This window comes from Amblyomma mixtum, chromosome 3 (assembly GCF_055824585.1).
Source record: "Amblyomma mixtum isolate Tamu chromosome 3, ASM5582458v1, whole genome shotgun sequence".
NCBI lineage: Eukaryota > Metazoa > Arthropoda > Arachnida > Ixodida > Ixodidae > Amblyomma > Amblyomma mixtum.
This window is the reverse complement of record NC_143014.1, coordinates 317,761,652-317,833,533: the sequence shown is the minus strand read 5'-3', so window position 1 is coordinate 317,833,533 and position 71,882 is coordinate 317,761,652. Positions and strand designations below refer to the sequence as shown.

General features: G+C 46.0%; 2 protein-coding genes and 1 pseudogene across 2 annotated transcripts; 2 read left to right on the top strand and 1 right to left on the bottom strand.

Moving 5' to 3' along the window:
• Positions 1–32,232: 32,232 nt before the first annotated feature.
• LOC149355731 (uncharacterized) lies at positions 32,233–38,100 on the bottom strand. The gene is made up of 3 exons (XM_089576175.1): positions 38,093–38,100; positions 35,849–37,246; positions 32,233–32,374 (listed from the first exon to the last, which is right to left on the bottom strand). Exons 1-3 carry the CDS (start codon positions 38,098–38,100, stop codon positions 32,233–32,235), a joined length of 1,548 nt encoding a protein of 515 aa, XP_089432301.1.
• Positions 38,101–38,338: 238 nt separating this feature from the next.
• Positions 38,339–47,078, top strand: LOC149355730 (uncharacterized; annotated as a pseudogene).
• An 8-nt stretch (positions 47,079–47,086) lies between these two features.
• LOC149355729 (uncharacterized) lies at positions 47,087–67,514 on the top strand. Its single transcript, XM_089576174.1, has 7 exons — positions 47,087–47,174; positions 47,654–47,739; positions 48,180–48,456; positions 51,645–51,649; positions 56,906–57,047; positions 67,226–67,321; positions 67,441–67,514. Exons 1-7 carry the CDS (start codon positions 47,090–47,092, stop codon positions 67,512–67,514), a joined length of 765 nt encoding a protein of 254 aa, XP_089432300.1. The 5' UTR covers positions 47,087–47,089.
• Positions 67,515–71,882: the final 4,368 nt, after the last annotated feature.

The window sequence follows — 71,882 nt, the reverse complement described above, 5'->3', positions numbered from 1 at the left end:
CAAAAAAAAAATAGTTTTATCATCAAGAGATCGATGAAATCATAGTATGGCAGTTTGTTGGTTGTGCCCCAGCAAAAATATTACACCGCAGTAAGTATTTCAAGGGTGAAGCCTCAGCTGAAGCGCAATAGCGAAACTAGAATGTAGCCATTATTGCACTCATGCAAGAAATATCCCATAATGAAAAAACAAAAGCAGGAAAAAGAGCAGGAGTAGATGTCTCTTTCAGCCCCTCAGCGCTAGTCTAGGTTTTTATGACGTTGAAATGTAAGGGAAAATAGACAGGAGTTGGACGACGTGGCAAAAACACCACTTTAACACATGTGCATAAGACTTGGTATATTCCAGCCACTTACGCATGGCAAAGAGTGCCTCGTGAAAGCATAGCAAATGAAAGGCTAAATGAACATTGCAACATATCCAAGGGTCGACTTCGAGACCTTAGGCAACTTATGGCCGAAAGCGCAGCAGTCAGCGACTGTTTTCCAATATTCAAAGAGACAGTGATATGTAATAGTGATCATAAAGATTAATGTCACAAGAACAGCATTGGCCAAAGAGTGTCGTAGCACAAGGTGGTTTTGTTTACTACAGGAGGGTTGAGAGACTCATTTTCTAAGCATTTCGGACCAAAAAAGCGCAGAGCTAAGCCAGGGGAAAACTTGCACCCTTTGGTAATTGTTGGGCACCTGGTGTCACTGAGGTTTGAACCTTCCACATACGAGGCGCATGGTGAAGCCATTAAGCCACCACTGTGGCATGGGAAATAGTAGAAACCGCCAAGATTGTAAAGTCCGAAATTTAACGAGAAACTAAATCTTTCGGGCAAACAGGTTTCATTTTTCACTGGTTTTAGCTCGGTTTACCTCGTGCTTAACGAACGTTTTCTATAGCGTGGCTTTTTGGGCTTGTTGGTACATAGTTCCAATATACTGTAGCGCAGAGCTTGTTTTTCTGAGGAATTGATACTGTTCGCACATGTGATTACTGTTTTCTGGCGTATAAATGTGATGCTTCAGGAGAATAAAATCTGTTGGAAGTTAGCGCTCGTGTTGTTCGTCTCTCGTCTCTTGTGTCCTCGTCTTTTGCTGCGCTACAGTATATTGGAACGTTTTGTTTATTTTGCGTTGGATCAACACCGGCGCACTTTCAAGCCCTCGTGTCACCCTAGTGTTCCTGGATCTTAAGCTTTTTATGCGTTAATTTTCTTTTCTTTCCTGCTAGCTCTTGCGCACATTTGCCAGTGCATACTGAAGAAACCTACGTGATCAACTTAATCCAGATCACTCCACTACAGCATCCCTAATACATGACCCATGTGTCGCTTTGGAAGATAAACTCCATAATTTACAGTTTTGAATATTTTCCTTCACTTCTAGCCATACTGACATTTGCGTCTTTACGTCTTGTTCCAGAGGAGACTCGTGGTAAAAAATCTTCAAAAGTTGCTTTCCATGCTTTTCTCGCCTGCTACGTTCATCAGCAGCTTTTAGTTTTTGAAACTACTTCACCGCTTTTTCTTCCTGATATGCAGGCTTGTCCTGCTGCGTGTATTGGTGTCAAAACATGGCAGAACTGCAAACCTGGTTGTATCTGTGCTGGTTAGTACATGGCTTGAGTGGGATCAGCATGAGAATAGACAAACACATGAAGGACGAAACACAACGCTGACACTATCAATTTTACTGAAATGAAAAACTACATATATAAGGACGACATGGCACTTTTTTTGTGTTCTTCCTGAGATATGATGAAGTCTAACTTCTTCGTCTATGCTGTGTGCAAGAGCTATTTTTTCTTTGGTTTTCGGATTGACAGAAGACATACGAACACTATCGTTCGAAATGACATGCCCCCGTAATGCGTTTTCACCACAAAAAAAAAAAAGATGAAGAGGGTAGAATTTGTTCGCCTGCTACCTTGGCCTTGAGTATTTGCAGGGTGGATTGGTCCAGCAGCTTCACAACAAGGCTCTTCACTTTCTTGGCCTGGTTTTTCTTCGCGTGCTTAAGTTTTTCAACAGGGCTTTGTGCGCTTTCTTTCCGAAATTTAAGGCGCCAAGAACCGTGAATCCTCCCCCCTTGTCCCAGACGCATACTTGAAACCGTTGTTTCATAGTTCGCGTACAGAAGAGGAACAGGGTGCCCGACGATCTACCAAACGCTGCGGTAACCGATCCGTACGTGATCCAGAACTCGAAACCTGTGTTCAACTATCTTTCAGCCAGTGAGAGTGCCGTAAGCTCAAGCTTCTCGATTGATGTCCAAGAAATGTTATATTCAATTCCCCACTCTGCGGTGTTACCAGCTTTGCGAGTTTCAATTGAGGAACACCCCATTGGACCCCAAAAGTCTCTCGGACATCAGTTTCAGATCCGAACGTCCGCTACTGTCCGCAACCGAATTTGAATGTCCATCGGTCGTACACCGAACGTCCATAATCGGAAATTAGCGAAGTCCACTGGCAGTAAACCATCCGAGGTAATGCGGATTTTCGCTTTTGAACGTCCATCACTCGCGAACCGGGGAAAGTCCTGCGGATTCACTCTTTTGGACGTATGAGTCGGTCCGGCGCGGTATGATGCTCTGGTCATCCGCTGTACATATCTGTGCCTTCGACATTTTTCAAGTGCATATGTACGAGTTTTCGTTGTCAAACGAACAGTTACATGCGTCAGATATAAACCTAGCTCTGCAACCATAGAGTTTCTACACATTCAAGTAACTCAGAACGCGCTGTTTCAAACGGGCTGGCGGCTGGTGGACGCCTGCCAACGGGTCGGCGGCGGAGCCCGCTAGAACGAAACGAGACGGGTGGACGGAGCAAAAAGAACGAGGTTTATTTTGTGTGGCTTTGGTTTTTATACCCAGTCAAAAAAAAAAAAAACGAGAAGGAAAGGAAAGCTGTGCTTGGCCGTGACGCTGTGTGATAAGACGAGCAGGGCGGAAGAGGGCACACGTGGCGCTGACGAAGCAGTTAGCTGTTCGCAGCACGCGCATTACTTTTGCGCCCAGTAACAGCCACCGCAAAAGATGGTCCAGTGGCGGCGTGCGTCGCTGGCGTCGCTCTTTCGCGCGGCGGGAAGAGTGTGGAGTGGGAGCGGCAAGTCCGATTATACTCCGTTTCATACATCGGGTGCAACGCTGTCAAAGCTAGCGCTCTTTTTTGCGCAGCCTGCATCTGTTACAGAAAATAGTGCGTTGCTTGTGGTGGATCTTTGTACATGGTGGGAGCAGTGCAACAGGATTTGTGGAAGACACTGCTGACTTCTTCAAAGCAAAAAAGGGAAACCACGCTGACTACCACTCTGACATGGATGGCAACTACTTTGGGAAGTGGTTCACGGACAAGTTTTTCCCAAACATTCCGGCCAATAGCATTGTCGTCATGGACAATGCTCCATATCATCGTGCGGCTCTTGAAAAAGCACCACTGGCTGTTTCCAGAATAAACCTTTTCTCACAAACACTTCGGGGTCAGCATTTTTTATTGTCCTGTCTCATTTATTGTTTGCTCTTTTGAAATATTTTTACCTAGCGTTGTACAACTTTTTCTGCATTCTTACTTGACGCTCCCACAGCTCGGAACTCTTCTTACCTGGCTTCATGAAAATCTTACCTGAGCAGCTTCTGCTCTTCTAGGAGAGCAGGGAAATCGAGATAAGCTGACTTGCCTCTGTATTGCCTTCATATACATTTGTGCACGACAACAAATTAACTCTTCAGACAGTACTATCTTTTCTCGCTGTGTGAATCAACACTATGTTCTAAATTTAACACTTAACACGGGAAAACAGGCCATATCGAGGTGGTGTGTGTAAAAATACTTTGACCCGAAAGTTGCAGACGGCCACTTGTTAATCGGGCCACGGCGGAGCACTCAGCATTGTGCTAATTAATTAAACCCGACGAATGAACGTCATCTTTCGCACAAACCTCTCGCTTGCGTCTAAAAAGTATGATCACAATGCTGCAGAATCGGGAAGAAAACCGCTCTTTGTGACCAAAAGCCAGTGCGAGCTCATTGACAACGAATTTCGGACAGCTCACGTTAAGCGGTATGCATCAAATGAACAGATGCATGCAGTTCATTTCAAAACACGCCTTAATATTCAAGCGATTCTGAACAAAACGAGTTTTCTCATTCAAGTCACGCGAAATTCAACTTGCGATGAAAAAAAAAATGTGCGAAAAAAAAAGTTTCACCATCCGGGATTTCAACCCACGCACCCCCACTGCCTGTCGACTCTCCGGAGCGATGCGTTAGACCACACAGCCACAAAACAGTTTTTTTTCTTCAACATGGTATTTATTACAGTGATGTAATGTTCTATGTACATGAACTATATACAAGCCATTATGAAAACAGTGTTAAACAATACATATTGAAAAGACCATGCACTAGAAAAGGGGCAATGCAGAGCACATTACTAATAGTGAGTGCCACTCCGGTTCGTACTCAGTCTGGGCATACACGTCTCTTAGATGAACAACCATTCGACTGAAGTGACCCTTTGTAGACACAACAGGTTCACAGTTGCTGTACTTCATGCGGGTTTTCCAGAGGCTGTGCAGTCCAATCAGAAAGAACATGTCCAGGGGTTCATCAACAAATGGCAGCGCAGTCAGATAGCGAACAGAATGTGGAGTCAGATGAATTCTTTTTTTAAATGTACGTTGCAGGATATCCCAGAAGAGTACTGCATCTTTGAAACTGATGAAACAATGCTCAATTGCTTCTGGTTCATCACAAAGGCGGCAATTAACAGTAGACACAAAAATGCCCTTTTTCTCTAACTATGTGATAACGGGAAACGTACCAGTGTGTAACTTAAAGAAAAAGCTCTTTGTACACGGCGAGACTGGCATCTTACGTACTCTTTTGAGTACGTCATGCCCCGGTAAACCAAAATACAGAGAGCGGTACATGGGCGGAGGGAAGAGCATACTAATCAAATCCTTATAGAACTTTTTCCTCGACACTAAAAAAGGAACTCAGGAGAAAAGCGAACAAGTAGGAAACGGACAGCTAAATACACTTCTTGCATCATGCCCCACAAACACGGACGGTCACAAACACTGGAAGACACAATGAGGTTGGGTAAAACATGAACTAAATTTGTTTGCAGGAATGAACGTACTATTGGGTGTGTAGTGTCACGGAAAAACATGAAACGTGACACTATCTGTCGGACATAGAGGTGAACTAGACCAAGGCCGCCAGCGCTTACAGGCCGAAAAAGGTTATCATGCCTCATGGATTCAAAAGACGAATCCCACACAAAAGTAGCGAAAACCCTGTGAAAATGCTGGATAGGAAGTAAATGTAACTATCTAGCTTTGCAGTTTTTTATTTTATAGTGCAAGATTCTGTTGCGAAATTGAAGGCGGTGAACATGTTAAATGACTACAGTTTTTATTGTTTTTTCAACCAGCACGTGGTTCCAAATATCGAATGCCAAAAATCATAATTTGAAAGCTTGTTGAGTTGGCTTCCCGCATTGCATGTTTTCAAAATGGCGTCGCTGCGCATGATATTGTTGCGGTAGTCACGATAACTGCTTCTATGCCATGAAATACACAAACGGCGTCCGCATTTCTCGCATTATAAATGCGATCGATGCCATTTTAAAAAACTTGCAATCTGGGAAGTCAACTCAATTATATATGAGGATATTGGACGTTGAATATTTCGCAGCACACTGCCGATTGAGAAAATTTGAAAACTGTAGTCACCTTCAATTTTGACTGCCTTCAATTTCCCAATTTAATCTCGCCCCTAAAATCAAAACATAAACAAGCTGGATAGTTAAACTTAGTTGTTGAATCGTTTAACTATTGAGCTTTACCAGGGGCATAACGTCCGCTATCGTGTAGAATACATCAGCCCAAAGCACAATGTCGCATATCTCACGGTGCTAAAAAATATTGGCCCTCTAAAAAGGCCACGGTATATTGTCGGGAAGAGGTTGAGCAAAAACTCAGCGCTGCCAAACACCGTCGCCGTCGCTGCTCAGGCTGGAAATTTTATACCACTGTACCGAAACGTAGGCCTGTGTCGGTCGCCGTGCGTGGCTAATAATACAACGCTTCAATACACTATACACATATACCAAGTGAACCAATACACACAAAAATCAATATTGAGGAATGAAAACCTGTTCCCAGCTGCCCCGTTTAGATGGAAACGAAGTGCAAGAACGTCCGAGTGCTGTGCGCCGTCAGTACACGTTAAAAACAACTCAGGTAGTCGAAATAATTCCTCCGGCGCCCCACATAGCATTATTCACTACGGAGTGTTAAAAAAATCAAGGCAGAAAGACCTGAAAACTTACATGCATTTAACTCAGAGTGCGGCATTGAGAACACCGGCCGCTCATTTGTACGCGCTACCAAGGACGCGCTGCAGTGAGTGAAGTACGCTTTCCCGAAAAGCCGCCGCGACTCGCTGTAAACACGCAGCGCGCGAGGTAGCTTTCCAGCAATGCAAGCGAGGTGCGCGCTAGCGCTGTAGCAGACGACAGGAAGCTCCTCCCCCGGGCCCCTGTGCGCCTGCGCGGCTTTGCTTCGATGCGCGAACGCGCCGGATCCGCTGGCGCTCCGCGGAGAGCATTGTTAGAAGAGAGCATTGTTACCTTAGAAGAGCATTGTTTTCAGTAAAAGTGGTCTTTTACTAGGAGCTCATAGGAGTCATAGAAGCTCCTATGCTATCGATATAAGCGAACTCTAATTTCTATTCAGTGTCCCTTTAAATAAGGCTTACAGCGCACGCTAACACGGAGAACGGCTTTGGGGTCATGGCGCCGTGGGAAGCAAAACGATGCGCCGAGCCCGTCTCCATCGTTATAGCAACGTTGCGCATGCGCAGAGGGTAGTGGGGTTAATATAAGGTAACCCGAGTAGTTAGCCCGAGTAGGACATGCGAAAGCACTTGAGGCCACAACTTCTCAAAGTGTGAACCGCATTTAAGATGTTATTGTCAGCCGCTTTCGGGAGTCGCGCGAGGCTGGGGTGCCGGGTCCTCACAATGACGAAAAAGCGGAGCAAGGCCTCCGCCGCTGGCGCTCCATCAAAGGTGAAAGGTTAAGGCTTCACACTATAACTCGGGTTTTTCAGCTTCGGCGCTGAAGTAGAGCTTTCATGCTAAAACCTTTCCCATTCTAAGCAGGCTGGCGGGTTAACAAGACCGAGAGAGCGTGCTAGCAACAAGTGGCAAGATTATTACTGCCAAGAAATTCTACGCGTCTTCCTTTTATCCGACAACTAACTGAACATTGATTCGGTTTGGTTTATTGGGATTTAACGTCCCAGAGCGACTCAGGCTATGAGGGACGCTGTAGTGAAGGGCTCCGGCAATTTCGACAACCTGGGGTTCTTTAACGTGCACTGACATCGCACAGTACAAGGGCCTCTAGAATTTCACCTTCATCGAAATTCAGCCGCCGCAGCCGGGACCGAACCCGCGTCTTCCGGGTCAGCAGCCGAGCGCCGTAACCACTGAGTCACCGCGACGGCAAAAACATTGATTTGTGAGCACGATCGTAATACTTTTTTATATATACACTATAAATGTTTTAGTTCCAGCATCAGTCATAGGGAGCATAGGGTGCTTCCAATCGCACCGCTAATTTTGATGCCGCCGGAAGTAGGGTTCGGCACGCGTTTGGTCTCTTCTAGCGCGACCAGTTGAGGGACCTTGGAAGAACGTCGCGCTTTACTGCCGCATGGGCCTTCACTATCGTCCACGTGGGAGCGGGCGCAAGTGCGACTGAGCATGATCAGTGTGTTTTTCGCGGGCATCGGCGCTGCCATGCGCGTGATCGGGCAGGCCACACTAGACAAGATAAGGGTTAGGAAAGCCGCCCCCGCGGGAGCATTCCGGCGCGAGCGCTGCTGTAGCGCAGTTGGCGTAGTCGTGGTATTGTCGGCCGTGGCTGGATGGGCCAGTCGCCGAGGTATTAACATAGACAGTGCCTGATGCAGCAGCGTCCGTCTCTGCTATGCTGCGAAGGTGGACCCGCATCGACGAGATGAGCAGGAAGCAGTACTACATGCTGTGAGTACTTGCGACCTGCAAAACGGCGGGATATCTGCCACATAGAGCTCTGTTAGTGTTCCGTTCTTTTATTCGCTCTGCGGCAGTTTTCCCGGTGTCCTAGCACTAGAGTATCTTTTAGCACGACCTGTTGTCTCTGCGTTGCCCTCGTACCAGGCTGTACTGTATGCTTTCATTTGCGTTCTATTTTCGGGTTGTGCGTTCGAAAACCGTGTCATCTTTACGCGTTCCTGTGATGGTTGTACAGTCGCGGGAAGAATAAGATGAACCCCTGCTCCGGATTCAAAACGCGGATCAGCGCCATCCAGTTCCTGGACAACCGGGGGCCCAATTACCAGTCACTCTCAATTTTGGTCTCAATTTTGAGAGCGTGATGTCAAAATGACGAGACCGCGAGACGCTGACAACGGAATCATCGAATTAGCAGCCAGGTTGCGGTGGCTAGTAGCAGGGGTTCGCTCCGGAAGCATCTATTTGCACGGTGAGGGACCGTACGCTAGCGTTGTGCTGTAAACATGCCGTGAATTAAGGTTTAGCAATCAAGGTTACTCTTCAGGCTCTTTCGCTCCCGCGAGAGTATGCAGGCGATGAAAAAGCATCGGCTTGGTCGCCTGATCTGCCGTCCTATTCAAAGGATTCGGCCTTATCCATCCGCCCAAATATTCATCCATCGTGAACATGGCAGCCAGAAAAAAAAAACTCATTCGACGGCTGTATTTTTTTTACACATTGTCTAGAATCAAGGTACTGTTCGGACCAACGAAACTAGATTACCTGGTCAGTTTGCAAACTCCGCTGCAGTTAGGCGACCAAAAGTGGCCCCATTCGGCTCCCTCTTGTGAGGTGGCGCTTTCGACGCTGTTGGCCCGCTCCGGCCGGTCTCTCGTCACACGAACTATCGCTGAGACGAGCGCGCCGTGTTTCGCGCCACTTAACACAGGTAGTTCCTGTTTAACGAAGATATTTCCAAGATAGTGCACAGATATTATTCTGAATGTGCAACTACAGTGACATTAAGGCTGCGCGAACGGTCCTGGGCGGCAGAGGTACGATCGGGATGTCTGAATCATTAGCTATTTCGATGAGAAATCTGGTTCTTTATCGGATATAGTTTTTTGTTTCATCTACTTCCCTACAAACTAAATCACTCTTTGCTTACGGCGAGCCATGACACGGTAAATGAGTCGCATGTTGCCGCAAATATCGAAACCTAAGGCCAAGTACCATCGGTTTGAAGCAAGACAATCAACTATGCATACGGGCTTTTTTAAGGGAGATGCAGGACTACCACCGTGAAACTTCGACGTTATTAAGGTCATAAAACGCCAAAAATGACGGTAATAGCACAGGTCAGATTGAAAGCAGTGTATTCAATTCATATAGGAAAAAAACAAATAAATCTTTATGGGAGCCACTTTTAATAGGCCAAACAGTTACAAGAGACGTGCTTTTACAAGAGAGACGAGACGTGCTAGAGAAAAAGTGCATTCTTGTAGCAATAGCAAAATTCAGTATCTGAGAAGTGAATACCGACGCGTGCTCAGCACAACCCAAGCGAGCAAGGCTGCACTTCTCTTGCGGCCTTGGCGATGGTCAGTGTGAATTGCGGTCGCATATTACGTAGAACGCTTATCTTTCCTTGGTTTGGGAGCAGACAGGTGCACAGCTCGGCCGCACCGACCCACGGACGCATAGCCCGGGTGCACCTTCGCTGTTGCGCTTCTGTGTTGAGTTGCAGACGGAGCCAACGCCGCACGAGCTGCGTCGCTCGAAACGCACTTACATAGATCTGGCAAGGACAGAGAGGAGCAGCGATCAACTTACAGCGCAGTTTAACCCAACAAAGAAACGCCTGGCACAAAAACGCTTCGCTGTATACTCTTCGCTGACGTGGTCAGCGCGGCTACTGTATCCAGAAGCCGGTCGAACAGCGACGAGAGCGCCCCCGCTCGGCGGTACAGGCATAGGCGACATCCGCGGCGTCGGTGCTTGCAAACTGAAAGTAATCTAGTAACGTTGGTTCGGACGTCTTAAGTCCGCGGAAAAATCTATTTTCGAAAGAAGTGATTACTACGGGCCTGCCAATGTTCCACTGCGGCGCGCGCGTTTCAAAAGGAGATTACGGGCAACCCGTTTGGCTACGTGTGCGAACAACTGTTGTGAACGCAGCGGTGGCTGCCACGTTCCGATGGAAGGTGGAGCGCAGGTTTTCGTTGACGCTCCAAACGGAAAACGGACGAACCTCGTCCTAGTGTAGGCCTCTCGCTACGTATATCCTCGCATAGCTGAGCTCAGCCACTGCCATTTTTTCGCTCTAAAAAAAAATTGTCTCAAAAGGCTAGCATAATTAGGTAAGCAACGTCAACACTTCTGGAACGTTTATGACGTCAGCCGGTGGCCCAAAAAAATCAATATGGCCGCTGGTCACGGCCGATACATAGGAACGGGCAAATGAGTGTTTTTGAGACTGTTTTGGATTGAGAGCGACTTGTAATTCGGCCCCTGGTGTCGAGAGGTTACAATGCGCATTCGCGTCCTCTTTTGCGGGCAGCCTGCCTAACCGCTCGCTTCCACTCGATGCGCTCTTTGATCGTAGCGAGTGGTGCGAGATGACACCACTCTACAGAGTTTGTTGGGGCGCATCACCCGCCGGCCAGTTAACAGCAAGTAGCATTGATGTCGGGCCCAGGTTTGGGACAGTTATTTTTTGTTTTATTCGTACAAAAAAGGCACATCACATGTCCTTGGCGGGTGCTAAAACAAAGTAGTCACAAGAAGAAAATAGAAAACACGAAAATATAGGTATAATGAAAGCGGGTAAGGAATAAAAAAAATAAACACGTAGTAAGAGGCAACGGGAATAAGAGTGGTGACCACGTCAGCAGGGTCGGCTGTCCCAATCATATTTGTTAGGCGCCTGGATACTAACAACAAACACTTTATTATAATTGTAATCGGTACATGTTCCCCCACTGCAGCAATTGTGTGCTGTTGAAAGATATCTACATCATGGCAAATGCCATTTGCGAAGTAGTGACGGGGAGATAATTTCCATGAGGCATGCTTCCTAGTACTGCTTCTTTGTAAGCAGCAGCAGGTGATTCCTATTCAACTCACCACTTTTCTTCTCCGGGGTTAGGAGGGAGGGGGGGGGGAGAGTAGTGCTTGACTCCATGCTATCCGTTCGTGACCCCCTGTTCTCCACCCAAGGCTCAGATTTAGCAAACCCTCTTAACGAGCCCACCGTTGAGAGGAAGAGCGTCCTTTGGTCCTTTTGCACTGAGGAACGGGTCGGCAACTACCGCAGTTACAATTTGTCTGTCCGTATCTTGTGTCGATGCCCTTGGTCTGCCGCTGAGCTGGGCGTCACCTAGCCTTCCTTTATCATTTTCCTAAGCTTTGGTTATCCTGTTCGTTGTCTCTTGACCTATTAGTCCACCGGCAAATTTCCCTCTGGGAAACACCTGTAAAAAAAAACGCACAATTATCCGTCTTTCTTCTAGTGATAATTTCGGCGCCATGCTGCTGACTGAAGTCCGCGTTGGAGAAATGGTTGTTTCAATGCCTATAACCAGCCAGCCACCGGCGTCAGAACATCTGACATGCCTCGCTGCGGTGGCTAAGTGGTTATGGCGCTCAGGTGCTGACCTTAAAGACGCGGGTTCGATCCCGGCCGCGGTGGCCAAATTTCGATGAAGGCGAAATTTTAGAGGCTCGTGTGCTGGGCGACGTCAGTGCATGTTAAAGAACCCCAGGTGGTCGAAATTTCCAGACGCCTTCTCTACGGCGTCTCTCATAGCCTGAGTCGCTATGGGACGTTAAACCCCAATAAACCAAACCTAAACCAAACTTCGCGCCAAGGCAGGTACTTTTATGCCTCTCCCTCTCCTAACCGCAACTCACCCCCTCTCTCTCTTTCACTTTCATGCTCAAGTTCACGACCGCGAGAGGATGCCACAGAGGGGGCACTACGCCGCCTGACAACAGCAGAACAACGTTCTTTATTTTATCTTTTTAACTGTTACGTTTAGAGAAGCGCAGCCCTGGTTTCAGAATATAATTTTTGTTCTCCCCGTCATGTTGTTAGAATCCTTAGCAGGCATTTTCAAGAATAGGGAAGTTTTTTTGTGCGGCTTCAATTTTCTTTGTAAAAGTAGTAATTTATAATTTGGAAGAGCTCAAGAAAGTTCGTAGCCATGCGTTAAATCTTTTCCCCGGTGCAGTCGCTGCTTGGAGTTGATTTAATTTAACACGTATTTGCGCGTGGTGTTGGGGCTGCAAATATTGCGTAATCTTTTCTGTTAATAATACTAAAGTGAAGCTAAGGATCCCAAGATGACTAAGAAAAATCAAGTTAGATGTGTACACTGTGAGGTGTTGGTGAGTTTACAAGAAAGATGGTTTAATTCGGTCGACGAGGCAGAGGACGTAGATTTCTTATGGAGTTCTAACGCATCGAGTTCGCGACTGGACAGGGTATACGAAGAAAACTTCATACAAGCGTCGCTAGTGGATGCTCTAGAGGCAACTAGAGTTGGTAACAGCGAAAATTGATGTAAGATGATGAAAAATAGACGTTGTCGACACGGCGAATTCCAACTACAATGGCGGATGTTGCACTGCAGAACTCAAGCATGGGATCTGCACTTGCGTATCCAATGCAGAGGATGTAGGTCAGGAAACCGCGAAACGGAAGAGCAGTGCATAAATACTGACTAAGAAGGCAAGATAGGATGATGGGGAAAGGAAAGCTGAAAGTCCCGGAAGGAGACTACAATCACAGCGGGAGGAACGGACAAAAGAGGCTGACTTCATATGATAACAGCAAACGTGTGGGGGAAGGTGAGAGAGGATGTCTACGGGTGCTTATCTCTGGTGACTGGAAGCAGGAGGGGGCTGCAATGAAGACGGGGAAAGGAAGCAGGTGATTCGCATTCCAGACATTCCGGTGTAGGACACTACATAAATGATGTGCTGCATGACCAAAAGGAAATTATTTGGCAATGCTTCAGGCCACAACCTTGTAATCGTAACGTCAGAGCTAATTGATTTTCTCAACCTTTACAGAGCAGGGGTACTTGAGCAACTAACGCAGCGAGTTGATGTTATGCACCCAATAGCATCGCGAGTGCAGTTCGTAGCACGCAGATGACCGATGGAACAGAGCAAAGAGATTGAGAGGGTGCTTTAGTAAAACGAGCTTTTGGGCAAGCTGGTTACTTTGCTTCCACATAAGTGCAGCGTAAAAAATGACGAGCGCAAAGGAAGAAACACCTACGACACGGACAAACGCTGCAATCAACTGGTTTTATTTCGCCGGCAATGCGAAATATAAAGGTTCCTCCGCGAATGCTCGCGCAGGAAAGTACAAGTGCCACCATCAACAAAAAACATTATCACACCGTGAGACACATCTTATCGTGTGGCAGAGAAAAGATAACATTCTGCTTTATAGAAATAAAAGTATCGCTTTATATACATCGCTTTTATACAAGTATCGCTTACACAAAAATCGCCCTTTTTTTCTTTATATGGTAAGCTTCCAGTGGTTCACGTGCAGTTTGGTCTTTGCTTTTGTCTAGAATCCTTGCACCTTCAAAATGCGGCGAACAATCCTGGCAAGAACTGCAATGCAAATAAAATCAGTTGTGAGTGCAGTGTTTGTCCGTGTCGTAGGTGTTTCTTCCTTTGAGCTCGTCATTTTTTTCGCTGCAGTTGTGTAGAACGTTGAGAGGGGTGTGGTTGCCGTGAATTCGGGGTTCAGGAATTTAGGCTATGAGTAGCGCGTCAAAGTGGCAGGTGGAAACAATAAGGCAGTGCGTGGAGGAGGAGTCCGCAGATGTGTTTGGGAGGATGCGGCATACATTTAAAGGGCGAGATAGGCTGGTGTCTTCCAGATTAGCTTTTCAGGAAGATGGCGGGGACTCCGGGCGCCGGAGTATATGACAGAGGAAAAGCCAGTGTGATTGCTGATGACACGGCCAACGAAATGCTCAGTTTGAAGGTCAGGAATAAAAATAATAAATGTAACAACAAGATCAATTACACACACACGTCATGGCCGCGAACGAGAACGACCTTTTCAAATTAGTTTTAGAAATCTAATGCTAGTAAATTGGAATGCTAACCGTTGATGTCCAAATGGAGAAGCTAGACAGTCGAAAAAGCTTATTACACGCAAAATGCGTCAGACAAGTAAATGATACGGTTTATTCACTACCATGTACTCAGCTATTCATCCTGGAGAACGTCGAGCACTACTGAGCAAAACTGCGGTTGGGGGCGGCGGGTCACTTTTCAGCACATTATCATGATAGCCAAGTCTCTGTCCGCGTCGGCTTCCCTTTCATTCCTTCGCGTGCCTGTAATTTCCAGAAATGCCCGACAGTACTGCAGAAGTACTTGGCGCAGTGTGGAGCATTGTTTTTGCGAAGATTCCTAACGAATTCTTGTGGGCGAAGGCCAACAAAAGAAACCTCTCGCCTGTGGTTGTATTCTGGGCCACCGTAGTCGCTGTCAACAACAGATATTTCTCCATCGGACAGAAAAAAAACCTCCTTGTCCGTGAGCAGATCCCATGATCTCGAACTGTCAATCTAAATGTTCGGCCTTACATTCTTTGACCTCGTTCCCCGTCTAAAACTAATAAATAGAATGGAATTGTGGAGTATGTAAGCAGTTAGTCAATGGTGAGATCTCGCCTCCTTTGGCATGCCCGTTTTTGCATAATACCCACAAGCGCCGGATAATACCCACAAACGCCGTGCTTGGGCCGCTATTCTGTTCCCTGTATATTAATGACTTTCTATCAACGCTGAAATATTCGAAAGCTGTCATATATGCCGATGACACTGCATTACTTTTTACAGAGAAAAATTTAGAGGCACTTAAATGTATAAATAATGAAGAGCTTAGTGAAGTTTGGCAGTGGTTTAAAAGTAATCGGTTAACCCTTAATACTGACAAAATAAAGTACACCGTGTTTCACTCGCGCATGAACCATAGAGTAACATAAAAGTAAAGAGCGGACACTCGGGTCCTTTCGGGACTCTCGGGACACTCGGGACACTCGGGCGCTTCCCCGTTTCCGCCAGATGGCACTGAACGTGCAAATAAAAAAAAAGAAAAAGAGTATGGTCTTGGCATGTCTTGGCTTCCTTCTGCGGAGTGACTGATGCGCTCATTGTCACCCTGACAGAATTCACGTAGTAGGTTCACTGCCGCTTGCCAAGCGCACGCGATGCGTGGCATAAAGCCTTTGCGGCTTGTGGGTGACGTGTTCGCCGCGGCGTCCAGGCAAGCGATCAAAGCCAAACGCTTTTGACGAGCGTTGCACGTCGAAACCTGGATAATCGTTGCGTGCTCCGTAATCGTCACGCTGGTGGCCGGCTGCTCAGCTGGGCAATGTGACACCGCCTCCTCCGCGAGAGTGGAGAAAGCACAACACGCAATGAAAGTAGAGCCTCCAAGATTCCTGTTTTTTTCTATCATCTCTGAGGCCAGTGCGTTTCCCCGTGTCCGCTAGGTGCGCTGTGCACAAACGTCGGCCGCTGGGGCCTACGGGAGTGTCCGCTCTTTACTTCTATATTACTCTATGCATGAACTACGAACATATATCTGTAACAATCGACAACACGACTCTGCTGAGGGTGCCTCAATACAAGTATCTTGGCATGGAGGAAGAAAAAAACTAGGAGGGAGTATGACGTCACAATCTTGAAGCCTAGTCATAAAAAATATAGTGGAAAGAATCATGGGAAATAGGCCCTCACGTGACAAGGCAGCGGTAGCTCTTAGCTGGATTTCGGTTTCGTTCTCTCGTTCTACGAGCAACTGCGCGACCACCTTCTTGTGTTCACTGACGGCTCCGTGGTGAGCACAAACTGCTCGCTCGCCGCAGCGGCCACCATTCCCGAGCGACGCGTGCGCTGACTGCGGCGCAGTGGAGATATTGGAGCACATGCTCCTTCGCTGTGCCGCTTCTGCAGTGCCGCGTCGCGAGATGCTCGCGGCCTACAGGGCGCTGGGAATCCTCCCGGACAGTCTCGAGGCGCTCGTGTGGCCGCGCGATTAGTCCGAGACAGGACGCTGCGTGCGCGCGGCTACGTAGTACATACAGTTTACTTTTTTTTGTAAGTGATCGTGCGCAGTAGCCGGGAGACCCCGCGCAGGGGCAGACGTAAAGCCGCCGGCACTCTCTCTCGCGAGAGAGAGAAATACTTCACTGCTGCATTTCACGACGGAACTGCGTATGCGCGGTACTCTGCGCGACTTGTGTCTCGCGAATAGCGGTGAACGGCGGGCCCATGGGTTGGCCGAAGTCCGCCTGCCCGAGAAATAGAATCTTGCGCAGCGCGCCGGAGCGCTCGTTAAACACGTCCGTGCGCCGTGAGCGCTCTGGAAGCCACTGCGCCCTTTTTTAGAGGCTCGTTTTCTTCGCCTACTCTCGAGTTCTCCGCTTATAGCATGCGCTGAAATAAACGCTCCGTATGTGTTTATAACGACGAAAGGAATTCCTCTCTATTCTCTTTATGAACCACAGCTGAACAGTGACGAGGTCGCGGCCGCACCCTTTGATGAAAAGTTACCTGCAGTTTTCTACAGTGCACCCAAAAACTCTAGAGTGTAATCAACAGAAGAGTTGAGACGCGGAGCCTTCAGACAACCTCGAGCTAGGTACGCATTCCGCCAAATCTGCAACACAGGCGCTGCGTTTCTGCGCTACATCGGAGCACAGACGTTCACTAAAAAGCACCGCTGCTTGGCAGTCTGGTAACTGTGGAGGAGGGCCTATTTCCCAAGAGTCAATGCGCAAAAGGGCCCTCGGCAGCGGCGTCAGAGGAGGATGGCTTGCAGAGGCTGAGCGCACTCTCTCCTAGCTTTTTTTCCTCCATGTATCTTGGTGTCCTGTTCGCGTCTGATATGCACTGGAAAGGACAAATTAATATTTGCTCCAAACTAGCCTATGGTTGTCATGTATTACTAAAGGCCAGGGCCTGCTTTGATCTTCCAATTCTACGCATTCTGTATTTCGCCTTTGTGCACAGTCAATTATCTTATTGCCTGGAAGCACGGGGTGGTACATATAAAACATACCTAGATCCTGTTTCTCGCCTTCAAAAACGAGCTATTCGTATGATAACTTATTCAAATAATACATACCCCAGCGGGCCACTCTTTCAGCAGCTTCTTATCTTACCCCTATCAATGGCATATAAACTGAAGATAGCTGAAATAGTAAACAATGTAATAAAATCTAACAACCCCATGCCCCTTAGTTTATTTAAATTACCAATGAAACAAGAGCTGCAACTAACAATCTATTTAATTTACCACCTTGTTACAATATGTACGGCCGGAGACTCCTAGAATACAGCGGAGCCCATGTGTGGAATGAAATCCCGAATGAAGTTAAAGAAAAAAATAACTTTTAGGCATCTGTAAAACACTATTTAATTTCCATGGAAATGTAGGAATCAATTGTGTGTGTTAATCTTGAAGTTTTTATTTTACACGGCCTGCAGTAGTATTGTGCTTGTTTTGTATTTGGACCCCTCACTAGCCGTGAAGGCTATGGGTCCAACCAACAGTTTGTGTACTGTTTCTGAGCATAAATAAAGAAAAAAAATTTAAAAAATGCTCCTAAGCAACACCTTTATCTTCACGCCGTGCGTATGAGACTAAATTTCTTCACCAATTTTGCGATTTTGTCACCCGCCCAAGAAATAACATACTGTGGATAGTCAGCGGTTGACAGCTGGGAGACAAGTGCTTCCACACTTGCCTAGACTAGATGGCCATGGAAGACAGTTGGGCTAGTTGATGTGAATTCGTTAGTGACTGCGACATTGCAACTAGCGTGGAAAGCACAAGGACAGCGACAAAAGGAACCGACGGGACAGCACGCTAGTGACGTTTTAATGCACACATAACAGATTTTTTACACTTCTATTCACCGCATGCTCAGGAGACTGTACCCCCGCCCCCTCCTCTTTATCACGAAGCAGGTTGTCATAACAAAGAGTAAACATTTAAACCAAATTGACGCGCAAGTTTTTTGACAAATACATTATCTCTTTTTTTCGTGAGGGCTACTGAGGGTGTGCTCACGCACTTGTCCCCTGCCTTATCAATGCAAAAAGCTTCAAATATCTCCCTATCACCCTGCCTATGAAGCCGCCTCAGCACTCTCGTGTCGCTAAAGAGTGGAACGCATTTTTCTTCATTACCGCCTGTTGTTTTTACTATGCATTTGCGGCAATGTGCGGCCAAATGGCCCCCCGCCATCAGAGCTGCGACTGTAGTCCGGTGTTTTCGTAGCCTTTCGTTCAGGCACTGGCCTGTTTGGCCAATATAACATTTACCACAGCTCAGTGGGATAAGATACACTACACCGATGGTGCAGTTCACAAACCGCGTGGCGTGTTTTGTTGCTGTCCCGTCGGTTCCTTTTGTCGCTGTCCTTGTGCTTTCCACGCTAGTTGCAATGTCGCAGTCACTAACGACTAGATGGCGGCACGACTTGAATAGTGCTGCTCTAATGCCATTTTTGACAAGTTTCGAGTGTCCTGAGGAGAAGTGCAACAGTGGTTTGGGCGACCTTGGGCTGTATTCCCAGCAGTGTTCTAGCAGCGTTCACAGCGATCCGTTTGAACACTGCAAGCAGCTGGTCACTGCAAGCAGCTGGTCACTGCAAGCAGCTGGTCACTGCAAGCAGCTGGTCACTGCAAGCAGCTGGTCACTGCAAGCAGCTGGTCACTGCAAGCAGCTGGTCACAGTCGTAGTCTAGGTTCTCCAGGGAATTAAAAGACATCTCGCTGGTTGACTGTGGCATCATATTTGCAAAAAGAGCGCCTTCTGGAGCACCGGCGCTGAAACGGTGTTCGTCAGGCTCCGTTCAGCAGCCGGTGAATTTTAGGCTCTGACGGCAGCGAGCCACGGATTCTTTAACAGGGCTTTACAGTGCTCGCGATGGCAGAGATAGGAAGTAACCAGGCCCGGAGCTGCTGGCTGAGGCGTCGTAAGAGGACGCGGAAGGAACTGCGGAAGACCTCCACGAACTGGTCGAGTGTGACCGCCCCTTGGAATAATGTCGGCTATCCGGCAGCGGTGCCGACGCCTGAGGTGTTTCTTGAAGTGTCAGGTCGTCGGCGCTGGTTCCCCATTCGCTGTAGGGGCCGGGGTCCTCCGAAATACATTCCTGGCTGCAGTCGACTCAATGGACCATGATGTCACCTGCGAATCAAGGCGCAAGAACTCAGGCTTACAGTTTTTGAGACGTGCACCACGGAAAATCTTTCACGGCTACTCCGTGTCAGCTATGGATGTGCACCGATTATACTTACTGAAGCAAAGGTCAAAGCCTCTTCGTGAAGAACGCAGTCCAACGACGAGATAAGATGAATGCGTAGGTGGTAGGCACTCTCACGCGTTCGTAGACAATTGAGGACTTACCTTCAAGGCGGGTCCTTTTATACCCCTCCCTCTGATTCCCATTCCCTACTTTGTCTCTCTCTTAAGCTCAAATTTCAGGACTGCGATGAGACACCACCCGCGGGGCCGCCACGAAGCCTTACAAAAGCAGAACGATATTCTTTATTTCATTGTTCTAACTGTTAGGTTCAGTGAATTGCCGCCTTGATTGTAAAAGTTAATTCCTTGTTCTGGCCGTTAGGTTATTAAAACCCCCAGGTGGGATTTTCAAAAATACGGAAGTGATTTGTGTGGCTGAATTTTTATTTCTAAGGGTCCTAAGGGTCTTGCTAGGTATCCTCAGTGAAGACTGGTGGCGACCTCTTGGGCTCTTGACACAACCTGTACTTGTGCTTCCAGGTCGGACCTGAGCAGCAAGGTCTGCCGCATTTGCTGCACTTCGGTTCCAATCTATCCGGGTACACATGACTTAGGAAAGCGGGATTAGGGAGAGTTTTAGTTTGGAGTTGTCTCCACTTTACCTCGTGCTCTTTGGTTGGGTTTTATGCGATGGGAGGTGGGAAAGCCTAGCATGTATGGTGGCAGCAGGTTATCCTCTGCGTATTCTTAGAGTGTTTGGTACTGCGTTCTCCGTGAGTTTCCCTAAAGAAGAAGGGAGAGAGAATGAGTCAGGTTTTCAACTTTTGGCTGCTTGCCTTGTTTGGGGATAAAGATGATTCTGGCGTGTTTCCATTCATGTGGCATTTCACCCTCTTGCCAATGCTTGTTGATTGGGCCAGTAAGTGCCGTAGCTGACGTAAGGCCTAGATTTCTCAGCGACGTATTTGTGACTCCGTCGGGTCCCGCGGCTCCCGCGGTTGTGTTAAGTTGGCGCATAGCCTACCATACTTCTGCCGTGCTGAATTCTTGGTCTAATTCTGGGTTCGACTCGCCCCTGTACCAGGGAAGTGGATCGGGGATTGCATGGTATTCAGATACCTATTCTAGAGTTCTTTGGTTATGTCTTCATTATTGCTTGCATGTGCGTGTCTTTTGCTTCGAGCCGTTTTGGTCTGTGTTGGGTCGAGTAAGTGTCGTAGGAGTAGCCACGTGTTTTTCTTACCCAGGTGCCCGTTCATGCTTTCGCATAACAGGCCCCACTGGTGTCTTTCGAGCTCGACCACGTAGGCTTCGATTTTCTTTACAAACTGTGTCATCCTCTTTCTGAGGGTGCGGTTGTGCTTCTGTTCTTTCCACGGCAGTTGTAAGCTTCGGTGGAAAAAATTAATTGCCAGATGTGGCCTATTTGTTTTCCGCGCTAGACTCAGTGTTTGCAGTTAGCAATTCAATTTAATACGTGTGAGCGCGTGGCGTTGAGCCCGAAGATATTGTGGAAACTTTTCAGTTAACAATAACCAGGTAGTGCTATGGCGGCTAAGGTGTCTGAGAAAAATCAAGTGAGGGGTACGCCGTCGCGGTGGCTCAGTGGCTATGGTGCTCGACTGCTGTCCCGAAAGACGCGGGTTCGATCCCGGCCGCGGCGGTTGAATTTCTTTGGAGGAGAAATTCGAGGCCCGTGTACTGTGCGATGTCAGTGCACGTTAAAGAACCGCAGGTGGTCGAAATTTCCGGAGCCCTCCACTACAGCGTCTCTCATAGCCTTAGTCGCTTTGGGACGTTAAACCCCATAAACCAACCAACCAAGTGAGGGGTACACACTACGAGATCTTGCTGAGTTTAGAAGAGAGGATGTTTAATTCGGTCGATGACGCACAAGGAGCGGATTCCATGGCAAGGTCTTCCGGATCGTGTCCTCGACTGGACGGAGTAGATGGAGAAAACGCCATACGAGCGCCGCTGGCGGATGCTCTGGAAAGATAGCTGGAGTTGTAAGCGGCCGAAAATTAAGGAAAAAGTGGAAAAAAAAATGAAGTTCTCATCACTGCGATTTCAAGCTGCAATGGCGGATGTTGTACTGCAAAAAACGTGCGTGGGATCTGCACTGGCCCAGCCAATGGTGAGGAAGTAGGTCAGGCAGGAACAGCTGTGCATAAGTACTGACTTAGGAGGCAGGATAGGATAATGGATATACAGAAGGTGGAAGTGAAGGAATCACAGCAGGAAGAACGGACAAAATAGTGTGACTTCCTGTGATAACAGCAAGCTTGTGGGGAAAAGTGAGAGGTAAAAAGTACACAGCTGCTTATCTCTGCTGACTAGAATGTGGGAGAGAGGTACAATGGAGAGGCTGAAAGGAAATAGGTGATTCGCATTCCAGAAATTCCGGTTAAGGAGTTTAAATGCAATGCTGCAAGAAGCAAATAAAATTATTTTTCAATGCTTCAGCGCACAGCCTTGTAATGGTAGCGTCAGGGCTGAGTTATTTTCCCAAGGGTTACATAGCAAGAGTAGTTCAGCGATTAACATATGTCGTTGAAATTAAGCGGGCAGTATCATCGCGAGTGCAGTTCGTAGCATGCAGAGTACCGGCGGAATAAGAGCAACGAGGTTGAGAGGGATGTGGTTGCCGTGAATCCGGAGTTCAGGAAGTCGATTTATGTGAAGCGCCTCAAAATGGCAGGCGGAAACAATGAGGCAGTGCGTGAAGCAGGCGTGGGCAGATGTTTGGGAAAATAGCGCATAAATTTCGGTTATGACTTGGGGGGAGGCATAGGCTGGCGCAAGCCCTGGCCTCGTTGCGAATGGCCCTGGAAAATTTCCGCATATCCCGCACGCCCGTAGTTCTTATATCAGTTGATTTTCAGGGTGCGTTTGATAGCGTTTGGCACCCCCTCGTTCTTCGCTTCTTTCGCAGCCGCGGTCTCCCTTCCAACCTATATCAACTCTTGCGCTCCTTTCTTTCGCAGCGCACGGTAGTCTACCGTACACGCACTGGTGAGGAGGTGTCTGCCAATCCCACTCTCGGCAGCCCTCAGGGATCCCCCGTCTCACCCCTTTTGTGGAATGTGATAATCGCAAGCCTTGTCGAATGTCCAATGCCTCCTGGCGTGACAATACAGGCGTATGCCGATGATACCATTCTGCTGGTTCCGGACCGCACGCGCCACGAGCTGGAGCAGCTGTGAGCCGAGGTTCTTCACAGAATAGCCTGTTGGGCCGCTGATTCGCGGGTGACAATCTCATGGCCAAAAACATTTTGTATGCTGTTTTCCCATGGCGTGAGCGGAATGAAAAAGCGTAATCCCACCGTGCGCTTTTCGGGCCGCCCCTTAAGTTTCAAACAGGAACTCAAAATTTTAGGCGTTGTCTTCGACCGCCACCTCACTTTTCTACCTCATGCTAACTTCCTCCGCGACAAGGCAGAGATCCTCACTTCGCGCCTTGTCTCATTTCTGTCGTTCCATCGTTCCCTCCCTCCCTGTTCTCTACGTAGGCTTTATTTCCAAGCAATACAACCCGCTTTAACTTTTGCCGCGCCCGCTTGGTGGTCTCGCAGCGCCAATTCCCGCCTTCGGGAGGAGGTTGTTTCTGTGCAGCGCGTCCCTCTTCTCGCTATCACAGGGGCTTTCCGCACAACGCGCACGGCTGCACTTCAGGTGCTTCTCCGGGTACCCCCTCTTCCCTTAGAATTGGATCGCCTCTGTGCGAAATACAACCTTTTAAACGGTGTAGATCCTGTCACCTTTGGAGGTCACACTTATCTACCATCTGATATCTTGCCCCGCTTTGATCCCTGGGGCGACCATCCCTCTCTGGGGCCGAATCCACGAAAGAGTTCGCTTTGGAACGCGTTCGCTTTCTCTCTTGCCACCTCGCTCCATTGGTCGTGTGTCGTCACCGCTGGCGGTGACGTCACTTCAGGGAGGCGGGAACACGGATTTTGTTTACGTCACGGGACATGTCAATCAAGTGAAAGAGAACGCGTTCGGTCGCTGTGTGCGGAACTCTGAAAGTGGCGTTCGCTTCAGCGCGAGGAGAGACATGCCGGTACCTCCCGCCGCCCCGCTGTTGTTCGCGGTGCTCAGCGAATGTGATCGGCGGCCTCGGCGGTCGCGCGTGCATGACAATCCTTTCGGCATGCCTGACGATGCTTTCCGAAGGCACTTCAGGCTGTGGAAGCTACTTGTACGCCAGCTATGCGAAGATCTCAAACCCCACCTTGGACCAACGAGGAAAAGTGCGCTCACAACAGAGCGCAAAGTACTCTGCGCCCTACGGTTCTTCGCTACCGGGGGCTTCCAGGCGGCAGTCGGCAGCGACGCAACCATACGACTCCCGCAGTCGTCTGTGAGCCAGACGATTTTGGCCGTCGCTCAGGCAATCGTGCGTGTCGGCACGGGGAAAAAACTGCGTGTTGTTTCCTTCGACTCCCGAGGATAAGTCCCGCGCCAAGGCAGAGTTTTTGGAGCGTGGTCTCATCCCCGGCGTCGTGGGGTGCGTCGACGGTACGATGATCGCCATAAGTGCGCCCAAGAATCTTAGCCCCGGCGAGACGCAGGCTTTTATGACTAGTGAAAATGTCAAGCTGACAAATGCTGACACGTGAAAAGTCTCCCGCGCAAATTCAAAATGCCTATCGCCCTCTCGCGAACACAAAATAAAACAACACAATTGAGAGCGCCCTCTCGGGAAAGCAAAAGAAGACAAACCAATCAAGAAGCATTGAAACGTCTCAAAATAAATTTTATGCTTATTTTATAGGCTCTGAGTAATAAATTTGCAGTACTGTAGCCAAACGCATTCATTTAGAGGTTAAAAACGCAAAGAAGTTAGCATATGGCCCCTTAAAAATACAAGCAACCGAGATGGGACCGCCCAACAAAGCCGATTGGCTGTTGCCTGCCCCCTTGTCCTCCCGCAGTGTTCCTCCCTCCCTCTCCCGCCGATGCCAACGTCAAACTGACGTCACGGCAAAGCGAACGCGTTCCAAAGCGAACTCTTTCGTGGATTCGGCCCCTGGCTTCCTTATTCTCCTTCGCCCGTCTTCTCCCTTCTCACTTTCCCTCTCAGTCCTTCCTTCCCGGCCTTCATATATTCACGGATGGCTCTGATACATCCCACTCTGCGGGTGCTGCTTACGTCGCATTCTCATCTTCTGGCGCGCTGCGGAACATGGGCCGGTTTCGTCTAGAGACAGCCTCTAGTGCCTTCTGCGCAGAGGCTGTTGCGTTTCATGAGGCCTATTGTTACGCCCGGCGCGCCCCCTCTCCTTTACCCCTGCATGTCTACTCTGATTGCCTTTCTCTCCTTCAGGCTCTTCAATCTCTTTCTACTAACGACTTACGCGTCCGAGACATCAAGCGCACTCTTGCTGCAATTTCTCTGCAGCGTCCTGTCTTCCTCTAACATGTCCCCGCCTATTGTGGTGTCTGGGGCAACGAGCTCGCTGACTGGGCCGCCTCTCTGGCGTCGGCGCGTGGCCTCTTGCGGCCGTCGTGGCTGTCACCCTTGTCAGTGCGCACTCGCATGCGTACCACCGTACTCAGGCTTTGGTCGGACACCTGGACCGCGGAACATTCGGACACCCTCCTGGCTGTTTTTGTTCCCTCTATTAACCGTCTCCCGCTCTTTCCCTCTACCCCGATCTCTTGTCCCTCTCCTAACTGGCCACGGTCGTTTTCCCTCGTACTTCCATCGTTTTGCCCTCCTTCCTTCGCCTTCTTGTCCATGCGGGGCAGCTGTGGGGGATGTTCTCCATTACCTGCGTGCCTGCCCTCTCACCGCAGACGTAGCAGCACGGCTTCCAGGCTATCGGCACTTTCTTTCCCCTCATGACTCCCCCTCTTTACTAGGTTCCCCTCAGTCTCGTGCGTTGCTTATTCGCGTTGCTGTTCGCGTTTCTTCCCTTCTTTCACCTTTCTCTCGTCTTTATTCCCGCCCGGATGGCTCGTAGACCTCCCTGCCATTTCTGCGCCTCCCCATGTCTCATGTGGTCGGGGGCACCAGATGGCCAATATTGGTGGGCTGTGGCCCTGCCCCTGCCTCACGGGCATGTGGATGGTATGTGTACCATGATATCTGCAGGCTTTGCGTGCACAAGCAGTCTTTGTTTTGTTTGCTTTTCGTTTTTTTTTTCACTTTTATTTTTAATTTTTTTGTTGCCATTCCTTTTCTTTCCTCTCATGTTTCATTGTTTTTTGATGAATTTCGCTCGTTATATTCCTTTGTTTGTTTTTTACCTGCCTTTTGTTATTTACTTGATCCTCTTTTCTATTTCCCTTTTTTCATGTACCCCTTCTGCTTTCTTAAGCTCAGTACCTCCTGTTTGTTCGTTTGTTTTTTTCTCCTCGCTTTCTTTTCCTGTCTCTTCTTCCTTCTTACAGATCCCCGCACCTTCCATCCTCCTGGCCGCCTGCGAGCCTGTCAGAAGAAACTAGGCACGCGGGACCCATCCCTGTTTCATGTTCATTTCGTCCTTCGTAATCCTTCAGGGGCGCCTTGTCTAAAAAATCACTTTTCCCCGACCATCATTTGTGCCTTTTTTTTCCTCTCTTGTAATTCGTTCTTCTTAAATTTTCTTTTGGGCGTTGGCCCCTTTTCTTTTATGTTTAATTGGATCGCCTGCGATAACCTCTGGTTGGGTGCGGGCTTCCTCTCCATTTTTTGTTTATTTTATTTCATTTCGTTAGAGTTTACAATAAAAGGGATTCGGAGTTGTTTCTTGTGAGCTGGCCGCGACCACGGGCGCAGGAGAATATCGCAGACGAGAAGAAAATGCATTTGTTGAGGCCGTGGTCAACAAAATGGTGAATGGGAAGAGCAAGAAGACAAATAAAATAAAGTGAAAACAAGACAAGTTGCATAAACATGCAATGGCCCAGAAAGAGAGCGAAATTAGATTGATTAGTTTCGCAGATCAATGCAGGCAGTCTTACCAAGCGTCCTGTCACAGCTGGACAGACGGCCTTTCAAGCCGATGTTCACTCTCTCTCCATGCGCCCCATCCCGGAATTCATTTCTGTTGAACTGGCTTTTTTATAGTTTTGCACGTGAACTGGCTAATCGTCTTTAGCAATTATGCATGAATAAGAACACCTTCCCACCCATGGCCCTTTCCCACCTCACGCCCTCCTCCCCCGCACCGGTTCTTCCTCCTCGGAATCCGATTAAACCCCGCCAATGGTGAACACTTTGCCCAGACGAAGACAGGTACTCTTGTCTAAACGCTGACATGCATTCCGAGGCTTTCCCCTCCCTTGTTCACTTTGTGAGTGTCTAGAAACCATCTGCCTACCCTCCCTCTCCCATGAATGAAATTTAAGGAAGACGAGGATTTACGCAAAAGACCCCTAACAAGAGCGACAACCTATTAAAACACACAGCGCGAGAGAGTGGCGGAATTATGTGCGTCCGGTGGAGGGCGTAAGAATGTTTGACGTGATCGCAGACTGCGACCCATTTAAGTCAGGCATTGAATTGTGTTTTTTCGGGGAAAGTAAATGCAGTGCGGAAGCGGGCGGAGTGGGTGAGAGAACGCGCGTTAATGATATCCTAGTTGAAATCAAGAGGAAGAAGTGGGCTTGGGCAGGGCATGTAATGCGAAGGCAAGGTAACCGCTCGTCCTTAAGGGTAACGTAGTGGATTCCAAGATAAGGCAAGCGTAGCAGGGGCGGCAGAAAATTAGGTGGGCGGATGAGGATAAGAAATTTGCGGGAATTGGTGGCCGCAGCTGGCGAAGGACAGGATTAATTGGAGACATGGGAGAGGCCTTTGCCCTGCAGTGGTTGTTTCATATACGATGATGATGAAATGCAGTAACTGTGTCACATATCTCGGAGGACACCCGAACCGCACCATAACGGAACTGATAAAGTACGGACTGAAAGAAGAAAGGAAGGAAGAGATGCTATAGTGGAGGTAACCGGAATAATTTTGACCGCCTGGGAATATTTAACCTGTACTTACACCGCACCGCACATGGATGCCTATTGTGAGTCACCTCCATCAAAACGCGACCGTACAACCACTTTTCAATCCCATTTGTTCATAATTGATGCCACCTTCCACGTTTCTCGTCCTCGGTGCATCTGATCTCCACGAGAGGGCGTAACCTTCCCCTCGCTTCTGGAAAATGTTCGCCTGAATTTGCCGAAATCAGGGCTAAAAGCATTTGGCGCTGAAATAGTAAAACAGATAAGACACATTATGGTTCGGTTTGGTTTATAGGGCTTTAACGTCCCAAAGCCAATCAGGCTATGAGGGACGCCGTAGTGAATAGCTCCTAAAATTTCGATCACCTGTGGTTCTTTAACCTGCACTTGCATCGCATAGTACACGGGCGTCTAGAATTTCGCCTCCATCGAAATTCAACCTCCGTGGCCGGGACTGAATCCGCCTCTCTCTCAACCACTCAGCCACCGCGGCAGCTGGGGGACACGTTATGAACATACTGGAAATAATCTATTCATTATGCAAACCGATATGGAAAAATAATTAGATGTGTAGCACGAACAGATCAGCAAAAGAGAAGTAAAAAGAGCCAGGAATCAAGATGAACACATTAAACAGCAGGTTGTTTCATATCGTTTATACTATAAACTGTTAGGCTTGCCTGAAAACCCAGCGAAAAGTTAAATCCACCAAATCAACACTTTCCTTTGTTGTTTTTGGCTTGGGTACCGCCAAGCTGCTCATCGCGTCGTCAATATTTCGTGAGCAGTTCGTCACCATGGACCCGAGCATCCGCGCTCACCTAGGCAGCACAAACCATCGGCCCATTATTCGGAGTCTTTTGGCTATGTGTGGCCCTATACAGGGCCAATGTTGACTTCATTGTCCCCATATTGACATTGCCACAATAAGCCATTTCCAACAATGACCCTGCTTGTCCTATCTTTTCCCCATATTGGCAATGTCGCTTAGTTACACCTCCAACGATGGCCCTAAATGTCCGCTGTCGTCCCCTTATTGGCAATGCCGCTTGGTTATACCTCTAACGATGGCCTTAAATGTAAGCTGTCGTCCCCATATTGGCAATGCCGATTAGTTACACCTCCAACGATGGCACTAAATGTCCGATGTCGTCCCCATGTAGGCAGTGCCGCCTCCTTACACCCGCAACGATGGCCCTACTTGTCCGCTGTTTTCCCTGTACTGGCAGTGCCACTCCACGACACACCGAAGGATGTCCCTGTGATTGTCGGTGGTTATTTCTCTCGATCTGTTTTTTTCAATATTCGGACTTGTTTGTTTATTTCTTTTGTCATGACCAACAACAGCGCTAGCGTCGAACACTGACGCGAAATTAAAATCAAGAGCGCGATGTAATTGATCGCGCGAAAGTGAGCAGAGGTCAGATACATTCACGAAGGTATACGAATTTTGAAAAGCGGCGCCTTTTGTAATTATGGTCTGCAAAGAAAAAAAGAGGTGCCGTAATCAAGAAAATAAAATTTCGATTTGAGGAATGGCATAATAACGCACTAATTAACATAGTCTCGCATATCTCTGCGGACACCCAAAGCCCCCGATAATAGGTTGCGGGTTCAAATTCGTCTCAAGATATAGGCTCAGCTTAAGTTTATGCTGCAAGAAACGCTGAATCGTATGACACTATTCGGAACACTGATCGGTAAACGGTTGGCATGACACGATTTTTTCTGAGGCGCGGTGCCGACAACTACAACTACGAGGGCTTTTCCACCAAGCAAGCCGTATACGCTGTCGCGGCAAAGAGCTTGAAGAAAATTTCTCATATCTGACACATTAGACCAACAAGCAGCCATCACCACAGTACGGTATGCATGGAGTTGATGTCGCTATTTTATAACACGGTTTTGTGGAACGTATTTTGTTCTGGCAACATGTACTGCGGTATTTATAGCCCAGCCGTTTGAAGAGGGTGCGTTTTTCGAGCAAACAATATTACACCAGAGGCAAAAAGAAGCAAACAAAGCTGGTGCGTCACATGCACCGGCGCATTATCAAACACTGCCTGCGGAATGCTTCCCATGTCGCGCTGCCTTATCAAAACCAGCGCGAGACGGGTCGTCTCCTCTGACGCAAATCTCTTCAAATGCCGCGCCATTGATACCGAAAGCGCTATGGGGCTAGTATCACCGTCAGCACCAACATGCCTGTAAGTTATATTTGTAATAAAAAGCCTAAGCCTCCTGTCATAATCATAGACCCTGTAATGTAGACGCATTTTGCACACCTTAGTTTCTTTTGAGAGCGTTTACTGATTATGGTCACGAGGTAAATTTCATGTCGTGAAGCTTTGCACAAGAGACCCCACACTTCATGAAGTGATGAAGTTTGCAAAAGGCTCTCTAAAAAAAGGCGTTCAGAATATTTACTCACAAGTGTTGATGCATACTTTCGAGGCAATTAACTGTCTTTGCACATAAAACTTTCATCATGAAAACAGTCAGCAATCTGATGGCATGAATTAAGAAATTCATTTTTTCTAGTGTGATCTACAAAGCAGAACAATCCGTTCACAAGAAAACGAGCATTAAAACCCTAGGATGTAAAGCAATTGAATATCCCTCATATCTTCTCATATTCTGTCTAGTGACAGAAGCCAACAGCCACAGAAGCCAAGGGGCACAGGGGAATTTTTTTTTTAATTACTTTATTTATTTTGTGGGGTTGATCAATTTAGAATATTACTGAATATGTTTGCTCAATATTCTGTCTAGATTCATTATGTAAGTTAATTGCTTTTTTAGTGAATATAACTTTATATTCACATTTTATGCAATTGCGTCAATACTATCACTTTGCAGCATTATACTAGGTTGCGTGCAACAAACAGTTTCACTTCATATTCCTTTGTGAGGCATGGACCACAATGCTTCCTCTAACATTTCAATGTTAAAATTGCCTTAAAAATGATTGTACTAGTAGAATCGCACCACTTCCAAGCGTTTTCAGTCACTATTGTTGTAGAAGAAGGTGTCTTTCTAAAAAGACGTCAAGTACATATTTGTACCACAGTCTTTTAGACATGTAGAAGAAATCACGTTATGAAAGAAAATTGGTGAATAATGTACTATGATTCTAATGATTGATGGAAAAATGTTAGTGTGGTGAAGTATTTAAAACAAAACTTTGTTTTCAAAATGAGCCTTGTCATAATGTACACCTTTACTTTTAACAATACAACATACAGGACGTGAAAGATGAAAACACGCTGAATGGTTTGTTACATTATTTTGTAGTTTTCAGCACTCAAAAATATGGTATACAGGTTGAGTGTTTTTATTTGCCAACACCTAAAAAAAGTTTGACCTGTGTCCTGTTGCTCTATAAAGGGCAACCATAAATTCGTGCTAATGCAGAAAACTGCATGCTGAATATCCTTCACAGTAAAATAACAATTGTGTTTTATACTGTAAACTAATAAAGGCCGGAACGCAAGGCAGCGATTCTTCGGCATCGCATCAGCGGCATCACTGGAGGCAACATTCCAGTGCTTGGAAAGCGTTTTCACTTATACAAACACCTTCCTAGCATCGAAATGTCGCCTGTGGCGATTCCAGTAGCTGAGACGCTGATGCGACACCAAAGAAACACTGCCCTGTGGTTTGGCATTTAGAGCATTTTTGAGGGAAATGGGAAGTTATCAGAGGCGCAGCTGCAGCCCTGCCAGGACATTTGGGTGGCCCTGAAAAGGTCCTTTATCTTCCAAGTTCGAAGACTTCGCTCCTGGGTCGATTGCTTGCTCCGGGTGGTAGTTGGAGTGGACAGGTACTAATGTCGGAAGCTTTGCTGCCCATCCTCTTGCTGCCGCGAGACTTGAGATGTCAACGCACAAGTATCCGGCATCAGCATCAATATTGAAGACAAAAGCACTCCATGTATTTCAGTGTATGTGCCTCAGGTGGAATATGCATATTCCGGAGCTCTGTCAGTAAACATCGTTCAGTAACTTGTGGCATAACTTCATTGCGTTAGTCCTGGCTGTTCACTCGTCGTGGTGTCACGTGGCTATGGAATTCAGCAAGAATCCAAACTAATTCCAGGCTGCATTTTGATGGAGGTAAAGTACGGAAGTCTCTTTTTGGTAAGCGCTAGGATTTCAGTGGCTACTGAAGAAAACTGGGCATTCAAGATGAACCCAAAACCCAACATGATGGCACGGTTAAGGCCGCTCCTTTGATGCAGGCACATATACTGCTCAAGGCTCCGACTACACCGGTTTCATTGAATGTGAAGCAATGGAAAAATTCCATGATTCCGCTTGTGCTTAAGCTTCACGCATTGCACTTTGCCCTTGAAGTATGAGAGAGGCCAGATCTTGGTTCGTTGAGCAGCAACCCTGAAACGCGAGATGTTCAGCCTCGAGGAGGGTATCGGTGTTTTGAAAAAATCCTTTCCATTTGGAAAGATATCAGCTTTAACATTGTCGTGCATAATTGCAGTGGCGACAACAGCACAGCTCTCAGTCACAAAGCAGTCACCAACTTTTGTGAGCCGCTCCACTTCTGTACACCAGCGCACACAATGCCTTACTTCAGATATCCTTCTGCTCAGTTGGACGAGAGGCTTAGTAGTCGTCCGCAGCATTTTCGTCACTTTCCTAAGGTAACTTTCAAACGGAAAAGCACTGAAACTCCCAACGGGGCCGTGCTTCAAGCACTGTTCTGCGAAGTGAGCTAGTGTATGTACATTGTAAACCAGTTTTTCTCCGTACAGCTTGCCAAACTCTTCCAGAAAGTATCTGAGGAGATCCTTTGCGAACTGGTTCAGAGCTGTGCAGTGTTCTGGAGAGGCAAAGATGCGAGCAGCTACATGCACAAGTAGAAAGTGTTAGTACAGCTCGTCAGAAAGGATGGATTTGAGAACTGTGGGTACCATTTAAAGCAGGAATGTCCGGAACTCTGTCGCTTTCCAGCGGTCTGGCTTTTCCGACCCCCTTGGCTTCAGCTGGAAGGAGCTTGGGAAGCCTGCGGCTGCTTCGCGCAGCCTGTTGAGCTCAATCCGGTCAGCACCGCTCAATCTAGCACCATGTCCCTGACACACCCAGTTTCTCATGAGCCTCCGCATGACACTCAGACAGACTAAGTGCATATATTCGGTAGGGAAAAATTCCACCCTATCGATATAGAAGGATGTAAAGGGCGAAACACCTGTGTTGTGCCGCTGGTCACCCTGGAGCCGAAATGAGGCACCGGTTCGCGGCTGAGCATTCAGGTCAGGGAAAGTGAGTCTGTTTTCGAAGTAACGGCCTTTTTGGTTACATCTTTCACAGGCATAGTATCCTGTGTGCCCAGTGATGGCCTTGACAAAGCTTCTCGCAGGGGCATCACACATGACAGCTGTTAAGCTCACGCTGATGTTAACCCCTCTCACGATGATTCCATTGCATGTAAGGCTGCGGACTTCTTCCAAAAAAGGTGAAAAGTATTCCTGCAGACAGGGCGGTTTCCCTGCGCCACAGTACGCGCTCACCATGAATGGTGTGGACCCCTTAAAATTCGTGATTCTGCATAGTATCGGCCAGAATGATGTTTGGCTTCTACAAACATCATTCTGGCTACTCCATTTTGGCTACTCCAAACATCATTCTCCAAACATCATTATGCAGGCGCAATCCATAGATATTTGCCTGAAGATTGATAGTTGCAGGAACAGGTAATTGCCCAACCGCCTGCTGAATTTCCTCAGCAAGGCCGAAATGAGCAAAGGAATCAGCGTTCCAGGTGAGCTGTCCACGGCGTCTGCATGATGGTTTTTGCGTCTCTAGGTAGCTCCGCAATGCCACGCCAACGGCAGAAAGCAAGCATATCATATATGCATGCGTGGGTCAAATTGTGTTCCCTAGCTATGGCAGCTAGCTCCTGTGCTGCTGAGAGGTAGTTATGAAAATGCCCGCGAGCGTTTTCATGAATCCCGCCTAATTCCACACTGACCGCTGGGCTGTTCTGGGACACACTTTCGTCATCGGATTTGTCCGAGGACGAGGTATAGTCACTTGTCCTTCCGCTTGCGGTATGTGTGCTGCTCTCCGACGAAAAATCGGGCTCGTCCAGATCACCCTGCGCAGAAGATACCGTCGAGTCTGGCAGTAGCGACGAAGCACTTTGTACGCTGCTACTGGTGCAAGAGCCGGCCGTGCAGATTTCGCTCCTAGGTCGCTTGCTTGCTCCGGCCGGTAGCTGGATTGGAGGGGTGCTAACGTCGGAAGCTTCGCTGCCTGACCTCTTGCTGGCGCGAGTCTTCAAGCGCGCAGACGGAGATTTGACCGGCACTCGCCGTGCTTCTTCAAAACCTCCTCGTATTCTTTTTGAACGATATATTTTTGGCGACTTGGGACTCATGTCGGAGCGCAAGAGAGCCGAGATGCCAGAAGACAACGGATGACCGACTCGCAACAAGATGCAACAATGAGATAATACGGCACCTCAGGAAGCTAAGTTGCCCAAAAACCGTCACACACAAAAGAAAAACGTAAACGTTGTGCACCTTGTGCGAAAAATGTGCAGCTGACCGAATATTTCGTTTTGTTATGAAAATAATTTGTAATAGCCTTATGATTTGCCAGTAAGACTACTTGAGTACAAAGTACTTACTTTGTTTGTACAACGCTACATCTGTTAGTTTTAAATAAAAACATTCATAAGGTGTATTCATTTGATAAATAAAAACGTATAGAAAAATAAAGCCCCCTAGGTGGCGCCTCCTACATACACTTTCAAAGAATGCATCCGAAGTACACATGCATCTCTCCACTTCTTTGGCATTCCGTAAACCCTCCATTGCCTCTTCTCTTTTCTGCTTGAATCTTGAATCTGAGCACGCTGCTGCTTGAATCTTGTCCGCACGTATCTACACACTAAACAATTTCTCACCCTTAAGGGTGCAAAAAAGGGTGCGCCATAAATTTACACCCTATTTCACACCCTTTGAGCACCCTATTGATCTGCAGCACCCTACGAGCAGGAAGCAAAGGGTGCATTTACCAGAAGGGTGTAAACGAGGGAGCAAGAACGGTGCTACAACTAATGGGTGCTGAAGTGCTGAAAAGGGTGTGCATGGAACTGAGTATATTTATTAATGTACACATAGATATAATCAAGATATAACCAAATATCTAAACGAATAACAAGGCGAGAAATACAGCGAATATCCTTTTTACAGAATACATATTTATTTGCCTTGCAAAATACTAGTTTGCTTTGTCATTCCTTATTGTTGAAAATGTATAGCGATTATGTGTACATATTACTCATGTAATTTATAGTAGCAGCAAATACAAGCGATAAATGTTTGCACAGTGGACAGTACAACTTCTGCTTCCGATTTCATAGGTTCCCAAAATCTAACAAAGCTGACATCTGTCATTATTGCACGCAATGTCATTAGTGAAGTTTTGTGCATGACTCACAAAAACAGTTGTCACCTGAAAACTAGTAGGATGCAAGCAATTACAAGTGTGCATAACAAATGAAGTTAGACAATACAGTTCAATGTTGTAGTTTTGCTTAAGCAAGTCCTGTTGCATTAAGACTCAAAACAATGAATGGCGAGTGTTTACAACACTCCGGCCCTTGTGTTCCCGCATGTACAACGGCTCTATGTCAAACTCTGAAAATGAAGTCAGAACACTGTACTCTTCAACAGGACTGACAACATATACATGGAAATGCTCATCAAAACAGAGTCTCGAGCAGTTTAGCCATAACCAATAACACCTTGTTCACATAAAATAGTTGACACACAAGTAAAAATTCTGGGAGACTATCTTCTGGAACACTTCTGACAAGGCAGCATCTTGCACTGTATGTCCTGCCATCAACAATTACAGATTTGACAACCAATGTGTTCGTGGATTCAAGGTTATTCTCAGTTATGAACTCTTTAACACACCGAGGAAGATGCTCATACAGCACACTCTTCACGCCTATATTACGGGGAGATTGTCATCACCTGCAGCAAATGAAAAAACTCTGCAAGAACTGATGCCTCATTGCAAGACTGTGAGAGAGATTCTTCCAGTTCCGTATTTTTCTAGCAATATCTTTAAAATACTGGTGCTTGGCCTCGAACCGCATAGCCCATAGCAGGCTTAATGGTCGAAATTTCTCTATATCTGAAGGGTAGTGTATAAGGTAGTGCATTTTACACGGAAGTGATGCTGATGGAAACAATTCCTTAAAGTCAAGACAAAAAAAATGAATCTTCCTTTGCAAGTAGGCAACATGTGAAGCAGGAATTTTTTGGCTCATGACGACATCAACAATTTCTCGGAGAAGTAGGCAAAGCTGCCGAACTGCACTGTCTGAAGGAACGCTATCCCCAACAAAAAAGGTTAGGTAGCGAAAGAGGCAAAATACTTGTGTTGCCGACCCTTTTTAAAACTGCTTTTCCTTGAAGATATGGCTTAGCAATGGGCTCTGGTTTGTTGCGGATGTCATGTGGATCATAAACCCATTCTGAAACGCTTTTGTTCAAATCAGTGAGTGAAAGGAACCGTTTTTCAATTAATGAAGATATTATATGCCGCAGAGCAAATGGTAGGACCCCTTCATGTAGGTCATGCATTATATCTGGTGGAAGGTGTTGTGTCGGATCAAAGCCAGGGCACGAAAGAGCACATGGCGCCTTGACCCCATACAATGGCAGAGTCGGCAGCCCTGCGCTCAGCATACTCAAGTGGTGCTTGTGCCCTTGAGGTGAGCGAAGCACAAAATCACCTTCCAAATGTTTATAGTCAGTTTCGGTCCGCAGAGCCATGCAGTACCTACAAATTCTTCCTTGGCTGAATGTACATTTGAAGCCTCCAATTCTATGGCTAGATAAATTGTCACCAGTGAAAATGAAGACAGATCCCTTTACAAGGTTTCCATTCACAGTTATGCCGTGACTTGCTAGTGTCCTGATATCTGTGATGAATGGCTCAAGAATTTTAGAAAATCCATAAGTGGCTATGTGTTTATCTTTGACAAGTAGTATGAGGTGAATATTTGACAGTGCTGACCGCAACTTTGCATGAAAATTTAGCACTGAGAAGTAGACAGCTGTCATTTTATGCTTTCCCCTCTTTCTGCCCAGTGGGTTGCAGACTTCGAACTCATCACTGTACAATTGCAAGCAAAGTTTACTTGTATTGCCTGCAAAATACTCATGGTTTTGAAAAGCACTTCCATCAAATACTGAATGCATAAAACCATCTGTACAGGAGTCAATGCTGAACTCATTTGGAAGTTCTGAACGTTCAAGAATGCACTTGAGCACTTCACAGAGAGGAACGCATTCCATGGTGTCACTTCCATGCAACACTACAGTACGGGATTCAACAAGTGGAAAATGCGCCTTCCAATAGGTTGTTCGGCCAGATTTTGTACGCAGCTGGTCAAGTTGCTGCTCGCAAATTTCTTTTACGCTGATGGCTGGCCCGTCTTGAGGTTGTGTGTGCTGGTGGTCTGCAATGGTTTCCACGAAATCAATAATATCGTTGGCTAACTCATGCACAGTGGATTCAGGTAGCCGCCTTCCTTCCTTCCACTTGAAAAGTAGCTTTGCCAGTTGATAACCAAAGTCACTTGAACTGGAGTCATGCTGTTCAGCCTCCCCGTCTAAGGGTTCTTCATGATCTGGAGGCACGTCAGGTGCAGCATTTGTATCACTTCGTGCCATCGCCGCCTGCACAATGCCACGGGAGCATATTCCTCCCAAGCAAGAAGCATGTTTTCGGTATACATGCTTCTTGTAGGAAACGAAGTGGCGAAACGTTTGCATGCAGCCACTCAAGCCATACACCCAATTTGTCTCATGGCCATGGGCAGTGCGCAGGTGCCTAAAGAGTGTCTTTAAGGAGAATTGGTGACAGGCACATCGTGGACAACGAAAGAAGCGGACTGAGGTTAACCTACAATCGTTTCAGCATTCGTTAAAGCAAACCATGGACTAACAGATTTGATATTTTTGTTGTATTATGTGCATTTACTGAGTATTTTATTCTGTGTTGTTTGTTGTTATTATTTGTGTACATTACTAGTTTTAATTCATTATTACGTGTATTTTGTTCAAATTCCTGTGCCATATTTTTATGCTTGTATCGCCCCCCCCCCCCCCTATGTAATACCCTCGCACGAGGGCCCTTAGGGGTATTGTAAATAAATAAAAATAAAGATTCCTGGCATCTGAAAAGACAAATGATTGGTTTAAAAAAATTTTTCGTGGCTTCTATTGCCCATCAAAAAGAGTTGTCAATGTAAACACCGGTCCGTTTTGTGGAATGGATTAGAAATCTCCATGGAAGCAAATCATTTTCATGGATGAATTTATGGTGTTGCAATACAAAAAGAATTCTGTTATCAGCTGAAATTGTTTTTGGAACCATGAGCAAGCCGCTGTGTGCGAGTGCTAATCACATCTTCATTTTTGTAAATGCCTCATAGAGCAAAAAAAGACAAGCAAACATTTCCCGCGACATTCGCTGAATAAGGAGGCCATGTGCTGAGCTCCTACCAACAGCACGTGATTATCTTTTCTTCTACCTTCCAAGCAATTATTTTTGAGGTGCAAAATTATTACACCACATATTTCCATTCACCAAAACAAAAATTAAAAACATCTGGCTATGTTTTCCTTAGTTGCAATAATGGCCAACTTCCTTTATATGCATGTAGTAATTGTCTGCTGACAAAATTCACAGCTGTCATACAAATAACCAAATTGTGCACAACATGACTGAGGTAACACTCAACCTCACATGAGCATTGTATGCTAGCACATGAACACAAAAATAAAATTAACAGAACATGCATAATTTACATTTCTGTTTGCTTTTTTCCATGCTGCAATATAGCAAAATACTTTACTTACTACCCTATTTACTTGCATACAGGCAGACCTGACTTTTTCTTTTTTTCTTAACTCACACTGTTGAAACTCTTTTTCAGCCAAACTGGCTACAAACATGGAAACGGAAAGGTGGGACCCTCAGTGAAGCTCCTCCATGAATTTTCAGGCTGCTATCAATCAGGTTGGTTGGTTGTTTTTTGAGGAGAGGTAGCAGTATCTGTCTTGCATATCTCGGTGGACACCTGAACCGCACTGTAAGGGAAGGAAGGAAGGAGGGACTGAAACAGGAAAGGTGTCGTAGTGGAGGTCTAAATAATTTCGTCCACCTGGGGATCTTTAACGTGCACTGACATCGCACAGTACACGGGCGCCTTTTGCGTTTCGCCTCCATCGAGACGCTGCCCCCGCGCTCGGGTTCGAACCCGCGTACTCCAGCTCAGTAGCCAAGCGCCCTAACCACTGAGCCACCGCGGCATGCAGGTTGAAAGTCCCCGGGTCGGGCGACTGCCGCTTATCCCACAAAGCAGGCGGCACTTCCCTACTCTCGGCCTAACGGCAGCGGGCAAGAAGGCGCTCGCTGAAGCGCGCTTTCGGGGCGTCGTTGGCGTCGTCGCGGGAAACGCGGAGTCGGGGGGGGGGGGGGGGTGGAACCACAGGCCATGGAAAGCAATAAACACCCACCTATAGCATGCCTCGCACGGTTGTGCTATTTATGACAATGATGAATGTGACCAAATTGACCAATATGCAAGTAAACACGGTAACTCTGGGGTCGTACGAAATGGCTTCAACGCAAATAGGAGCAAAAGTTGACTTTCACGATGCTTACCTTAGTTGTATCCCTTCTAAGGCGGTACTGCTAGGATCTTCTTAGCTTTGCAAGTCCGCCTGCGCAGTTTGAGCCTTAATACACCGACGACACTGCCCAAGAGCAACGCACCAACCCATGATCGGCCTTTCGAGAACGAAAAGAACGCAAGCATGTAGGAAGGAAAACCCGGGAGAGGCCCTCGCCCTGGCCACGCTCGCTTTCGCAAGGCCTATTGGGAGTCTTAGTCCTCTCAGTAAAGACTCAAACTAGTTCCATAGTTCTCTATCAATTTTAAAACTTTTAAGTTGTTGCGACACCTATGGACGGATTTGTAAAACACTTAACGCAATTTGCCGCAAAAACTGCGCAGTTGTGTTTTTTGTTTTAGCTATAGATGGCATAAACATCGGTGTAGTCCTAATATTTTCAAGTTTATTTAATTTGCTAATATTCTTTGCATGCTGTGTGTGAGAAGTTTCGCGACTACCTCTTGTTTTGCTACGGTCACATGGTGTTGTTTTCTTCTTGGTGCCGTCGCCGCTGCAACAGGTTGCTGCATCTGTCAGAGCCTGCTGTTTGGAAGTGCGTGCAACCGCGTGCGTACGATTCTGCCCCGCGATGCCGCGTTGCCTAGTTAACGTACCTCACCTTGGTGCAGCAAGAATGTACACGCGGCGACACCCTCAGCGCACTTAAAGACGCAGTGTGCGCGTGCCCGGTTCTTGGCGGCAAATTGGACCTGGCGTCATGCTCGTTCCAGGCAAGTGCACGTGTGGTCCTTTGCTTGTTTTCAGCTGCACTCTATATAGTGGCGGTGTATGGAGTTTAACGTCCCAGAGCGACCGAGGTTTTGAGGGACTCCATAGTGGAGGTCCGCGGACAGTTTCAACCACCTGTGGCTCATTTAACGCGCACTTACATCGCACAATACACGAGCCACTAGCATATCGCCTCCATCGAAATGCGACCGCCGCGGCAGAGATCGAGCTCGCGTCTTGTGGGTCAACAGCCGAGTCAACAGCCATCACGGTGGCAGCCGATAAGAGGCTTTTCGCCAGATGTTCGAATCCGGATGGTGTTTACATCGCTAAGAGAGGCATGGCATGTGAGGGCGAGAGCTATACATTTTGCAGTGGAATATATGTTTCGCGCCTGGTTCGCGTCGTGTTCCGCTTGGCAACTGCTGGCCGAGCTGTAGCTTTTACATTTGTTTGTGTAAGAGCACATGGCGCATTTTGTACTCTTCCTTCGTGTTCTTTTGCGCAACTTATGTGTAAGGATTACATGCAGCAGTTATTATTTTTACTATGACCTTACGAGAAGTGGCACTGCTGAGCTGTGCTATTATTTCTGGCGATGGTTGATGTTACTGTAAGTAACAGTAACAGTCGCGTTTCGGTCTTTGCGGCCGAAACCTATGTGCATGAACCTCAGGGCGACGGCGGCCAGCTACGAGGCGTTGCCGTCGAAGCGTTTTGTCCATGTCTTTCTTCTCGTAGCTTATTTTCCCAGTCTTCCAAAATTGTCCTTTTCGCCCGGAGATGGTACTTATATGTAGTTTGACTAATCAGGCAGTCACTCTCGGACTGTACACGTTAGCCCTTTGCCATATTGCTGCTCCTCCTTGTTCTGGCTTCGTCTTAGCAGTCGCGCCGTGCAGCCTAGCTGTCATCGCCGCTGCCTTGCACAGTCCGAAATAGGCATAATATTCCATTTGCCGCGGCTGGGAAGCATAGCCGAGAAAAAAAAAGAAAATAGATCTATGCTTGTCAGTAACAAGAAGCTAAAACACTTCTTGGGGGGCTACATGCTAGTACACACAAGGGTGAAATGAATTTCATTCCAGTACAAGCACTTCATCCACTGTGCTGATTTTTTTAGGGGTCAGTGGAGGATCGCTCACCATGCAGATGCATATTAGTGATTTTGCTCATATCAGAATAAATTTAGGGCACATTACTGGTATGTTTTCTAATCTGAATGCATAGCTCAGCGGTTGCACATTTACTTTGTTTTGCTGCACTAGGCAACGGAGGCAGTGACGGCAGTCCTCGCCGCACCAACTTGTCTTGCATGGAGTTTCCTGAGACTCGTGCACAGTATAAAAACCAGTTGTTATTTGCCATTTCCAGATTTTGTACAAGACGTTTGACGAATACGTCAACCTTTCTGCTGAGGACAGTATCCCAGATTTGTCCAAAATTCAGCTACGTGCACATGTCAGTGAGCAGCAGTGTGCACCGACATCTTCAGAGGTAAATTGATTTAGTAGCTGTGTAGTCAATGAAATCACAACTCAGTTTCGAATTGATGAATGAGCTATTGCATTTTTCTTGCAGCCCACTGTGTCTGACAGGACTCTGGCCAGTGGCGGAGATGAGCAGGGAAATGGCCTTGATGTGTCCTTCAATCTGTAAGTGCATTGAATTGAGTGGTACAGTACAATCTCAATAATGAGCCTCACAGGATCGCAAAATATTGGTTTTGCCTTTTAACCATGTTGTAAAGAAAAATTTATCAAGTGTATAAAGGCAGAGAAGTCGGCCTGATGGACATATCTATATATTAACCTCCTACTCTGTGCTGGAGAGGGGAGGAGGAAAAGGGAGTTCAGAAACAAATGAACAATACACTGTAGCATGGGAAGTGAAACTACACCTATCCGCTATGGTTAACGCCATTGTCTGCTGCCCACTTTATTGGTGCTTGTAGTGTGCACTCTTCAACTAGCAGTCATGGCGGTGCTGATGTCAGGATAATGCTTATTGCTCACTGGCGCATTCACCGCTCCCATGTTTATATTGCCATAGTTTCAAGTAAGACTTCTCTACACCTCAGATTTTAAAATTTATACACACTACACTTGTGGTATGAACTTTTACGATTTCGAATCATATCGAAATTTGTTACAGATGTGATTGTATTACCAAGATTCTGCTTGGATGTAATTCTGCTTTCCTCATCATAACACTGGCTTTGAACATTAAGATTTTTAGAGTCCAAGCGTCATAAATACTCTGAAGCACAACGCGCTTCACATAGGCATCCAGTATGGCCTTTTGTTGCATTTAGAATAGTGGCTAACCTTAGAATCCTATCCAACAAATCCATGAGAATGTTCAAATGTATATACTAAACTAGTTCTGGAACCTTGACAGTGAATTTAGTGCTGGGATTCGCTGGCACAGACATTATGTTACTCAATCTTACACAGAAGGCGCACAATTAGGGCGCAGTAGTACAGCCAATGTGAATATTTTTTCTCTGCAAGCCCGTTGGTGATGGAAGGCACAGATACTTTGTTCCTGTAGCAATCTGTTGAGAACTGAGCTCTAAACTGCAGCTTTCTTGTAGGCCTTCTCACTCGGATGACGATGGCCACAACTTCAAGTTGCCATCTCTTGGTGGCCTCCATGAGAGCATCACCAATGGCAGCCCACTTTCTTCGCCAGCTTTCAAAAAAATTGTTAGTTTGCTGTTCTCAGAAATGAAGAAAAGCACGCTGTAAGTAAATTACCCTCTAGTTTTGGCAACTGTGAGGTTTCCAATCACTGCTGAGTTAAGATCAATGGGAACGAAATGATATATTTTGAAAAATTCTTGCTATCATAAGTAATGTGCACAAATGTAGCCACCAGGTTTCTAAATTTCTTTCTGTTCTTTGGGAGAATGAGTAAAACCTCGATAACTACAAGTTCGGTAGTTTAAAAACTGGGGTAATTCACAAAAAATTTTCATGCTCTTGTAATTTGTAGCCAAATTTTTCGGGCTAATTTGTGCTAGAGTGCGCACTGTCTCGGCAAATTCAGAGATGTGGACTGTGAAAACACGCTTATGCAAATATTTTATGTGGTCGGTGCATTAGAGGTAAAGCCATAAACTATCTTTGTGGGCTACAGTAACGTTAATTTTGTCAATATTTTTCAGGTTCCCAACTCGTAATTTTTACACAGCAGTCACTTCACAGTTGCTTCAGAAATATCCACAACTGAGAGACGTCGTTGGGAGTGGAGCTGTAAGTATATTGGGATTTTACTGGTGGCAGCCTCTTGTGAGCATTCTAGATAGTGTGATTCTGGGAATATTCCTTATGATAGCTTAAAATATACAGTAGCAGCATTATTATTTAGTTGGCACTTTCAGTGGACTGAAATTGCAACATGTTTGCGGCTTGTCGTATTCATATTCCATCACAGTGAAGAGCCCCTCCCATTCTGCAGTGTTGGCAGACAAACTGCAGTGAAGCACATTTGACCTGCCTTCCTTTTTTCTCTTGTCATTATCATGTGTGCTGTTCTTGCAACTACAGCTGCACTTGCTTCTGATGAATGCCATTTTCGGCTACCTGGTTCACTAAACAAAGGTAAAGCAGCACAAAAGCAGAGACAACAGAAGCGAGATAAACATGCAGTGACTACTAATAACCGAAGTTGGTTTTATTTGCATGCACAATAAATACCGATCAGAAAGAGCTAAGATTATAGACACCACAAGGTCTGAGGGTGGGAGACAATTTCTGAGACGAAGGAGCTTAAGAGTTCAGATAAAGCAGTTCCTTCTTCAAGAGTGATCGAAGGCGTGCTGACACAGGCCTCTCCTCTTGTGTGGATGATGAAAGTTCCATAGATTTTTTTGGTTGTTTTCTCTTGATATCTTCTTAAGATGCATGCATGTCTGATGAAGCGTCAGTCTGCAGTTTTTATAGCGTTTGCAGTGTATAGAAAGAATGCTTCCTTTGCCACTGCTCAGCAAAGTTGCATGCTCTAATTCGTATTGAATATTTGATTCGGCGTATTCCTTTGTGATAAATGTCTGAATTTGAACGCAGTGGGTAATATTTTATTGCTCATAAAATTTTCAGGACTCCTGGAAGGTAGCCCTGCGCTACAGGTTTAAAAATCAACGAAGGGTTCTCCCTAGTGATGGTCGAATAGGAGAGAACCGCACAAAGTTTGCAGCTCAAAGAAAATTCAGCGTGTCAGCAGCTACAATGGAGCTTGAGCGGCACAAAGTTCAAAAGCTGGTGAGGGGCATTCTGCAGTAAAATACTTTTTCATTTCGATTTTATTAAAAAGGATGATGTGTAGCTAGCTAATAAAGAGCAGTTTTAATTCGCTAATGCTTTGAAATATTTACATTTTTCTGTGATCACATGTGCTTAGAGTGTTAGTGTTTATTTTTGGGCTCTGTAGTGTTGTGATTTGGTGTTAAATATTTTGGATGCATTGATTTGATATTGAAATATTTTGGATCAGTTTAATTAGGCCAGGCTAAGAACCATAAATCAAAAACAGCAAAAAGGTAACAAAAATCAAGGCTACCCTTTTAATGGGGCCTTGGGGCACTAATAAAGTTGTTTGAAGTTCAGCCACAGTCCTTTGTGGGTTGGCTGCCAGTCAGCAGGTGGGAACAAGGCCAAGTGTTAAGGCAACTATTCGGCTTTTTTCGTGACCCATGCAATTCTAGGTGGTCGTCAGTTTGTGAAGATGTATCGCATAAAAGCGCAGTACATGAGACCAGCTTTTAGACAATACTGCTCAAACATTAGTATATGTTTATATGCATTGCATACGTCTATTCATGCCACAGTTGGTTATGTTGCTGTTTTTTCTTTCAGGCTGCTACAATCGCTAATATTTCTGGGGAGGACGAAACCAGCTTCAGCATGCACACAGAGTGGCTTCTGTCCGAGTGCCGAAAAGGCTTCCCAGATGAAGTGCAAATACAGGAAAGGATGGCGCTGACTTCCCGCCACCTTGGCTTGGCTTCCCGCAAGAAGCCAAGGAGAAATACCCTTACTTAATGAACTTTGAAAGGGTAAGTCAACTCTTGCTACTATATTTGAGAGACAGCATTTACATTATGTTAGGCTGCTTCTTAGGTGAGGCAGCATTTGTTTAAATAGTAATATAGGTTCTGTGACTGGTCAAAAAACAAATTTTTGATGCACACTAAATGTGCGTGCTTGAATAAAACTTGAAAAATTGAAGAAAAATGCCAAATTTCGAAGCTGAATTTTCTGCACAGTAGCACCTCACACTATACACACTATAAAATTTTGTCTAAATGAGCTGTTTGGGAATCTGCTATCCACATTGTGGCTATGTCTTTGTAGCAAGCGACTGCTGACGTCAGTCATGTGTCGGCTACTCCTGAATCCAACGTTATCTGTGCTGTGAAAAAAAAAAAAACTGGTCACAGTTCGGTAATGTGCACACTGAGCTGCTCTACGGGGGGAATGCATACAAAACGTTGTGTACCTACATGCTCTCGAACCTTAATGCAAGAAAAGGTGCATGAGCGTACATTTTTTTCCCTAGCGATGACGTCATAGTGATGCAATAATTTTGTTACTGCTACACTTCTGCTAGCACTTCTACTACACTTCTACTAGCAGTTCCTGCATTTAGCTGTGGTGTGTTTCATAAGCCAGGGCTCACTGCGTTACCTCCAGTGGGGGACGCACTATGGGTAATTTATGCTGATGTCACACATTCAGGCGACTAAGTAGTAATCACCGGGCAGGTACTAACAACATAGTAAGCAAGAACCACCACGCAGGTGGTAATCAGGTTGTAAGCTTCGACGGTAACAGGTGGGGTGGGGGTTGTAGCCCATGAAGGAAGACACACCCTACACTCCTCAGCGTGGCAACGTTTTAAGATGCAAAACCAAGTGAAACAAAACGAAGCATATCAATAAAAGCAGCTCGAACTACCACGCTGTTTTGACTTCGCCTAGCCGAGGAAATGACTGCCATTTTTTAATGCGAAAGCATTTTTTGGCTCATGACGCGGTGTTCTGTGTGTCAAGTGTGTGAACAGAAAGTGCGCACTCCTAGTAGGAGAGCAACATGGGTCGCATGATCCGTATGGGTGCTTGCGGCAGGCAGAGCTACTTGCCAATGCATTGGAGCTTTTCGCTTAACTGCTGCACCACTGCACTGGCAGTGGCATGAGCTCTTACCGGCGTCTGTGAACGTTCAGTAGAGAATGACTAATTCTGCATATAGTATGGAGATTGGCCCATGGAGGAGCTCTGAATGGTGTGCGGTTTGGTGGCCACTGCGAACTAAATTGCACAAACGCACCAACAGAAACAGCAGTAGTGCACATTGCTTTTGCATTTCTCCACTAAAGCAGACTTCAGTGCCCCCGGTATACTCTTTTGATTATGAGATTGAATGTTCTCAAGCAAGTCAGGGCTTTGAAGTACGCGGTATTGGAGAGCTCCGAATTAATTTAGGTCATCTGCGATCACATAGCAGACGGACGTTTTTACATTTCGCTTCCAATGAAATACAATCACAGTGGCCGGGGTCGAACTGCCGACCTTGGAATCGGCGGCCGAACGTTAGTCACTGAAATGTCATGCTGGGTAGACTGATGCTGTGCTTTGCATCAACTGCTTTCTATGCATTGCCACTAACTTTTCCTTAAAAGGATTTGCAGCAGCTTTGCTCTGGTGCCAACAAAATTCTTTACTTATTTCTGATTTGCAAGATAAGTTTGTTGAATGAAAATGTGCTTTATCGTTTTTTTTTCCAAATGTTGCATTCTTCTGGGGAAGAACACAAAAAATTGCCTCTTTCCTAGCTTTCAAAATTTCTTGAGATTTGACATTTCTTCTACGAACTCATGTTTTTTGTAGTACAAAAAAACGGTCAGCTACTGCTTCCAAAACATTGATGTAGAGAAAAAGCTAGTGCTCAAATGCATTTGGGCAGAAGACTCATTTGCTGTGTCATGAAGGCTGTGCTTGTGCCAAGATTAAACTGTGAGCACCATAACTTTTGGTTTTCTTTCGTGTGTGAATCAAAGTTTTCAGGCCCAAGTACACCTCCAGAAATAAGGTTATGTTAGTATTTTGTGTGGTCAGAGTGCTTGTTTGAACTGCACATTTGTCAGTTCCTTGCCTTATATTCAGTTGATGCCATTATAAAGTAAAATCACTGCTTTGTATGTGTTGGGGTCTTTTTGTAAAGCACTTTTATATTTTTTTTTTCAGTTTTGCAGCGACTTTCAGAAACTGACAAAGGTCAGCCCTTCAGCAACCATAGCAGAAGGGATCAACAAAGTTGTAAAATTAGCACATATGCAGCTGATTGCTTGCGAAGCTACCATCATGGAATCTCTCCGAAGTGCTGGAGAGATGGCACCAGAGAGGCTGCGAACGCGACGTGAGTAGTGTTACAAAGGCTTTATTGGTATATTTAAGACGTACACTCTCTATCAAATTATTTTGGCAGGGTTTCATCTTATAGGCATAGCAGTAGAGTTCATCCATGTTTAAAGGTTTGGTTCTTTCGATGTTTGCAACTCGTGTCTGGTCCTGAATGGAAAGAATTTGATGGCATGTTGCTTGGTGTACGGAACAGAAATAAACTGTTGTAATATAGCAGAGTTACATGTGTAATAAGGAACGTTTTGCACTGTGTCAAGCACTAGACAATACCTGAAGACCCGTTAGAATAGCCTTCAAGATGCAGCAGACATAAATATTATACTGTTAACCTAGCAGCAATGTTCCGTTACTTGTGGGCACAGGTTACAGAGCAAATCACTTTCTAAACAGCCGTTGTCACATAATTAGGAAACTTTAGGAAGATACTAAAAAAAATGCATTGAAGCGTACCCTATAAATATTTTGCTTTTGCAGACATCCTAACAGTTGCAGTTTTGCGCATACTGTCTGCAAATGTGAAAGAGGTGAACGGGCTCTCAGCTTTGTTTGTGCGAGAGGAGGTAAGTTTCTTGATTTTGTGCTGCTATAATGCATGTGTAGAACTAATGGACTTTACTGAAAGCATTGGTTTAAGACGTTGCTGAGCTTTACTGAGATGCAATGAACAGAGGAAGCTTAATATCAATGTAGTTACTTTAGTGTAATGGTGTTATTTTGGTTAGCAAATGTATTATAAATAAATAAAGGTAATGAAGTTGTCATCTAATAATTGTGAGTGCTGCTGGTTGGGGTCCAAAAATTAACGTTGCACATAAACCAAAATTGCATGTGTAAATGTAAGAGAAGCCATTTTGTACTGTTAACATTCTTTGTATTGTACTGAAAAAATGTATAACGTACAGATAACTTTACGAAGGGGGTGCCTTAAGCATGGAGAGATGGGATTGAATTAATTTCTTGTGGCCTGTTTCTAGCAAAGAAATATTTCTTGCCATCACAGGACTTGAGCGTTCCTGCAACGCCTTGCATAGTTTTTACGGGACGGCACATTGAAAAGGCGGAATTTCTTCACATCAAGGTGGATAGAGAAAAACTGTTTACTGTAAAGAACGCAGAGGAGGGGCTGGCGGCTGTTCTGTCGGCCTACTGGCTCTTTAATGTCCAGTACAACCGGAAGTTGTTCAACACGCTTGTACTGTTAGAGCGCCTTTTTCTTGGCCTCACACTGAGCACACCAAGGGGGGTGGCAACGAAATTTCTCAATAAAGTTGCAAAAAGTGTGTAATTAATAGGGCCCGGAAATTTAGGCATTAAAGATCCTCGCAAATAGGCAGGCATCTAGGCTCTAAAAAATATTGAAATAGGCGCTATAAAGCAAAAATAGGCGCTTTTAATAATACTTTTTTATTTATTAGTACAGGATTTTTCAGTCAAGCACGGAGCGTACGCTGTCCTCAATTGAATCACGCGGCAATAAAGCACATTCTCAGATTTTCAACTTGAAGCTCCTTCGGTTTTCGCTAAGCATAGCTTTGTTGTTTAAAAAATTACTTTCGACGTCACATGAAGTTACTGGGGTGAACCTAAAACATGAGAGTTCACAGGGGCTCAGGCGTTCAGGTGATGTGGCCGTATCGTCTCCACCTAGAAGGTCTCTGATTTGCGAAATTGTTTCCAGGTCTCTGTTTTTTTCTACCAGTTGTTGCATCTTCGTAGAATAGTTTGGTTTATGGTTTATGGGGCTTAACGTCCCAAAGCGACTGAGGCTATGAGAGACGCCGTAGTGAAGGGCTCCGGAAATTTCGACCACCTGGGGTTCTTTAACGTGCACTGACATCGCACAGTACACGGGCCTCGAATTTCTCCTCCAAAGAAATTCAACCGCCGCAGCCGGGATCGAACCCGCGTGTTTCGGGTCAGCAGCCGAGCACCATAGCCACTGAGCCACCACGGCGGCTTCTTCGTAGAATAGTAGCGCCTTTTCCTTCCAGTTTTCAAAGTGCTGCCTGTACTTCTTCGACTGCCTTCAATGATTCATCTACTGAGAATCCGGCCTTTTCCAACGTTGTCATCCTTTCTGTAAGCGTTTAGAAGTTCGCACTGATGTATGTCAGGTCACTTTCCACGCTCGCCTCCTGAAACATAGCTATTGTTTTAATCACACGCGCAGCGTCATCCTTGATTTCCTAAAAGACAGAACAGACCACTTAAGAGTGCCGTGTCTATTATACTGCTGCGTCTATCCATGTTCCCCATTGATTCAAAAAGGCTTTGGCAGCAGAGGAATGTCAGGTGCTGTGGCGCTAAAAACAGCAATTGTTTTGTGATAGATACTAACTCGTCTACTTGGGGAAAAGAGAGTCGGATACATTCGGCCACACGATGCATTTTGAAATTGAAATTGAAAATATTTATTTGAGCAGAGCAGTTACAGCATCTGCTGCAGGGGCAGAGGCTAAAGGCTGTGGCGCCTGACGAGGCCTCTGTCCCTCTGCAGTCGACGAAAGCGCAATACAAATTTCAGCATAACAAGAAAGTAAGTCACATAATTAAAATAAATATGGGTAAAATATGCGATTATAATCACAACATTAACACAGTATGATAAGTCAAAAAATATGCAAGGATATTATACAGAGATTTTGTTCAGTATACAATACATTGAAGGACACTTATAACAAAAATAAAGTGAAAAACCATGGTACAAGAGAAGGATACATCCTGTGTATCCATGTCATAGGCACTCGTCACTCCCCGTACAAAACACCTGATATTATTAGGACATTTTTAATGTGCTTTTTCAATGTGCTAATATTAGATGCGAAATTCAAGTTACCTTCAAGTTTATTAAGAATTGAAGCGATTTGATGAGGAACTGTTTGTTTACCATAATTGGTTCTAGTTTTTGGCATGCGTCTTTTATTGTGTCGGAAAGGATATGTAGAGTTTTCTTCCCTGTCGCAAATGTGCAGCTTCCGGAGTTGTACGAACTGAAGTAGTTTATAGTAGTATAGCTGGTCGGCCCTCAGCATTTTATATTTTAAGAACAAAGGAGAAGTTTGTAGGAGCTGGTAACGTCCACAATAATTTTCATAACAACGTAATATCTTTTTCTGCAGTATTATGAACTTATTGTAATTACCTTTTGTTGTGGTTCCCCACACCATCATCCCATATATTAGTTTTGAATAGAACAGGGAGTTGTACAACAGTTGTTTTAGCCATAGAGGAATTATGTGCCCTACTTTGTATAAACATCCTACGGTTCGTGCTAGTTCAATTGTTAGATGATTCACATGTGGCGTCCATGACAATTCTTCCTGGAACCATACGCCAAGGAATTTTTGTTCTTTAACCGAGGAAAGACATTGGTCATCAAACTTAAGTGTTATTGTTTTGTGCAGTGGTTTGTTAACTGGGCGAAATACGATAAATGTTGTCTTTTTTGAATTCAGTTCTAGCATATTTTCCTTCAGCCAGCTGGACAGGTGCACTAGGTAGTTATTTACTTTGGTTTCGAGCGCTGTTATCTCATGCGATGTGAAAAAAAAATATTAGTGTCATCTGCATACATAATGATCTCTGGTGATTCAGGTATCTTCATAATATCATTAATATACGCGAGGAAGAGCAACGGTCCTAATATCGATCCGTGTGGGACACCCTGAGTTAAAACTAACTGTGATGAACTTGAGCCATTAATGAGTACTATTTGATAGCGATCATAAAGATAAGACAATAGAAGTTGCAGGGCAACACCACGTACACCGTACATAGATAATTTGTGTAGTAAGATGTTGTATTGGATAGAATCGAACGCCTTTTTAATATCGAGAAAAAGTCCTACTGTGTATTTTCGATCATCTATGTTACAAATTATTTTATCCTTAATGTATAACAAAGCCTGCTCCGTTGATTTCCCTTTTCGAAAACCATATTGACTTTCTGTAATAATGTTATGTTTATCAAAAAATGACACTAATCGGTTATGAATGACACCTTCAAAAATTTTTGAAAGCGTTGGCAGGACGGATATAGGGCGGTAATTTGCTAGGTTTTCAGGGCCCGCGCCTTGATATATTGGCGTGACTCTTGCTACCTTTAACTTCTGTGGAAAGACTCCTGTGGACAACGTAAGATTTATAATAAAGGCCAAACTAACTGATATCACAGCGGATATACACTTCAACTCAATCGGGCCGATGACATCGATTCCAGCAGCAGCATTATTTTTAAGCTTGTTTATTAACATTTCCACTTCGTGAGGAGTTGTTGGCCGCATATAAATTGACTCGCATAACGGTGCTATGGTCGATACTGACTGATCGTGCAATTCTTTGTTGTACAGGCATTCGAGCCTACTTTAATAAAATGCATGTTCATAGCACTGGCGAGAGCTTCACCGCGCACAATCTTGCCATCAATGGTGATTTCAGTAATGTTTAAACACTTTTTGTTCTTCCAGTGAGCGTATTTACTGCATCCCATTAGACATTGCATAGACATTGCAGGCCAGGTGAACCATCTTGCAGCATAAAAGCGTCAGTCCCATTCCTGCCTTGCACATGTAGTATGCACCATCCGTAACGAACAAAGGTATCATCTCATACTGAATATTTCCTGGCCATAGAGGCTCCAGACATGAAGTGAAAAAACGCGCTGTCGTCGAATGGCTGAAATTTTCAAGAACATCTGAGTTGAGCAGGATTGCTCGTCTGGATTTCTCTGGGCTCAGTGTTCTGACGATGAAGGTGGCCACATACCATCCGCTAGCGTCTGCGGTTTCGTCGACTGACACACAATTTCATCTCTGATTTTGGCGGGAGTATCCTCGTAGCACTCTTTCACGTATCTCTTACGAAGCGTTGATTCATCTGCAACATGCTGCTTCGTGTACTTTTCCACAAAAATCCGAAAACCACTGTTAGTTAGTTTCCATTACAGGACATCTGCCTCCAAAAATGCTTGACACAACTCTGTGCAAATGACGATTCCTTTGCTGCCGAACTACTGCTGAAAGCCTCTGCCAGTAGGAGCTGCGATGTCCCCTCCGTCGTTCTCTTCAGGTTTGCAATATGCTTGTCGGTAGCGAGGTGTTGCGCTACATGGCATCGCTTCCCTCTTGGTACTGAAGCTTCTCACCCTTTGCAGAACGGCAGAGTTCCATCAGTTTAAAAAGCATTTCCAAACTGCGAAACCCAGTGCCTGCAACGAGCGCCTCTCGATACCTTTTCTTTCGGCATGTCAATATGAAATGAAATGGAGAGCGCTGATGAAGCAAAGTTGGTGAGGCCACTCAAGTCAATGTCGCATGTTTTGGAAGCGGTAGGCAGAGAAGTGGCCCTTCCTTGTGGAGGAGTAGGCGGTCGAGAGTCGAGCGAGTGACGAGCGAGCAGTGAGCGCGCGAGTGTGCTAGTCTTGTGCGCGCTGAGGCTACGGTTGCCGGCTGGACGGCGCCGGTTCGGGTGTCGGGTTACACTCAAGCAGATATACAACCTGCTTAGTTGCGCCAGTTACACTTCGAGAAAAAGGTTTGGCTAGACCTGCCCCTCTTGTGCGTGCATCGGCGCGTGCCTTTCACTGTACTTAGAAAGATGTCTAAAAAATTGAAGAACGGCACCTAGGACCGAAATGCCGGATTTAGGCATTTATAGGCAACAAGTACGGTCAAATAGGTATTATTTCTTAAAAAATGCCAAAAAGGCAGACAAGTGCTAAAATCCCCCATTTAGGGATTTATATGCATGTTCAGGCAAATACCTAAAGTTCCGGGCCCTAGTAATTAAGTATAGTCGAGGTGATGTGTATTTTTCTTCAGTATGTAGTAGCATTGTGTGAAGTGTTTTTTGGTGTTTTTAATAAATTTGCTCTGTTATGCCAAAACTGTAGCCTCATATGCACTCACTCATCTCCACTCTGATGTGCATATATACAAGGCTCCCTGTGCCGCACATGCCCCAAATGAGGAAAATGTGGCGCAATGCTGCATGATGCGTATTATCTGCCTTTGTCAAGGCAGTATATGTTACCTTTGAAGTGGTCAGCATTGTTTGCCATAATAAATTTTTCCTTGCAGGCATGTCTGGATGGTGACCAAGCATATCCAGCACATGCATGTGTGCATGAAGGGGCCATCGATTGATGCACCGCATGCATGATCCAAAAAACTGGGTAGCTATAGAACATCATGCAATGCATCGCAGTTGCCAGCAGTGGCCTGTCAACCAGCACTGTCTGCAGTTTCGACCGTTCTACACATATGGGCACATTTGCTCTCGTGCATCAATCCTAGCCTTTTGCTTGTTTGGTGAATCAATGCGGAGCACCCTTCCAACACCCATTTTGAAGGGCGTTATGGCTAAAATAGCACCGTTTAGTAAGGGTGCAACCTTTAAACCCTTTAAAATTTCATGCTGTGCACCCTTTCTAAGGGTGCTGATGTCTGCACCCTTTCTCAGCACCCTTTTTCAAGGACCCAATAGGGTGCAAAGGGTGTTCGTCTGGGGACAAACTGATTTGCACCCTTAAGGGTGAGAAACTGTTTAGTGTGTACGGTATTGATTTTTGAGCGCTGCTTTTCCAGTCACCACATTGAAGACCGCGGAAACCTTGAATCCTGTGTCTGCGTAAGTATTTGTGCTAATCTTTTTTTTATGCTTGCGTTATTTACTCACGGCGTTACCGTGATATCACGGTTAACAATGGTGACCAGGGGCGCTACGCCGGAAGGCCCGAGTTTTGCGATCGCCTGTGAGTTCTTATATGCCCCTAATAGAATGCTGGCAAAGAGGCCATGAATTATAAAGATTGTGATATGTGTTATGCTTCCCAGGTTATCGAAAAAAGTATGGCGCTCGCCCGAGTTTCATCCAAGTTTGCGATGATGGTAGTCAGTGAACGAAGATAGCGCGGAACGTGCGCAGGCAGCGGACAATAAAATGTAGAGATAAAGCCACGTAAAGACGTTACAAGCGCACCCTGCGGGCCTGTTTCACACTTCTAACACAATACACTGCGCAATGCCAGGCCGCAGCGCTACCTGAAGTTATCAGCGCCATATAAGCAATCGCGAAATCGTGACTTCTCGGCTATCTATCTGCACACTCGCCGCCCGCTAGCTGTTTCACACGCATTTTCGGGAGCATCAAAGGTATGTCTTCTCTTTCAGGCTCTATCTGTCTCTCCATTTCCGAAGACTAACAGTGCGCACTAGGTGCACTCTTGTATCAGCCCTTTCTCTTCTCTCGAATAGATTAAAAGGCAACAGATAATATTATGCACATTTTATTCATTTCCAAATATATTTTAAAATCTGAATCCAATGGAGCGTTGTTGAAAACCATAGCTTTAGGCAATTAACAGAGATTCGACGCTTTCTGCCGCTAGTGGCAATAGTGAGGCCATAGCTTGCAGCGTGGCTTGTATACGAACTAGAGCGGCAGCCCACCGTGCCGAACACGAGAGAGCTCCTGCGCTGACACGCCGCCGGTAGCGCTACCTTCGACTTGAAAGACTGGGCAACTACTACACACTGAATCTGTCTGATATATATAATATGTAATAAATTTTATTGTGTCGTATATCAAAATATAACATTCATGCATCTTCTGGCTTGAATAATACACAAAATCAACTAACTGAACAGCACTGCACCCCCGCGTCACTGCTGCTCTCTGCAGTGACCTCAGGTGGAGTTCTGCGCCGCTACGGCCGCTGCCGCACCCCGCTATGGCCAGCCATTGCTTTTAGTACGCTCTTGCGAATCTCAGCGCTAGAAATTGGCCGTGCGAGCGGCTGTGATGCGGTGTGAGAAAAAAAATTGCTGTTTGGCTGTATTCAATGATTCATTACGTATCCCTGTTGCGTGTGACGCCTCTTTAGTGCAGTGCGGATGCGAAGAGCGTGCCACCCAGCGACACAACTCATCCTATGTCATCAGACGCTGACTAAAAGCTGTGAAGGTGGTGGCGCGCGTATCTGCGTAGTATTTGTTTACGTCGCGCACTTAAGGTTTTCCTGACTGGTTTTGTCACTAACGTCGATCGCCGTTGTATACCGCACTGAAATCGCAATAATATCGTTCGGGAAGATGAGGGATACTGTTTGTAGTAATGGAATCGCACTTTGTTACGGTTCTGAAGTACGCAGTGCTTGCGTGCTGGAAATTACAAACTCTTTATTGCACTGGGTCTAGAGCAGCGACCGTTTGTCGATCCCGGATGTGTTTGACACATTAATGCTGAGCTTTAGCACCGATGAAAGGACGGCCAAGCTAAACACTTGGGATGCGATGTTGTTGGAGTTCGGCGTGCTCCAAGCACCGCTTCGTCGTCCTTCTCCGTGTTTGACGCTTTGCAAGCAGGTGTGACGCGCCGTCAGCGTTGTGCTGTGTCTTACGTGGTTGCAAGAGGCTATAGTGTTGTGCAATCTTGGTATGCGAGCGAAGAAATCGGCGGCTGTCGCCACGTTGCGTGTCCTTTGCAGAGGTGCTTAGATTAATCAGCGATGACGTCCGTTTTGCCTGTTATATTTCGATGATCAACATCGTCGATCTCCGTCAGCAATCAGCACAGCCGCGCAGCATACCTGTAGCCGGCAGGGAGGTTGGGAGTGGCCCACCCATAGCGCGTACGCCTATAATTTATGTACGGCACCCCTGGGGCGTGACCAATGGTTTTGATTGACAGGTGAACTTGGAGCTAAACTCGAACGGTGAAGTGCCCCGAATTCATCTCGGGACTGTCATGGCGGCAGCAGAAGCATTGTGGGTCATCGCTTCCTCTGACGGCAAATGTCAGTTCGGCCGGCTAGACCCGTTTACTGCCATGGCCGACGACGAATTCCAGCGACATTTTCGCCTCTCCAAAACATCGGTACGATGTTGTGTGGAGAGTTAGGCGACGACCCACGCCTTCGGAGAGTGCGTACCGGGCCTCATTCGCTTTCGATCTAAGAGCAAGTCCTCTGCGCCCTCCGGTTCTTCGCGACCGGGAGCTTCCAGGGGAGCGTCGGCGCCGACCACTTTATTGGACGCCACCAAAGCACTGTGAGCCGCTGTGTGAGGGACGTCTCCGACGCGCTTATCGACGCAGCTGTGCAGAAGCGGTGGCTCGCTTTCCCCACAACTGCGGCCGAGCGTGCGTATGTTAAGGAGCGTTTCCTTCTGCGCGGCGGCATCACAGATGTCGTGGGATGCGTCGACGGGACCTACAGGGACATAAAGGCCCCTTCGAAGTCCAGCCCTGGCGTGGTGAAGGCCAACTATTTCACGAGGAAGGCACATTATGCATTGAACACAATGGTTGTAAGAGTGCTCTGTTTCTGCTTTCATGCATGTCATGGTTAATGGAATGTTCTCCCATTTATTAGTGCTAGTGGTCCGTGTACTGTGCAGTGTCGGTGGATGTTAAGGAACCCCATATGGTGGAAGTTATTGGCAGCCCTTCACCATAGCATGCCTCATCGCTTGAGTTACTTTGGGGCATTAAACCTCAAAAACCGCTTCCGTTTATCAGTAACTGAGCAGTTTGACACACATTGTAGATAATTTTTTCTTTTACCTCATGTTTGCGCACGCAATAAGTGAATAGATTTTTCCACCTATTTCAGGCATGCATTTTAATGGGTTTTTAAATGGCAGCATTTGTGTCACTTGGCAGATTGCATTCTTAGGCAATATTGATAGTTTGTTTTTGTATAGTGTGAAGCACATTGGCTTTCCTGCAGGTGTGTGATGCTGACCTGCGCATCCTGGATATTGATGCCCGCTTTCCTGGCTCCTGCCCTGATTCCCACGCCTGGGGCAAGTCTGCTCTCAGGCGGCACTTCGAGTTGGGGCTCCTGATTGAAGAAGGAGACTACTTGCTCGGCAAGTAATTTTCATGAGCAGCTAGAGTACAACTGCATTTTATCTGATGACATGCAGTAGGCAGTTTTTGAGTTACGGTTCTACTTTTGGCTTCGCGTATACGAGACAATTATATAATTGGTGAAATATACTAATACAGGAATGAAAACTATTTCCGACGAAATATTTTTGAAAGGGTAGACACATATTCTTTTGGTTAGCTACAAGGAATAACGTTCAGGTACTTCTCTACCACTTGGTTTTTCAGATGCTTCCCCAGCAGTGCATGAAATACTCTGTCCAGTCAACAGGGCAGTTGGCTCGATGATTGAGCTGTACAACATGTATACTCCAATTCAAACATCAGGTGCAACATTCTCGAAGCTACAGCTCATGTTTGCGCTGCCTGCACTGGAGGTAATGAATACCCCAGTAGCACAAACGGGGCTCGGAATTGCGGGCCCTCATGGGCCCGAACGGGCAGCCCATGGGGGCCCGATGTTGGATATGTGCGGGATTTGCAACTCGGCATCGTGCGGGACCCACAGGGGCAGGCCAGTGGGCTTGCTACATAGGACCATCAGGGGACCCCTATGGTCTGCATGCATAAAAACGATAAAGGGGGCTTTCCTCGGTCCTTTGTGGGACCCATAGGGGCAGTAATGGGCTTCTCAGAGGGGACCTCCAGGGGGGCTTAGGCGGCAGTGCAGCGGGGACCCACACGGGCTAGCCCATGCTCGGCCCACATGGGCTAGCCCAAGTCCGGCCCACATAGGCTAACCCATGCTCGGCCGACATGGGCTAGCCCAAGTCCGGCCCACGTGGCTAGCCGAAGTTCGGCCCACAGGCAAACACACATAGACCAAGAAAAAGACAGGACACACACCAACGCTGAATTCAGCGCTGGTGTGTGTGTCCTCTCTCTTTCTCGGTCTTGGTGTGTTCGCGCTGTTGAACCGCCATTATGAATATACGCTGAATATAGCCAGACAAATATTAATATGCAAATTACGCGTCAGAAATTGGACGGAATGAAAAGGGGTGTTATGGTGCTTCAGTTGACTGGAACAAATGATGTGTATGTGTAGAAGTGGCGTAGTATGCCGTGCTCTGTAAGCTAGATAAGGATTGATGATAGATAATCGATAATTGGGATTGTAATTGACGATCGTTATCTGTAAAGTGATTTTGGATTGGCAATCGCTAAGAAATAAGAAAAGGAAAACAAGAGGAAAAGAAGCTACCGAGAATCTCACGCAGCGGAAGGTGTCGTCACATTACTTAAAAGGAGATAATGCGTGCAAAAGAAGACAGGACGAAAGAGAAGGCAGGGACAAGCCAGGCGTCTCATGACGCCTGGCCCTGAGGATTGGCAATGCTCAGTATTGTGAATGCACCTCACGCCTTTCGTATTTGAATCAATATTGTGTTTCAAATGTGTGTCGTAACATTGTTGGAGTGAAAATAGGTTGCTCGGACGATTCCAATGCTTGCTTGGTCATCCTCCTTTATTTACGGCACATTCCGCAGCATCGATGCGATGTGTGATGTTTGTTCAGGGCCTTGAGCCGCTCCCCCTCAGGACGCTCGTCGCTGATTGCGGTCGCACGTATGCACCATATGCCTGTGTAAAGAAAGAATACACACCACAAAACTAATTTTAGTTTTGTTACCATGAAGGACAAGAAATTTCGGTATGTAACTGAGAGAAAATGTTTCGGCATTTTGCCTCCCTACGCTGTGCAATCTACAACTGGCTGGTTCAAAAAAGACACTGAAAAACTAGAAAGCTTCTGTTGACGCCGAAGATATAACTGAGACGGCGGCAGTACTCAGACAACGGAGTGATTTCAAATGCGTACTTACGTCCTAGCAGCACGACGTCGCCGTCATAAAATCCGCCTTCACCGCCGTGGCCTCCACCGCTCAAATGTCAGTAAATGTTACTGTTCACCACTCACGTCTTTCGGACCGAAGTTATTCAACACTGAAACAAGGACGACAGGGTTCCACCATACTTGCACTGGACGTACGCATGGAAGGCGATGTCATCTTCGATCGTGGATTGATCAAGTAACAGAAGGAAAGGCACAAAAACTCTAACACAAATTCAATGAGGACTAGCGAGTGCCAGCGTGTTTTCGCAGCTGCCTTCATCCCTTGACACTCAACCCAACCGCAGGAAAGAGAAACCTGTTCCAAACAAACGCAGGAAAGGCGGGGGAGGACTTATGCATACCGTCACCGCGCAGCGACCGGACAGAGTGAACAAGTAGTATCGGAGCCCCCTCTCCACTTCATGGAGAGTCGCGGGGAGTGTGGTCGGGAGGGCGGCTTAAAATGTTCGGTAGTGGGCTGTAGAGTGAGTGCCTCCGCGCCATTTCGGGGAAGGGGGCTGGGAGGGACAGGACTGACACAGTGAGTCCTCGGGGAAATAACAAAGGCAGACAGAAAAGCCAGGGTTGAGCAGGTTTTTTTTTTGAGAGAGGACGCAGGGAAAGCAGTGAAGGCGGTGGTGAGAGGAAAGAAAAAAAACTTCAAAAAAACATTTGCGCAAAGACAGGTTACTTGTGTGGCGTTTCTACAGGAGTTTGTTTTTATTTTGTTCTCTCTAGCAATGCACCGTTTCGCTAGCCCGAATCATCGCCCTTTAGGGAACACCCCAAGCTGCCGGCACCGTTGAGTTAACCTTTTCTTGTTGGTCGATAGAAATGTTCTTGTAGATTTGTGATTAGTATCTCTTCCTGATAGGGTGAAGGGTGGGGCCGCCCGCGATGGCGCTCGGCCAAGTTGCGTTATCACTTGACGAAGAAGGCGCGCAAATAATGCCTGCACAAAAACCAAGAATTTTGTGTCTTGATCGATACGTCGCTACAGACTGCTGCTAGCGGACATTAAGAAAGCTGCTGCAATGAACGCGACAGTAACAAACCTTTTGCAGTCTCTGGCGCAGTCGCCGGAGGCTCGCTATGTTCATCAACCAGTCATAAATTCCATGCGCCACATGTTGCATGGAGACGACGAAAGCGCTTGCCGTGCTGGCATAATTGAAGTGCATTAAAACAAGCAAGAAACCTTATGCTGGCAGCTTTCTCCGCGGCGACCGCAGCACACCAGAAAAAAATACAATGCGATAAACGCAAAAGAAGCACCAACAAATCTCAGAAGCGGGTTCTTTTGTTATTACGACGTCCAGAGCAGCTCTTCGTCAGAGTGAAACGTGCAAGCCCTTGCTATTTTACCTCTGATGTAGGATATGCAGGCAGACTAAATGCGAGAATGTCAACTCTTCCCGTGTACAACTAGTGTACGTGGGACTGTCGATAGGTTTTGCCCGGCAACTCGCTAATGGCGCATGATGTTTCTGTACTGTGAAGCCCACAGTAATCTGCGCAGGATTTACGAAGGCTGCTGGCGGATATATACTAGCCGTTTGCCCGCACACACTGTATGTTTTGCTGCTGAGCAGCTCACGCTTAGGCCTTTTCCACTAGATATGTACGATACAGGCGGGGAAGATGTTGGAATTGCAATTGTGCCCATGCCTAGCCCATATATTTTCTATGCAGGAAAAATTTAGGCTACAGGCGGGAATACTGGTGTTAGCCCACACACAGCCCAATCGGCTCCATTAGGGCGCTTTACGGGCAGCCCCTGTTGGGTGGGCCCGCACTTCACCGTCATGTAGCCCCACCTTTTATGCACACGAACTGCACGCAGCCCATTCTTACCCCTTACATACCCGATTTCGAATACGCGGTGAAGACTTCGGAATGGCAAATGTGCCCATGCCCAGCCCACGCGGGACCTTCGTCGGTGTTGGTAAGACAGCCCAAACTGCATGCCTGAAACGCTTCGCCACTGTGAAGCGCCCCTGTATTTCCTACGTGGGACCCATGCCGGCTGAAGGCGGGAATACTAGCTCTTTGCCCACACAAAAACACTGCGGCTCCCTCATGGTGGTGTACGGGCAGCCCCTTTTGGGGTTGCCCGCGCTTTACCATAATAGAGCCCGCATCCTAGCCCGCGTGTATCTGCGGTGGGACCTAGGTGGGCTGCCCAGTCTGTTTAAGCCCATGCCTAGCCGACGAGGGTCCCATTCAGGCATGAAGTAGGCAGCTCCAGCGTTTTGTGCCAGCACTGCACCCACGGGGGACGCATGTGGTTTTATTGCGGGCAGCCACCAGCCCTCATTGCCCATGTCGGACCCGCATGGGCCCGCCACCTTGTGCTACTGGGGTAGTTTTTTTTTGTTGCGGTGAGCGAAAAATAATAATTACTTCACCTGCACGTTTAATACATCAAACAATAGTCATCAGTTCTATAGAACTCATTTTTGGGACCACCAGATTATAAATCTGTAAATTTGTATTTTTGTTGTCGTTTTTCATCATGCTGCGTTTTCGATGCCCCACAACCCCGCCGCCGTACTCTTCGAGCTCGCCTTACGTTTTGAGAAAATGGCGTCGTGCTCAGCGGTCTGGACCAGCCTCTATGCGATCACTTTTCTAAAACTAGTTTTTTTTTTTCAAAATTTTGTACTTCGAACGCTCCCCAGCACGCTAAGCAAGTAATTACAGATGTGTACTCTTGTAATATAATCCGTTCCACGCAGAAATCTGTCCGGGATATCCTGAAATTCTCCCTAGCAGAGTGACAAAGTCTGACGGACCTTACTGCAAAAAACTCAATCCGGTGCGATCGTTTGTTGCTTTAATCTGCTGCTCTGTTGCTGACACAGTATAGTGGAGAACATGCCCGGATGCTTCTGAGGAGTTCAGGAAAAAGTAATGTCCTCGGCAACTGCGAAAATGAAAGTTACAGACAGCCTGGATCATGCATAATAGGCCCGTGCACCATTGTTTGGTTTGAATAGAGTGGTTTTGAACCTGTTCTGAACAAAACGTTGATAGAATAAAGTGTTACTAAGTCACCAAATGCTATTTAAACAAATTCAAAGTAGCGCAGTTCAAAAAAGAGTGTCACGAGTGGGAATCAAATGTACACCCTTAAGTTTCCGGTTCCTGAGTTACCACTTAGATCCCTTGGCCATGAAATCAGCGTGTAGGAATATGCCTCCCTGCTGTGGACTACTTGTGTTGCTTCCACAATGTTGGAACTGGTGTATGAAATGGAGTTCTCTTGCATCTGGAGAGGACTCGGGTCATTTCATACACCGCTGAGGATTCTGGCATGCGAAAAAATCTAGCCCATAACAGATGTGTCAATAATTTGGCAAACACGCATGATGTCTCTCTCTGGCATCTGAAGGCAGTGCACTGTACTCCATACACTGCTGAGGATTGAACATGTGCATGGCAGTTTTAGGCAAAACAGAAACAAAACTTCTGGGCAGTCACTACTGAAGTATGCCATGGCAGCCTTGATTGTTTTATGAGAAAGTAGTTTCATTTCAGAATGCACATTTTTAGTAAGATTTTCATGCATTTATAAACTAAAATAAGATTGCAACTGAAAGCAATTGTGTGTTGTGTGATGTCAGCAAGCATGGAGGTAGTTTTAATGCACCCATCTGCCTGCAAGCCGCTGCGTTGAATCAGTGGCTATGGTGCTTGACTGATTGCCTGTTAAAAGTGGGTTTGATCCTGGCTACAATGGTCTTGTTTTGATGGAGGCTAAAGTTATAGCCTTATGCACTGTGCGATGTCAGTGCATGTTAAAGAGCACCAGGTAGTCTAAATTTCCAGAGCCCTCCACTACAACATCCCTCATAGTCCGCATAAAACCAAACCAGCCTTATAAATGTAGCTCACTGCATTATAGTGTCCGTTTGCGCTTGTGTGTTGTGGTATTTCCGCGGCTTGAAGCCTGTCAAATATTAGTCAGCTGGTCCACGTTCCAATCTCTTGAAATTCATTCATATGCAAAACGGCTGTGATCGTGACGGCAGACATATTGCCAACTGAGAAGCATAAACTCACACTCACGTGCTTGCATATGTTTGGCATGTGCCAACACAAATATTTATATTCATTAGCACCTTACAAGAATAATTCAAAATTCACGGCTCCATTGATTGTGAACAGTTATTGATGTTACTGAGATTTCGTATGCCTCATGCAAAAGCCACCAAATGAGATCACGTATACCTTCACATATAATTAGACTTTGTTTAGCATGCACATATTCGCCTAAATTGCATTTTCATAGCTCATTTTGAATGAATGTTTTTAATTTATCTTTGTAATGTATGATGTTCTTGTCATGCCGTTCGTGTTTGACCTAGTGTATGCTCGTTTAGGCCAACTGGCTGTTGAGGCACGCTCAAATCTATCTACCTAGAGAGCATAATTGAGAGGTTGGCCTCATTTCCAGTCTTTTCCTGATTCCATACGCTAAGCTTTCCATAGCCCTTTTGCGCCTCTTAATTTGAGCTAAATTGCAGTTTAATAAAACTCGGGTGGGTACTCCTCAGAGATTTAATCAGGGAGGTACGGGAAGCTTACTATATGAATTGGGAAATGATGAGCCATGTGTGACGGACTCATCAATTATGATTTTGAGGCAAGAGAAGGAATATTCAGAAAAGTAAATGCAAAGAAAATGGTTTAGTCTCAGCATAAGAGATGTATCCTTACGAGCATTTCAGGAATTTTGTTTTCTCTTTGAATTCTGGTAGAAATGCACTCCAGAGTAAGCTTTCAGTTCACAGCTTGCTCATTCACATTCTGTTCGATTGCTGTTATTGTGTCAGCTTCCAGAAGTATTATAATGCAAACCATGATAATAACCAACCAGTCCAATTTGAAGTGCCATTCAATTAGGCGAACCTGAATAGGTTTCTCGCATATAAATATCATAGGAGGCAATAAGCAACAGTATTAAAGCGCAAAGTCTGAGTCTTGATGGTGTCACAAACAGTACGCTGCGAAGATTATGTAGCAGTGAAGCTATTGAATCACAAAGCACAATAAGCTTAAAATGAAGTGCGCATGAAAAGAAATTGCAGATTTAGCTGCACATATGATTAATGGTTGAACACGTTTTGATGTGCATGAAGCAGCAGACGGCTGAGTAATCATTATCGGGGAATGCATTCTTCTTTTGATAGTATACTTTCTTTTTTTGAGTGTGTATGTAAGTGGTATAAGTGAACATGCAGGAGCGCCTTCACAAAATTTATTATTAACTTTATTGTGCGACGTAAGTAGCGCAAATTCGTTTAGCTCTTTTCATTGCATAGTGTACCAATTTGTTTAATGTTGGAGCGTGGGTATTGCAGACTTGTTTGCAAGGAACCAGCCATGATAGGGCATTGTTCTCAGCACTACCTTCACATGCCGGTGAGAAAGGATACCATAAAGCATGCAGAAGCAAGTGCAAGTACATCTTATGGGCAGTGTCCATAGCTGGTGGAAGAGGCGCCACTGCTTACGCATAGTTTCTCTTTGGCTCGAAGCAGTTGACTGCCGGCTACGTTTTACCAGTTTCTAGTGTAGAAAACAGGGGCACGTTTCTCATTACAGGACAAGTTAAAAAGATTTATTCAGACCTACAGAGACTTTTTATGAAAGGACGAAAATTTGTTTGGAAATGACAAGCATATAAAGGGTTAAAATTGATCCAAAGCCTTCTCCTACACGGCTTGTCATTCCCCATGAGCAGCTTCAAGACGTTCAACCTTTGGTACCAAATGCTGAAGTGTTCTGGTGTGTGCAATGTCCAAAATTTAGTGCACCGATATTTTGCGTGACTTTATGTGAAGTGGCCGTTTTGGTTCTGACGGCACAGGAACTGTATTTTTGGTTTATAATCTTTTGCAGGCACCTACAACAGTGCCTAAAAAAACTCGAAACGATACGAATACAGCTCGGCATTTGAGAGCTCCGCACTGTCAGGTAATTTGAAAGTCCTAAATGTTTAAGTAGTAGCACATAAATCAATGCCATTATCAAAATACACACAATTTTCCTTAGGAAACGAATGTGCGAAGATGCGCCAGCGGTGCGGCTGCCGACACCCCGTACGCAATAAAAAATATTATCGATAGACTGCTTCAAGAACACCATAGATTAGCACACTCTCTTCAGTGCATGCATTTCGCCTTGCTCACATTCTGCATTTGTGAATGTGATTGGATGCGAGAGTTGGGTTTTCCACTGAATTCTGAGCTCCATGTACGCAAAAGCTTGAGAAGGCGACGGCGGCAAGCAAAGAGCAGCGCTCTCACTCGAAGAATTTTCCTAAGCCGCTTGCCTCATCACTCAGATCTGCACCTACAGAAAATTTCGGTCATCACCTGGAAGCCCTCCCGCGATGAGCCAATCAGACCCCCACTGGCCGTTTCCGGTTTGTTACGTGAGGTCGTCGCCGCCGTAGGAAAAATATTTACTTTGCTGTAGCTGTCAGGCAGACCCGCAAAATTTAAATGAGAACAATGTGCTTGTGGGTTGCGGGGCACTAACATTTGGATCTCTCTAACACCGGATACACTGCAGGGAGAGACGCATGTCGACCCGCGAGTACCGGTGCTCAGTACACCGTGCCCCTGCGCTCTGTCTGTATATATGTGCAGAATCACTTGCGCCGCATATTAGCACTTGCATATTATGGTTTTCTCACTTACAAGCAGATTGCGGTCACAGTTTATGGCAGTGTTTTTAAGCCGGAGTGCGCAGGCACCAAATGAAAGCCCAGCTTCCCTGTGAACCAGTGATAAGTCTTCGTCTTTTACTTATTAGTACTTTTATTTTTTTAAGTATGAGCGAGAAGCTTAACTTTTCTTTATGCAGTCTTCCTGTGAACAAGTGAACCTCAGTTCTTTTTCTAAGGCAATGAGGAACTAACAATGTTATTTTTTTTATTACCAGCAGTATTTCCTTTCTTTTTAGTTACTCATATATAGAGTTGAGTTCATACTAATTATAACAATTACTCTGGGCACTCAAGGTACTAACTTTCGCACAATGTGAAGCCAGCTGCTTTGTCCCTAAACATAGTAGTGCCTGCTACCGCAGCCACTGTAGTTGCTTCTGTGTTGATGGTTGCGGTGTGTCCTATCGTATAGTTGTTTTCGGGTTGCATTGATCACTCAGGAGTCTAAATGTACATTGTACATGAGTTGTACATTCGTAGATGATAATTTTTGGGTCACACTTTGTTTTAGGGCACGTTAAAGAACCTCAGGTGATCGAAATTTCTGGAGCCCTTCACTACACTGTCCCTCATAGCCTTAGTCGCTTCGGGGCGTTAAACCCCCATAAACCAAACCAAACTTTGTTTTCGGGTCAATGAGCCACAAACTATCGCACTGGAACAAATGCCTTTCCGTGGTGTAGAGGTAGAGTGCCCGCCTCAGGACACAAAGGGTGGTGGTTCAATTCCCGCTTGAACGCCTTTTGTGAAAGGGATTTTTCTGATGCTCCCAGGTTTTCATAACTCCACTTTTCGGGCAATGCTATGTTTCTGCGTCAACACGTCATCTAATGTGTTCGCATTAATATGGTTTTTGGAAACTAAGGGTGCATTATTTGTTACTCTTAGGTAAACATTCGACCCACATTGGAGAAGATGAAGAAATTGTAAATTATGAAATTTTACGTCCCAAAGCGATTAAGGTTATGAGGGACACCATGGTGTAGTGCTCCGAATGAATTTGGACCACATGGGGTTCTTTAACTTACAGTGACAGCACACAGGCGCATTCTGCATTTTGCCTCCATCTAAACACAGCCGTCGTGGTCGATATCAAACCCGAGTACTGCGGTCAGTAGTGGAGCTACTTAACCACTGAGCCAACGTGGCACGTTGAAAGGGATTAAGAGGGAGAAGTGCCCCGTTGTGGATGACTCCTGAATAATTTCACCACCTGGGGATCTTTCATTAATGCTTTCATAACTGAACAGAAACCCATTCTGCATTTCACCTTAATTGAAATGCGGCTAGGTTCAAATAAATGTCTTCTTATCATACTATATGTGTATTGTATTAATTCTTTTGGTCCATATATGGCAGGAATTTTGTGTTACTTAAATGTTTCATTGCAGCCTGCTGATTCATGAGAAATCTAGTCGTAACTCGTATGTGGACAGCGAGTGTGTGCAAATATTGTTTTTCAGCAAAAAGATGCGTAAGAAACACAGCTGTATTTAGTTATATTTATCGGTGTTGTTCTACTCAGTAGCATTTTCTTTACCACCCCATCATCACTAATGTTGCATGTTTGCGTTCACCCTCAGCTCCACCGGACCACCGCAGCTCTGCCGAAGCAAGTGAGGCATCCCCCGTACACCCCGACAGTGACGCAGCAGACCTGGCAGCTGCAAAAACTGATCGTGAGACTTTTCACTTTCTTTAATTGTGTGTGACCAGACTAAGTCTGAACAATACATGAGGGTAAACGAGAGACAAGGAAAGCTTGAGAGGATGGAATGAGTTCGTTCATTTTCCTCAGGTGTGAGCCAGCACTGCTACAAATACTGGCCAAGGGACAGTGATCCGATGGCGTCGCTAGGTGCGGCCAGTTAGTGGGACTTTTACGCAAGACGTGGCCGCAAGGAGCGGCGCAAGCACGGGGGGCCTTCTTTGCTGCTCATTTTTTCTGGCGATTAAATGGGCGCACCTGGCACAGGCGCTTGATTTTGATGCATTTATGATGTTCGCCTACTTGAAACAACCCCTCTTCATTCAGTAGAATGGCTTTTTGGGCTTGTTGGTATATACTTCCAATACACTGTAGCGCAGCAAAAGACGAGGACACAAGAGACCAACACCACGAGCGTTAACTTCCAACAAATTTTATTATCCTGAAGCATCACATTTATAAGCCAGAAAACAGTAATCACATGTGGATGTTAAGGATCTATATTACTCGCTGCCGAACGACAAGGTGCTGTGCTCTGTAGAGGAGTGCATAGAGGAGTTCGGGTGTGTGGCTTTCCGGAACTTGGCGGGTGTGTCGGCGAGCAGTTTTTTAGAAATTTTAGCTATTTACTTGCAGTCAACGTCCATTAACTGGGAAGGAAAACCCTACCTTCAGAAAGGGATATGCATCGGGTCGTGCATAGCGCTGATTCTGAGTAATCTGTTTTTATCCAAACTTGGCAAGGCTGTTTCCAGCCACTTAGCCAGCTTGGACGTAATCAAGATCTTTAGATTTGTTGATGACTTTTTTATTCTTGTTAAGTGTGACCACGGCTCACTTGAGCCAAAGGCTCATAGCATTTTAACTGTCATGAAAGAACATTTTAAACCGTTTGTTTTAACATGCGAATTGCATCAACAACTCCATTAGATTTTTATATATTAACTTCACCTTTCACGCTCATCACATATGCTGGGCCTACCAGCCGCATAGCAACAACCCGATTCTGCCATATCACTCCGCTCATTCAAAACTAGTAAAAAGAAGCATGGTCAATTTATGTTTTCAAAATGCTCTCCAGCAATCTTGTCCGCACATGATGACCGATAGTTTTCAAGAGCAGTCCAAGAGGCTGACTAATGCCGGTGCCCCTCCCATGTTCAAGTTTCTGTTGCCAAAAAATTTGTTAAGCGAATGAAAAAAGAAAATCAATGTCACCCAAACCCGGTTCCTCGTGAACGAAAAAACCTTGTTGTATTACCTTATCTACACAAGATTTCCCACAATTTGAAAAGAATTGGCCAACGAGGGAATGTGACCGTCGTGTTCTCGGCGCCGAAAAAACTTGCAACGTTGTGCAAACTGGGAAAAACCAACACCAATAAAGCGCGTGGATGCGCAGCTAGGCACCAGAAGCCCTACGTCACGTGCGATGAAGGTGTTGTGTATCAAATTCCCTTGTCATGCCGAAACACATCGGCCAGACGGGGAGATGTCTGAACGAGCGCCTAATGGAACACGCTCGCAACGTCAGAAACGGGCAACGCGGATCGCTGGTTGACCACAGTCTCGCATGCAAGTCAAAAACCTGTAAGCCTTTCTTTGATAAAAGTCTGGTAATAGAAAAAAGCAGAGAAAGGGTAACGCGCGAAATCATTACACCCGAAAAGATAAATAGGTCAGGATGCTCATGTGTAAGCACACCTTCCATTCTCCTCTCAGATAAAGAGCTCGTTTTTCTAAGGAATTGATACTGTGCGCACATGTGATTACTGTTTTCTGGCTTGTAAATTTTGATAGGGCCGCTGCGGTGGCTCAGTGGTTATGGTGCTCGGCTGCTGACCCGAAAGACGCGGTTTTGATCCCGACCGCGGCGGTTGAATTTCTTTGGAGGAGAAATTCTAGAGGCCCGTGTACTGTGCGATGTCAGTGCACGTAAAAAAACCCCAGGTGGTAGAAATTTCCGGAGCCCTCCACTACGGCGTCTTTCATAGCCTTAGTCGCTTTGGGACGTTAAACCCTATAAACCAGACCAAACCTTATAAATGTGATGGTTCAGGAGAATAAAATTTGTTGGAAGTTAGCGCTCGTGGTGTTCGTCTCTCGTCTCTTGTGTCCTCGTCTTTTGCTGCGCTACAGTGTATTGGTCCTCTTCGTTCGAGGAATGGGCCTTTATATCTCTGCCTCTGCCCACATTCGGGGCTTCAGTTTGACTGAAGGCTGTGTGTGTAACCGATTAATAAATGGTGCGAGCAGCTACCTTCCCAGCAGATAGATGTATTCGACTGTAACTTTGAAGTTTATGAAAAACACGGTCAGCATACTTGCGGAGCCACTTCAGCACACCAGTGCAGTGAAAAAGAGGGGTCCACTTCTTTTTCATCTTTTTTGATTTTGCACTTGGGGCAATCGGCAGCCAAATGGCCTGCAGTTATCAGATCAGAAACTGTTCTCCTGCGTTTCTTCAGCCTTTCACTGAGGCACCAGCCCGCCTGGCCTACACAGGAAAGTGGAATAAGGTAAGCCACTCCGACACTGCCGTTTACAAACTGCGTGGCGTGCCTAATCCGCTAGCTTACACTTTCGCCGGTACTATTAGCCATGCGGCACATCCTTGCCACACAATGCTGATAGGAAGATTATTGAAGCTTTTTGCATTGATAAAGCAGGAGAGAAGTGCGTAAGCACCCCTTCAATATCCCTCACTGGAAAAGAGTTGTCATACATAGCAAAAAGTGTGCATCACCTTGCTGTGAAATTCGTGATTGCCTGTTATTCCGTTATGACAGGAAATGTTTGCAAAGTTGAGTTTCTTTCGCATGTGCAGACGTGATTTGGTGAAGTTTGAACCTTTTCTTGAATGTGCATTGAATTTCAGTTGATGTGCAGCGTGTGCGCCGTCTGCTTCTGTCTGTTGTTTTATTCGCGTTAGTTAATGTCACTGCCATTGAAGAGGCGAGTGCCGCACGTTGCCTGCTCGTGCAGACGCCGCGTTCGTTGGGCCAAATATTTAAGTAATTGGACAGTAAGCACTATGAAAACTTCCACTTGTTCAGAATTAACGTGTTTAGATACATAAAAAAACATATAGAAAATTTGGGGTGTTTAAACACTGGCTTAGGTCGCAAATGTTCTGTGCATGTGCCGCTGCTCCATAGGAAAGCACGTAGAATTGGCGGAGAGGGTAGCCCCCTCAACATGTGCTGCTCCTAGAAGCAGCGCTCACTTCTGCTCGCCGTTAGTGGCCACTCTCCTGCCTCAGCGCGGTTACGTTGTCGCAGCACCTCTTTCTTTGTCCGTGGTATGTTCTTGCAGCAATCTATACGCCTTGAAAGTAACGAATACTTGTGAAGCTGTGGCACTAGCAGACACAGCAGAGCATTTTCAAACTTTATCTGCATTTCTTGTCTGATGGTATCTGCAAACCGTGACAGCACAGACACTGCATTGGTTGCTAAAGTGCGGCCTCCAAGCACTCATGTAGATTAAAGGCTCACTAAAACACGACTTGTGATGTACGTCACTGATGCCAAAGTCCACATTTTGCCTTTCATGGAATATTGACTGTGACGGCGGCAGCTTGAGCTGTTCATTGTAATTGCAGCGCTGTTGCAAGAATAGTGGAGGTTTTGGTTGTGATTTTTTTCCCCCAAATATTTTTAAAGGCCATTAAGGATGAATAACTTGTACACCTATGTGTAATTTATTGAAAAAGCAATTCTTTGCCTATATGAATTATTATAATTTCTTGTCTCAATCGTAATTTTGCCCGCATATTACCAACGTGTGGAGAGATTTACCAAAATATGCAATCAGTTATATTCGTAACTGACAGTAGGCTGTCTCTTTAATAGAGACCTGTACCTCTCTTTGTGCAAATGCTTCGCAAGTGTTTTTAAATGGCCATTATAGTAAGCGGTGTTGATACACATTTCTACTTAAAATTTCAATATGGGCATCCTGAAATAGGGGGGTAAGGCGGTGGTGGCCCCGCCCCAACATTTCTGTGCTGGGGGCAACACACCTTCTCTCTGCAGCTCCCCTGTCTCTAAGTGCTAGGCTCTGAGATCAGATTTCTGACAAACATTTCATTTTAAGGATGTTATTAATACGAGCCACAGTTGAGCTGAAGTAGTTGGCCTAACACTCGTAAAGCATTCAATTTGAGTAACCTCAACCAATCATGTCCCAACCGAAGTTCACGAGGATGATCAGTAGAATTGAAACATAGTATGCGCACGCTTGTTTTAGGCAGTGGATCTCTGCTTGTGTGTACATATTTATAATGCTGCCCATTTCAGTTTAAGTTTTCTGTGCGCTACAAATGCACTTCTGAACAGTGAAATATAGGTGGCGGCTGAAAGTTAGGTTGGCAGATGAAATTAAAAGGTTTTCAGGAATAATGTGGCTGCAGCTATCACTGCACATGGTTAATTGTGTAGATGTGGGAGAGGCCTCTGCCCTGCAATGGGCACAGTCACACTGATGATGATGAAATATTTAAGTGAAATGTTGGAAGACACACATGTACT

Coding starts and splice junctions, on each gene's coding strand:
- LOC149355731 (XM_089576175.1), bottom strand. Junction 32,375..35,848: donor TCTTCATTAATTGAAAAACG/GTTCCTTTCACT, acceptor ACATGGTGCTAG/ATTGAGCGGTGCTGACCGGA.
- LOC149355729 (XM_089576174.1), top strand. CDS start 47,090: ATGCAGCTGATTGCTTGCGAAGCTACCATCATGGAATCTCTCCGAAGT. Junction 47,740..48,179: donor CTTTGTTTGTGCGAGAGGAG/GTAAGTTTCTTG, acceptor TTGCCATCACAG/GACTTGAGCGTTCCTGCAAC. Junction 57,048..67,225: donor AGAAGGAGACTACTTGCTCG/GCAAGTAATTTT, acceptor GTTCACCCTCAG/CTCCACCGGACCACCGCAGC.